At 47.1% G+C, this 67738-nt stretch overlaps 1 pseudogene; it reads right to left on the minus strand.

Moving 5' to 3' along the window:
* Positions 1 to 57378: 57378 nt before the first annotated feature.
* LOC124707403 lies at positions 57379 to 60379 on the minus strand (annotated as a pseudogene).
* Between the last annotated feature and the right edge of the window lie 7359 nt (positions 60380 to 67738).

Consider the following 67738-nt stretch of genomic DNA (forward strand, 5'->3'; position numbering starts at 1 on the left):
GGGTTAGGGCTAGGGTTTAGGGGGTAGGGCTAGGGTTTAGGTTCGAGGTAAGGATTTATGGTTAGGTATAGGTTTAGGGTTTAGGGTTAGGGTTAGGGTTTATGATGCATGGTTTTGCAGCTCCGGTGTCAGCACGTGTAGTTAATGGTTTAGGGTCTAGGGGTTTAGGGCTCGAAGCCTCCCTAGTTTAGGGTTTAGGGTTTAGGGGAGCTACTTTTGCACCATTACACCTTGCACCACACTTTCACACATATCATATATCCACATGCAAGATTTGGTGGGATTCCGGTGCTCCAGCGGTCGTTCTCCCCCTCCTCCCCCCCAAAAACAGCGGTATGTGTGCCCCGGCGGGTCTACCCCCCTAGATTTCTCTGCGCGAGGGTGCACCAATGTACTTTTTCATTCTTTTAGGTTTGGTTAGGACATATACACATGGAGAACCAAGATTGGGACCCTTTGGCACATATACCCCGCAGCTAGAGCCATTATCACACGATCGAGGGTCTCGCCTCGATCTACTCGGTTAGGGTTAGGTGTAGGGTTAGGGTTAGGGTTTAGGGGTAGGGCTAGGGTTTAGGTTCAAGGTAAGGATTTATGGTTAGGTATAGGTTTAGGGTTTAGGGTTAGGGTTAGGGTTTATGATGCATGGTTTTGCAGCTTCGGTGTCAGCACGTGTAGTTAATGGTTTAGGGTCTAGGGGTTTAGGGCTCGAAGCCTCCCCAGTTTAGGGTTTAGGGTTTAGGGGAGCTACTTTTGCACCATTACACCTTGCGCCACACTTTCACACATATCATATGTCCACATGCAAGATTTGGTGGGATTCCGATGCTCCAGCGGTCGTTCTCCCCCTCCTCCCCCCAAAAACAGCGGTATGTGTGCCCCGGCGGGTCTACCCCCCTAGATTTCTCCGCGCGAGGGTGCAACAATGTACTTTTTCATTCTTTTAGGTTTGGTTAGGACATATACACATGGAGAACCAAGATTGGGACCCTTTGGCACATATACCCCGCAGCTAGAGCCATTATCACACGATCGAGGGTGTGCCTGATCTACTGGTTAGGGTTAGGTGTAGGGTTAGGGCTAGGGTTTAGGGGGTAGGGCTAGGGTTTAGGTTCAAGGTAAGGATTTATGGTTAGGTATAGGTTTAGGGTTTAGGGTTAGGGTTAGGGTTTATGATGCATGGTTTTGCAACTCCGGTGTCAAGCACGTGTAGTTAATGGTTTAGGGTCTAGGGGTTTAGGGCTCGAAGCCTCCCAGTTTAGGGTTTAGGGTTTAGGGGAGCTACTTTTGCACCATTACACCTTGCACCACACTTTCACACATATCATATGTCCACATGCAAGATTTGGTGGGATTCCGGTGCTCCAGCGGTCGTTCTCCCCCTCCTTCCCCCAAAAACAGCGGTATGTGTGCCCCGGCGGGTCTACCCCCCTAGATTTCTCCGCACGAGGGTGCACCAATGTACTTTTTCATTCTTTTTGGTTTGGTTAGGACATATACACATGGAGAACCAAGATTGGGACCCTTTGGCACATATACCCCGCAGCTAGAGCCATTATCACACGATCGAGGGTGTGCCTGATCTACTGGTTAGGGTTAGGTGTAGGGTTAGGGCTAGGGTTTAGGGGGTAGGGCTAGGGTTTAGGTTCAAGGTAAGTATTTATGGTTAGGTATAGGTTTAGGGTTTAGGGTTAGGGTTAGGGTTTATGATGCATGGTTTTGCAGCTCCGGTGTCAGCACATGTAGTTAATGGTTTAGGGTCTAGGGGTTTAGGGCTCGAAGCCTCCCCGAGCTTAGGGTTTAGGGTTTAGGGGAGCTACTTTTGCACCATTACACCTTGCGCCACACTTTCACACATATCATATGTCCACATGCAAGATTTGGTGGGATTCCGGTGCTCCAGCAGGTCGTTCTCCCCCTCCTCCCCCAAAAACAATGCGGTATGTGTGCCCTGGCGGGTCTACCGCCCTAGATTTCTCCGCGCGAGGGTGCACCAATGTACTTTTTCATTCTTTTAGGTTTGGTTAGGACATATACACATGGTGAACCAAGATTGGGACCCTTTGGCACATATACCCCGCAGCTAGAGCCATTATCACACGATCGAGGGTGTGCCTGATCTACTGGTTAGGGTTAGGTGTAGGGTTAGGGCTAGGGTTTAGGGGGTAGGGCTAGGGTTTAGGTTCGAGGTAAGGATTTATGGTTAGGTATAGGTTTAGGGTTTAGGGTTAGGGTTAGGGTTTATGATGCATGGTTTTGCAGCTCCGGTGTCAGCACGTGTAGTTAATGGTTTAGGGTCTAGGGGTTTAGGGCTCGAAGCCTCCCCAGTTTAGGGTTTAGGGTTTAGGGGAGCTACTTTTGCACCATTACACCTTGCACCACACTTTCACACATATCATATGTCCACATGCAAGATTTGGTGGGATTCCGGTGCTCCAGCGGTCGTTCTCCCCCTCCTCCCCCCAAAACAATGCGGTATGTGTGCCCCGGCGGGTCTACCCCCTAGATTTCTCTCGCGCGAGGGTGCACCAATGTACTTTTTCATTCTTTTAGGTTTGGTTAGGACATATACACATGGAGAACCAAGATTGGGACCCTTTGGCACATATACCCCGCAGCTAGAGCCATTATCACACGATCGAGGGTCTGCCTGATCTACTGGTTAGGGTTAGGTGTAGGGTTAGGGCTAGGGTTTAGGGGGTAGGGCTAGGGTTTAGGTTCAAGGTAAGGATTTATGGTTAGGTATAGGTTTAGGGTTTAGGGTTAGGGTTAGGGTTTATGATGCATGGTTTTGCAGCTCCGGTGTCAGCACGTGTAGTTAATGGTTTAGGGTCTAGGGGTTTAGGGCTTGAAGCCTCCCCAGTTTAGGGTTTAGGGTTTAGGGGAGCTACTTTTGCACCATTACACCTTGCACCACACTTTCACACATATCATATGTCCACATGCAAGATTTGGTGGGGTTCCAGTGCTCCAGCGGTCGTTCTCCCCCTCCTCCCCACAAGAACAGCGGTATGTGTGCCCCGGCGGGTCTACCCCCCTAGATTTCTCCGCGTGAGGGTGCACCAATGTACTTTTTCATTCTTTTAGGTTTGGTTAGGACATATATACATGGAGAACCAAGATTGGGACCCTTTGGCACATATACCCCGCAGCTAGAGCCATTATCACACGATCGAGGGTGTGCCTGATCTATTGGTTAGGGTTAGGGCTAGGGTTAGGGCTATGGTTTAGGGGGTAGGGCTAGGGTTTAGGTTCAAGGTAAGGATTTATGGTTAGGTATAGGTTTAGGGTTTAGGGTTAGGGTTTATGATGCATGGTTTTGCAGCTCCGGTGTCCGCATGTGTAGTTAATCGTTTAGGGTCCAGGGGTTTAAGGGCTCGAAGCCTCCCCAGTTTAGGGTTTAGGGTTCCGGGGAGCTACTTTTGCACCATTACACCTTGCACCACACTTTCACACATATAATAGGTCCACATGCAAGATTTGGTGGGGTTCCGGTGCTCCAGCGGTCGTTCTCCCCCTCCTCCCCCCAAGAACAACGGTATGTGTGCCCCAGCGGGTCTACACCCCTAGATTTCTCCGCGCGAAGGTGCACCAATGTACTTTTTCATTCTTTTAGGTTTTGGTTAGGACATATACACATGGAGAACCAAGATTGGGACCCTTTGGCACATATACCCCGCAGCTGGAGCCATTATCACACGATCGAGGGTGTGCCTGATCTACTGGTTAGGGTTAGGTGTAGGGTTAGGGCTAGGGTTTAGGGGGTAGGGCTAGGGTTTAGGTTCAAGGTAAGGATTTATGGTTAGGTATAGGTTTAGGGTTAGGGTTAGGGTTTATGATGCATGGTTTTGCAGCTCCGGTGTCAGCACGTGTAGTTAATGGTTTAGGGTCCAGGGGTTTAAGGGCTCGAAGCCTCCCGCTTTAGGGTTTAGGGTTCCGGGGAGCTACTTTTGCACCATTACACCTTACACCACACTTTCACACATATCATAGGTCCACATGCAAGATTTGGTGGGGTTCCGGTGCTCCGGCGGTCGTTCTCCCCCTCCTCCCCCCAAGAACAGCGGTATGTGTGCCCCGGCGGGTCTACCCCCCTAGATTTCTCCGCGCGAGGGTGCACCAATGTACTTTTTAATTCTTTTAGGTTTGTTTAGGACATATACACATGGAGAACCAAGATTGGGACCCTTTGGCACATATACCCGCAGCTAGAGCCATTATCACACGATCGAGGGTGTGTCTGATCTACTGGTTAGGGTTAGGTGTAGGGTTAGGGCTAGGGTTTAGGGGGTAGGGCTAGGATTTAGGTTCAAGGTAAGGATTTATGGTTAGGTATAGGTTTAGGGTTTAGGGTTAGGGTTAGGGTTTATGATGCATGGTTTTGCAGCTCCGGTGTCAGCACGTGTAGTTAATGGTTTAGGGTCTAGGGGTTTAGGGCTCGAAGCCTCCCCAGTTTAGGGTTTAGGGTTTAGGGGAGCTACTTTTGCACCATTACACCTTCCACCACACTTTCAAACATATCATATGTCCACATGCAAGATTTGGTGGGATTCCGGTGCTCCGGCGGTCGTTCTCCCCCTCCCCCCCAAGAACAGCGGTATGTGTGCCCCAGCGGGTCTACCCCCCTAGATTTCTCCGCGCGAGGGTGCACCAATGTACTTTTTCATTCTTTTAGGTTTGTTTAGGACATAAACACATGGAGAACCAAGATTGGGACCCTTTGGCACATATACCCCGCAGCTGGAGCCATTATCACACGATCGAGGGTGTGCCTGATCTACTGGTTAGGGTTAGGGCTAGGGTTTAGGGGGTAGGGCTAGGGTTTAGGTTCAAGGTAAGGATTTATGGTTAGGTATAGGTTTAGGGTTTAGGGTTAGGGTTTATGATGCATGGTTTTGCAGCTCCGGTGTCAGCTCGTGTAGTTAATGGTTTAGGGTCCAGGGGTTTAAGGGCTCGAAGCCTCCCTACTTTTGCACCATTACACCTTGCACCACACTTTCACACATATCATAGGTCCACATGCAAGATTTGGTGGGGTTCCGGTGCTCCGGCGGTCGTTCTCCCCCTCCTCCCCCAAGAACAACGGTATGTGTGCCCCGGCGGGTCTACCCCCCTAGATTTCTCCGCGCGAGGTTCGACCAATGTAATTTTTCATTGTATAGCATGATACATACATTACTAAATAATACACATGTTGAAAAAATAGGTTTAATATAATTTTGAAATAACACTAAATGTTGTTCATAATAAAAATGGTAAAAAAAAGGTTTGCCGTGCATAAGCGCACGGCAAAGAAGCCTGCCGCACGGCAAAGGCACATTTGTGCACGGCAAAGGCTTGGCCGCATGGCAAAGTGCACTTTGCGCACGGCAAAGTACTTTCCGCACGGCAAAGCGACTTTGCCGCACGGCAAAGACCTCCACACGGCAAAGGGCCGGACATAACCCTAATACCGTCGATCCGACCAGGTGATTTTGGCCAGATCGAACACGCGCCCGCGCCACCCTCCTCCACCCACACGCGCCCAGCGCCGCCGCCCACCTCCTGCTCCTCTGCCCCTCCGGCCAGCCGCCGCCGCCAGCCCCCACCGCCCACGCAGCCGCCGCTGCTGGCCCCACACACGCCTCCGCTGCCCTGCCCACGCCTTCGCCCTCTCTTCCGGCCGGCCGCCCGCTGCATCCGGTCGCCCCCTCCTCCTGCGCGCCATGGCCGCCGCGGCCGAGCTCTGTAGCTAGGCCGTCGCCGCCCCTGGTCCGTCCCTCGTCGCCACCGCCGCCCCTGGTCCGTCCCTCATCGCCACCGCCGCCCCTAGTCCGTCCCTCGTCGCCACCGCCCCTGGCCCTCCCTCGTCGCCACCGCCCCTGCCCTGCCGCTGCCCTACCACCCTTGCCCCTGTCGAGCCGCCCTGCCCTGCCTCCGATTCCGCGTCGGTGCAGCTTGCCCTGCCTCCGATCCCTCCGATCCCGCGTCGCTGCTCAAGGTTAGTGGTAATGTTAGTGTAGTATATAGGATTTAGTTAATTTAATGTAGTATAAATTAGAAATAGGATTTTAGTTTAGTATAAATTAGAAATAGGATTTTAGTTTAGTATAAGATTTTAGTGTGTAGTATAAATTAGAAATAGGAATTTAGTTTTGAAAAAGGTGTTTATGATTCGGATATGTTAAAACTAGGCCCATATGGCAAAAATAAGATAATGTGCTGCAAGGAAATTCTTTATGATGAAGTAATATTGTTATACCACTATTGTAAAAAATTCTTGTTCACTTGCATGACTATTTTATTTTTTCGTTATGCAGGCGATGCTTCGAGGTGGACACGAGGGGCGGCGTCGCGGGGGTGTTTGACGGGGCGTCCCGGATCTTCTTCGGCGATTCTCTCAGAGGGTCGTTGGTCTTCTTCGCCGGCTGTCGATCACGCTTCGAGGGTGAGAATCCGTTCGCCTCTCTTGTACCTAGGTTTTTTTGTGGGTCTAGATCACCAAGTCTGTCGCGATACCTAGGCGTCTCTTCCCGACCGTAAGGGTTACGCGGATAAATATGCATTAGTGGTCTCGCATATTATGAACCGTAACTCTTACGGTATTTATCGGGACAGCCGACGGATGCGTAGTTGGGTACGTTCTCCCTGCTCTACCCCGATCCGAGAAAAGATTTCGGTAGCGCCTCCCCGTTGTTCTCCGGATGCACACCCCTCTCGGCTTTTTGCCGAGACGTGTATCGGGAGAGCAGCGGGGAGGTGCTGCCGAAATTCTGTCTCGGATCGGGGTAGAGCTGGGAGAACGTACACAATCTACGGATCCGGCGGCTGGGAGAACGTACTCAATCTACGGATCGGGGTAGAGCTGGGAGAACGTACTCAATCTACGGATCCGAACATATGATGCATCAAAGAAGGAGTACTTCGATATGTATGTCTGGTACCACACGTCCCTGCATGACCTGCCAGCACGTGCTTTGTTCTGCGGGTGGTGTACACATGGGAAGTGGCCTTGCCCACAGTGCAGGCAGGCCGTGACTTTCTTCTGGCTAAACAAGGGAGGCAAGTATTCATGCTTTGATGAAGCTCGACAGTTCCTTGAGCGGAGGCATGGATACAGGAGTGATGTAAAGAGTTTCAAGAAAGGCCGTGTTGTCCGTGGCCCGAAGCCAATTCCGAAGACCGGAACGGAAATCAAGGCCGAGTTAGATGCTCTTCAGCCTAGCCCTGATGGGAATGGTTTCTTGGGATATGGGGAGACACACCAATGGACTCACAAGCCGTGCTTATGGAAGCTCCCTTACTTTGAGTTTCTCGAGCTCCCGCATAACATTGATGTAATGCACACCGAGAAGAATATCAGTGAAGCCATTTGGAGCACGATTCTGGACACTGAGAAGACGAAGGATAACATAAAGGCTCGAATTGATCAAGAAAGGTGGTGCGATAGGCCGGAGTTGAACATGCAGCCACCTCATGGTGCCAAAAAAACATGGACTAAGCCACACGCTCCGTTCTGCCTCACAAAGGCCCACAAAAGGGAGGTCTTCCAATGGATGAAGGACTCCTTGTCTTGAACACCATGGTGGAAGTGAAGCCGTACATCAAGTAAGTGCGAACCATTTACTTATTCGCAAACATTCACGGCCTTGATCCACTCGTATGTTCGTGGCTAACTCTTCCTCTTTTCATCGGTATAGGCAATTCACGGCTATACATTGGAAGAATACCCACAGGGAGCCTACCCCGGTAGAATCCAAGCAAATTTTCGATAAGGGCGGCGGTTTCGGTTTCAGTAGCTGGTTCTGTGGTTTGGTACTATTCTATCCAAATTAGCTAGCACTTCCGACATTTATCGGTCATTTCTCGTTCTAAACTTCTCGTGCTAAACTTGTAGGCAAGAACTGACAAAGAGATGAAGTCGAGCTAAGAAAAATTGCTAGGGGCTTTGACCATTCCGTCGAAGCGTTCAACTCCTATGACGTGAACGGGTATCGCTTCCAGACCCATAAATACACAACAAGCCGGCCCAACGCGAAGACAATAAATAGCGTGGTGGTATGTCAAGGTGATGATGGGCTCCATTACTATGGAAGAGTCGAGGGTATATACGAGCTGAATTACGGGTTTCACAAAGGGCTAAATCCCGTCGTCTTCAAATGTCATTGGTTTGACCCACGTCGGGTGAGACGGGATCCTGAAATTGGGTTGGTCGAAGTTGAAAGGAACTCTGTTTATAAGGGAGAGGATGTGTACATCTTGGCTACCCAGGCCTTTCAAGTATTCTATCTCCCGTACGCGTGCAAAAACCCGACAAAACGTCTGCATTGATGGGATGTTGTGATGACGGTGCCTTCACACAATAGGCCGCCCCCGCCAAACAAGGACGATTACCGCCGCGTAGACCCCTCAGCAAAGAATGTCGAGTTTTATCAGGAAGAAGGGCTCCCCGGCCATTTCACAATCGGCTTGCCGGCTGTCGATGACATGGTCGTAGACGATGAACAAGAAGATGCGGGCATGGATGGAGACAATGCAGAAGATGAAGCTGAGGATGTTTGTGCCCCGGAAGACCTGAGTTTGCTCGAGGCGTTCAGAGCAGGGATTGACCTCGATGCTGATGGACCACCTCCAGGTTTCATTGATGATTATTGGTTCACCGAGCCTGATGACGATGACGAGACACGCGGTCCAATCACGGATGGCGACACAGGCTACTGATCTATGTAGTAGTAATTGTGAGGCTAGCATATTTGTAATAACTCTGTGTAATAGTGATTGTTCAGCTAGGTTATTTGTAAGAACTCCGTGCTATGTTTGAGAGAACTCTATGCTAGCTATTTGTTGTTTCCATTAATTAATGTTCATCTATTTGCATTATTGTTGCTTTCACTAATGTTCATCTACTTATATCTTTGTTGCTTTCACTAATATTCATCTCTTTACAATATTGTGTACTAATAAACCACTCTCTTCATTTGTGTTTGCAGGTGATTGAAACATGCCGCCAAAAAAAAGGGGTGGCGGTCTTAAAAAGAAGCTCAAGAACTTGGTAGGTGTGGGGACTTCGAGGCGGGGAGACCGAGCTGCTACCCCCCTCCTAGCCCCCCTTCTGTCGCTCCCCCTGTCACTCCCCCAGTGCGGCCGCGTAGGAAGAATGCGACGCGGGTACTCACTCCTAGTCCTAGCCCCCCTCCCGCAGCCAATGATGATGATGAGGTGGAGGATGGGAGTGAGGAGGACCAGGAGCAGCACGGGGGTGGGGAGGACCAGGAGCAGTACGGGGGTGGGGAGGACCAGGAGCAGTACGGGGGTGGGGAGGACGAGGAGGAGGGGGACGAGGAGGACCTCTCGGAGGATGAGGGGTTGGGGAACTTACCGTTCGAGCCTGATCCAAACCTAGTTTGGGAAGCGCCGGCGGAGCACCAGTACGTTGCAGCTGTGGAGAGGCTGAGGCCACGTGATAAGAGGCCATATCAGCGTGGGAAAACACAGCTCCCTTTGCTGAAGGAGTGGCGCTACAGCCATGTTGTTCTAGAGCCCGCTGGGAGGAGGTACATGTTAATTTTGGCATTTCGTTATCGCAATTTTGTCATTATCAAAATTATTATCACATACATATTGATGTTGTCGTTTCATGGTGCAGTTCGTTCAAGTTTGAAGACCCGTCGCAGAGGCCGCCACGCGGGTACGCGAACATCCTTGGGGGCCTACTTAGAAGGAATTTCCCTGGGCTAGTCGATCTCCCTACCGGTGGCCGCAACGTAGCTTGGAGGTGGGCGCACTACAGTCTCGCGCCAGATCCTCTTGGCCTCGGCAGCATGGCGGACATGGTTGTTGGCAAATTCTGGGTAAGTGACTTTTGACTTCTTACCATTCATACAGTCTCCTTGGTTGACAGTACGTGCACTAATGCCCCTTGTTTTACCTATGTGCATGGTTGCAGAGATACTTCCGGAAGGCCGAGGGTAAGGAAAATGCGTGCGATGATGTCCTACACCAGATGGCAAGGACGAGGGTGACTGGCATGCACTACGAGGCACGTGTTCAGTGCGTCCGCAACTGGCACGCCGACCGCTTCATCCATATGACTAAGGAGGACGCTCGCGACACGCTCATGCAGCCATGGCAGTACCTGCAGGTATTTGCATTTATGTGTTATTGATTTCTTTATCGCCATGTAGTTTATTTTACCATAATGGGTTTATCTTGTGTATGTAGAACCCTCCTCAGTACGTCGGCAACGGTCATGTGGTGGACATGCCCCCAGTACCTCCAGAAGCACGAGGAGGGCAAGAAGAAGCGGGCAGAGATGCGAGGTGGATCGCATATCCAAGGCAGCATCTCCATCTCTCTTCACCTGCAGAACGAGGTGAGCAAATTAATGGTTCCTTCATTCTTTGAATTCACGTTATATATTGTTAACTCCGCAAGGGTGTGCCACTTCACTTAATTACATGTTCTCTTTTGCAGGAAGTCAGGACAGGAGTGAAGCCTAACGTCTTTGCCGTGCTAAAGAAGATGAAGCAAAGGAAGACGCCGGATCCTGAGACGGGGTCCGTGTGGGTTAACCCGCAATCCGAGACCCAGTGTACGTCGTATGTCTCCAAGTTCAAGCAGAAGTACGGCGAGGACGCCAACCCAGAGGCCGAGGACTTTGACCCTGAGGTTGCGGTGCTTGCGGGAGAAGGCTTGAAGCATGGCCGCCTATGGCTTGGTGACGGGTGCGTCGACCCAGCGAAGGTTTGAAAGGACACGGATGTCGCCTAGAGGGGGGGGGGTGAATAGGCGATTTAAAACTTTTACGAGATGGGCTTAACAAATGCGGAATAAAACTAGCGTTTACTTTGTCAAGCCCAAAGCCTATATATTATGGTTCACCTATGTGCACCAACAACTTATGCTAAGAAATACAAGCAACTATGTGATAGCAAGATATATAACTTCAAGCACGATGGCTATCACAGAGTAAAGTGCATAAGTAAAGAGCTCGGGTATAGAGATAACCGAGGCACGCGGGAGACGATGATTTAACCCGAAGTTCACACTCTTGCGAGTGCTAATCTCCGTTGGAGAGGTGCGGTGGCTTAGTGCTCCCGAACGCCACAAGAGGCTCACCTTGAGGTGTGGTTGCTCGATGCACACCAACGCCACAAAGGCCTCACCCCAAGATGCGGTACTCACACCACACACCGAACGCCACGAAGGCGCCTCACCTTATTCTCCGGTGACCCTCGCCACAAAGGCCTAGGTCACGGTTCCACTAATGGATTTCCTTCGAGGCGGAAACCGGGCCTTACACAAAGCTTGGGGCACGCATCCACAACTTAATTGGAGGCTCCCAAGAAATCGCCACAAAGGCCTAGAATCCGTCTAGGGTTCCAAGAACCCAAGAGTAACAACCTTCTTGCTTTCACTTCCACGAATCACCGTGGAGAACTCAAACCGATGCACCAAATGCAATGGCAAGAACACCACAAAGATGCTCAAGTCCTTCTCTCTCAAATTCCAACAAAGCTACAAAAGCTATTGGGGGAATAAGAGAGGAAGAACAAAGAGGAGAACACAAAATTCTCCGAGATCTAGATCCCAAAGATTCACTCACAAAGAGATGATATGGTTTGGTCAAAGTGTGGATCTAGATCTCCTCTCTTTTCCCTCAAAAGGGGGCAAGAATCATGGAGGGATAGAGAGAAAGGGCAAGCTTCTCAAGAACAACAATGGAGGAGAGAGAGAGTGAGAGAGCTGCAGCCCAAGGAGGAAGAAGGGGGTATTTATACCCCCGAAAAATCGAGCCGTTGCAGCAAATTGGGGGCGGATAATCCGGCCTAAGTAGGGGCCGGATAATCCGCCCCCCGGAAAATCCGGCCTTTGGGAAATTCCGGGCAAATGTCCGGCCCTGTTCCGGACTTGCTTTTCGAAAAGTCCTTAGCCAAATTTCAGGGGCCGGATATTTTGCAAATATCCGGCCCGGAAAATCCGGCCAGGTGAAACTTGTAAAATCAATATCTAAAGATTGGTAGCTCCGAATTGAGTGAAACCAATTTTGTTGGAAAGAGGACGACAAGAGCTACCCAACAAAAATTGGAAATATGGAAACCAGTGGGGGGTGATTTTCTATTATTTTTAGAGGTGCAACACCTCAACATGAGAAACCGAGAAAATCACCAAACTCGAAAACGCAACAAGTGATCTATGCAAAATCCGTTTTCGATGAACTAGAGCTTGTCATGAGAATAAGCACAAGCTCTAAAACATCACATGGATAAGATCCAAATAACAACCAAGAAAGATGATGCAACGATGCAAAGGTTTGAGCTCTCTCCGAACGATACGATCGAGTTACTCACTCGAGAGCCCTCTTGAGAGTACGGCAACTAAACTATAAACCGGTCTCCAACTACACTATGAGACCGGTGAGAAAGAAACCCTATCAAGAGCAAACCTTAACCTTGCGCGTTCCACTTGAGCTCGATGATGACGATCTTGACCGCAACAAGATGGAACGCCTTTCTTGATTGTGCTTGCTTGACGAAGTCATGCGAATTGCTCCCCCATACTCCACTATGGGAGAGCTTCTTCTTTGGCGCATCTTCACATATCCATGAACATCATATGGATGGGAGAGCTTCTTGCTTGACGAAGTCTTGTGGGTTGCTCCCCCATAATCCATCATGGGAGAGCTTCTTCTTCGTCACATCTTCACATATCCATGATCACCATATGGATGGCAAGAGTCAAGCAAAGGATCTCTTCGAGATGGCTCATCTTGAACTTGCACTTCATTTCTTCATGGCAAGCTTCAATCATATGATCTCTTCGAGTTGGCTCATCTTGAACTTGCACTTCATTTCTTCATGGCAAGCTTCAAGCATATGATCTCTTCGAGTTGGCTCATCTTGAACTTGCACTTCATTCCGTTGATGTCTTGAAGTTAACTTTGAGAGCTCACTTCATCTTTATCTTCAAGACATACTTGACACTTGATCTTCTTCATTTGCTTCTTATTGCAATCTTGAAGCCAACATATGGTTCAAGCATTGCCTATGGACAACTCCTACAAATATAACTCAATGCAAACATTAGTCCATAGGGATTGTCATTAATTACCAAAACCACACATGGGGGTTCCATGTACTTTCAATCTCCCCCATTTTGGTAATTGATGACAATCTCTTTGAGAGGGTTTATATAAGGAATTTAAGTAACAAACAAGTTGAATACATAGAGCAAACTCCCCCATACTATATGCAAGAGCATACATTGACATTCAAAGCCTAGTGGAGTTTTCTCTAAATATTCAACTATGCAAAGCAACAAGATGCAATGCAATAAAGGCACATGCTTAAGCACAAAGCAAAGACATTACCAAATTCCCTTAAACCCTCCAAACTTCTCCCCCATTGGCACCAATTGCCGAAATGGGTGAAAAATTTAGAAGGCCAACATAGTGAGAGTTCTACATAGCGTGTGCATTTCTCATAATTTGAGCGGAATCAAATGCACATATCCAATGACGAATATTCGGAAGGAATCACACTATAGAGAGGATCAAAAGATTGCAAGAGGATAACAAAGTCAAGAAGCTTCAACAAATGAAGCAAGCAACCAAATGAACCACAAAGAAGATACCAAAAGAAGGATTGATATTATGATAAGATCAAGAAGATTGCTCTAAATAATATGAGGAAGCTCTCCAAGGTTTGTGCACAAAACTAGATAATTTGCATTGAAGTATAAAGTGCACAAACATGGAATCATCACTCCCATAATATCATTCAAAACAAAAGATACCAAGTGAATTAAACTCTAATGATCACCACAAAATTGTGCTTTAAATAAAATGAGGAAGCTCCCCAAGGTACATGCATAAATTAAAATGTTGCATTTGAATACAATATGCATAACATGGAATCCTCACTCCCTCATTACCAATTCAAAGCACGAACATTTGTAATGAATCATAGATAGAAAATTAAGCTTAACACTTGCAACAAACAAATGGTTGAGCAAGAAGTAAGAGGCACCATAATAAAAGGCTCAACCAATGATATGTGAAAGGCATGATAAAGCATATTATAAGACTATTACAAGGATGAGCAAAAAAGCATCATCATAGTCTTCAATGAATTATATTGCTTAGCATGACCAATCAACACGGAACAAATAAATAAGATATCAAATGGAGATGTATCATCTCTTATGTGTATAAGTTTCTCTAAGTGGGCAATATCACAAAGATATTTCTCCACAAAGAAACATGCACACCCAAAATAGATACACAAGAAATATAGCATGATATCCAAGACGAAGTCATGCAATATGCCAATAAGAATTTTTGCTTAATAGCATGGCCAAAGGCTCAATTTTATCTTATTGTACATTCATGAACTTCAACCACAAACATCTAAAATACATCACAAATATCAACAAGGGATAGAAGATAGTTGGGATGCATTGAGAAAGGCAACAAGTATCACAAACAAGGATACCAAAAGAAATAACTAAATTTGCACTTTCATCTATATTGCACACGTGAGAGCCTTGAGGAATTGATATGCAATAAAATTGCTAGATAGGCATAGTTGGGATGGATGAATCATGAGCATGATTTTATATACTTCCCAACATATGTGCTCATCTCAATTTACTCATATTTGCAATAAAGAGGTTTCATTAAAATCTTTGCAAGAAGCATGCTATTTGCAAATCAAGAGATTCATGCCAAGATGCAACCACATGGTTGGATGCTAGAAAAATATGCATGAGAAGATACTTGTTACCGAGATAACATTGGTGTGGAGGTAGTAGATAGGAGTTCGTTGATCATCCTAGCTTGCCTCAAATTACCATTGAGTCACCACTTCTTCCTAAGTGTGAGACAAGCATCCAATGTATCTCCTTGTACCTAAAACAAAATTAAATACAAAATGGTTCCCAAACTAATTGAGTCCAAAGTAGTTAGATACACTACAACATATAGGACAAACTCCGCAAAACTATGTGCATATAGATAAGAAATTGAATTTCATGCACATCTTAGCCAAAATAGGATTTGATGGAGTTTATCCTATATATTGGATCAAAGAAAGTAACACATGCCATAAGATATACATATATTAAATATGCATGCACAGTACTTTCAAGAACCAAAGGAAGATACAATTTGGACAAACACCAAATAAATTAAGAAACAATGGTTGTCCAAATTATATCAAAGAACCAAATCAACACAAGATTGACTCCAAAAACTTATCTCATTATAAGAAGCTAATTAAACCCAAAAACAAAGGAATGAGATAACCAACTCCCAAGAGAGCAAGGTTCCAACAAATGAACCAAACCCTCAACACTTTTTATGATGGCACAAAGTACCAATAAGAAAAGGTTTGTCTCCCAAGACCAACTTATTGAAAATGATCAAGAGATGTTAAGCATTCTAACAAATATAGGAGAGCTCCCCTAAGATTAGTGCATTATCTAGGATTTTGCATATGAATACAAAATGCACAAAACTAGGATCATCACGCTACCTATATCTACTAAAAATGCTAAGGAAGTTTAAAAAGACAAATTAGATCCATAAGATGCAAGGAAGACACATGGGAGTCAAAGCACAACAAGTTCATGGCAATAGATAAGGCATTTAAACACAAGCGCCAATGTAAATATGATCAATAAATATCTACCTCATAATTGATTGCCACTTGTCCTAGGACAAGAGGTATTAGGAAATATTTCCCGGTGGTAGTTTGTAAGTATAAATAAGATCATATTTACAACAAATAAAGCATATGGTAAAAGATAAGATTTAACCATCATGCAAAGAGAGTTTCTTGATAGCTTCAATTAGTCATACCAACATGCAAAGCAATTAATAGTATTCATACCAACATGCAAAGCAATTAATAGTATTCATACCAACATGCAAAGCAATTAATAGTATGACATGTTGGGAAAAACCATGCCAAGAAAAACTTTCACAAATAAGATCCACAAATATATTAGCAATGAAGCCATTTAAACAAATTGGAACTTGTTTGAGCAAACATGCCACATAGGAGAGAGATAATTTATAATATCAATTCTATGTGACACAACCTCAAATGTTCACATTTTCTAGGCTTGTAATATGCACAAAACTTATTACTCCCCCAAAATGTGATAAGGAAATTATTTTCACAAGAGGCAAATAAGATCCAACTAGAGATATTAATGGACATTAGAATTTGAGTTTCTCATGAAGATGACATACCACATAGAGACTAGATAATCTTGCAATATCAATTCTAAGTGATATTCCTCATGTACACACATTGTTAGGATTGTGAAATTCCCAAAGGAATACCACTCCCCCAAAATGGGATAGTCCATTAATCGCTCATAAGAGCCATATAAGATACAATAAGATGCAAAGAGGCTCCAACACAAACACAAATACATGGTGTGCAACCCAACATACATAGACTTGATTTCTCAAGATAAACAAGTAGGAAGCACAACATATACAAACACATGCTAGGAACAAAACTAACACATGCAAAGGGGCGAGTAACTTTCAATATAAATGAGTTGAGCACATGTTACCGCAAGGAGGAACATTGGATATATGATAGAAGCAAGATAATCAAAAGACTTGGCTTGATATAATATAAATGATGAAGATCCCTTAATTCCTCATGATGTAGCCAAGTCTCCAATGCCCTCCAACAAGTACCTATTGATCAAGTTTTGGATTGTTGGTCCCCAACTAAGTTGGGTCCTAAGAGGTTAGTCACAATAGGCTTGGCAACCCAAATGGTTCTTTTCTTGACACCACTTTGAGCACCAACATATTTGGCAACCACATTGCCACCCTCATCCTTACGAAGAGAATAAACATCATCAATGGTGATAGAGTTGGATGAGGTACCAATAGTGCAAAAGGAGGAGATGTGGCCCTTCTCACGGCATATGTAGCAAGTTCTTTTCTTCTCCTTCTTCTCACTAGATTTCTCCACAATGGGAGCATTGGCTTGAGACTTCTTGGGAAGTGGCATTTCTTCAACTTGAGGTTGAATATGAGTTTGAGCTTGAGGCCGCTTCCCTTTTTGCTTCTTCTTCTTCAAAGGGCAAGATCTAACATGATGCCCTTCAATTTTGCACTTGAAGCAAACAATCTTGGCCGGGTCTTTGACTTGTACTTGGCCCTTTTTCTTCTTGTTGTTCTTGGACTTTTTCTTGTTGTTGGATTTGAATCCAAGTCCACTCTTGTCATTGGGGGATTGTTGCACACTCAACATCGTGTCAAGTTTGCATTTCCCTTCATGACTCTTTTCCAAGTCATTCTTCAAAGAAGTGACTTGGGCCTTGAGCTCTTTGATTTCCTCTACATGGTTAGTAACAACACAAGTACTAGAGGAAGTAGAGCCTTCATTGTTAGAGCAACAAGGCAAGGAAGATAATTCATCACAAGATTTAGCAATACTATGAGTGGATGAATTACTAGGACTAGCACATGGCAATATAACATTTTGAGTAGTAGTGCTAGTATCCACATGAGGCTCACAAGGTGTTGCCTTTGATATGATAGCCTTATGAGCTAACTTTAGCCTATCATGAGAGGCTAGAAGATCCTCATGGGAGCTAGAAAGCTTTCCATGATTTTCTTCCAATTTCCCATAATTGCTAGTTAGCAATTCAAGTTGAGCCCTTAGCTCAACATTCTCCTTCAAGATAGATGCTTCACAAGAAGTAGAGTTAGTAGCACAAGCATCACCACAAGACATATCAAGAAGAGAGGGTAACATAGCATGCTCTTTTAAATATGAAGCTTGTAGTTGCTCATGTGACTTGGTGAGGATAGAGTGTTCGCTCTCCAAGGCCTTGTGGGCCTTGTGTAGATCATCTAGATCCTTAACAAGTTTATCATGACCAACACCAACTTTGGACTTTTCATTTTTAAGCATTTTTAATTTAGCTTTAGCATGGTCTCTTTCCTTAGTGAGTTTAGAAAATATTTCATTTTGAGACACCTCAAGGGTTTCAAGTTGATCCTCAAGAGAGGCTACGGTATCTTGTTCTTCTTCAAGATCATTTTTTAGGGATGCTACATCATTGGCATACTCTCGTTCAAGAGCACCCATTTTATCAATGGTGTTCTCATGCATCCAAATAAGTTTTTGGCTCTCAATAGCGGTAGTCAATATTTCAAAGAAGTGAGAGCTAGCAATTTTATCTTTGCAAAGAACCTTGAATACACTATTACCCTTACCGCGTAGAGAGACAACCCAATCCTCTTCTTCATACTCATCCTCATCCTTGTCACCACGAGAAATATTAGATTCCATGGTAGGAGATGCCGTGGAACCCTTGGCCATAAGGCATATATGAGAACCGTGAGATAAAGATGAGGAGTTTCTTGAGGCTCCATTCAAGATCTTGTCTTGACCAATACAATCTTTGGTTTCCTCTACATTGTTAGTCACACAACAACTAGAGGAAATAGAAGCATTTTTATGATGGCCACAAGACAAAGCAAGCATATCATCATTAGATTTATTCAAGCAACTTACACATGATATGCAAGGACTATCAACACAAGCATGTAAATCATTTATAGTGCTATATGTGTTCATGTCCATAGATGAAGCATTGCAATGAGATAGAGATGAAGAATCATCAATAGTAAGCTCAATATCAACATTGCAATTTTCATCACCACTCACCATATCATTACCTTGTGTCTTGCCACACATTGGTGAAGTGGGTGAAGATGAGAACTCATCACGGCCGGAAGTGGAAGCAATACAATCATCCTCAATAATATTGGACACATCATATTTATCTTGAAGCTTTGTCCATAATTCATGAGCGCTCCCAAAAGGCATGATTGATGTAGTAACTACATTGCTCACAATAATGGAAAACACATGAGAAGCAAGAGCATCGAGACAAGAGTTTTTCTTCTCCTCATAAGATAAATTTTGGGGATCCTTAGGAGAAGAAAAACCCATGTCAAGAATTCGCTCCATGTCCGGGGAAATACCCCGCAAAATATTAAGCACATAAATTTTCCATAGATCAAAATTTGTGCCATCAAATATAAACAAGTTATTGTGCACTAATCCCCTAACCGACATCTTTACTCTCAAGGCGGTGAAGCCTAAGAATGAGAGACCTTGCTCTGATACCAATTGAAAGGACACGGATGTCGCCTAGAGGGGGGGGTGAATAGGCGATTTAAAACTTTTACGAGATGGGCTTAACAAATGCGGAATAAAACTAGCGTTTACTTTGTCAAGCCCAAAGCCTATATATTATGGTTCACCTATGTGCACCAACAACTTATGCTAAGAAATACAAGCAACTATGTGATAGCAAGATATATAACTTCAAGCACGATGGCTATCACAGAGTAAAGTGCATAAGTAAAGAGCTCGGGTATAGAGATAACCGAGGCACGCGGGAGACGATGATTTAACCCGAAGTTCACACTCTTGCGAGTGCTAATCTCCGTTGGAGAGGTGCGGTGGCTTAGTGCTCCCGAACGCCACAAGAGGCTCACCTTGAGGTGTGGTTGCTCGATGCACACCAATGCCACAAAGGCCTCACCCCAAGATGCGGTACTCACACCACACACCGAATGCCACGAAGGCGCCTCACCTTATTCTCCGGTGACCCTCGCCACAAAGGCCTAGGTCACGGTTCCACTAAGGGATTTCCTTCGAGGCGGAAACCGGGCCTTACACAAAGCTTGGGGCACGCATCCACAACTTAATTGGAGGCTCCCAAGAAATCTCCACAAAGGCCTAGAATCCGTCTAGGGTTCCAAGAACCCAAGAGTAACAACCTTCTTGCTTTCACTTCCACGAATCACCGTGGAGAACTCAAACCGATGCACCAAATGCAATGGCAAGAACACCACAAAGATGCTCAAGTCCTTCTCTCTCAAATTCCAACAAAGCTACAAAAGCTATTGGGGGAATAAGAGAGGAAGAACAAAGAGGAGAACACAAAATTCTCCGAGATCTAGATCCCATAGATTCACTCACAAAGAGATGATATGGTTTGGTCAAAGTGTGGATCTAGATCTCCTCTCTCTTTTCCCTCAAAAGGGGGCAAGAATCATGGAGGGATAGAGAGAAAGGGCAAGCTTCTCAAGAACAACAATGGAGGAGAGAGAGAGTGAGAGAGCTGCAGCCCAAGGAGGAAGAAGGGGGGTATTTATACCCCCCCGAAAAATCGAGCCGTTGCAGCAAATTGGGGGCGGATAATCCGGCCTAAGTAGGGGCCGGATAATCCGGCCCCCCCCCCGGAAAATCCGGCCTTTGGGAAATTCCGGGCAAATGTCCGGCCCTGTTCCAGACTTGCTTTTCGAAAAGTCCTTAGCCAAATTTCAGGGGCCGGATATTTTGCAAATATCCGGCCCGGAAAATCCGGCCAGGTGAAACTTGTAAAATCAATATCTAAAGATTGGTAGCTCCGAATTGAGTGAAACCAATTTTGTTGGAAAGAGGACGACAAGAGGTACCCAACAAAAAGTGGAAATATGGAAACCAGTGGGGGTGATTTTATATTATTTTTAGAGGTGCAACACCTCAACATGAGAAACCGAGAAAATCACCAAACTCGAAAACGCAACAAGTGATCTATGCAAAATCCGTTTTCGATGAACTAGAGCTTGTCATGAGAATAAGCACAAGCTCTAAAACATCACATGGATAAGATCCAAATAACAACCAAGAAAGATGATGCAACGATGCAAAGGTTTGAGCTCTCTCCGAACGATACGATCGAGTTACTCACTCGAGAGCCCTCTTGAGAGTACGGCAACTAAACTATAAACCGGTCTCCAACTACACTATGAGACCGGTGAGAAAGAAACCCTATCAAGAGCAAACCTTAACCTTGCGCGTTCCACTTGAGCTCGATGATGACGATCTTGACCGCAACAAGATGGAACGCCTTTCTTGATTGTGCTTGCTTGACGAAGTCATGCGAATTGCTCCCCCATACTCCACTATGGGAGAGCTTCTTCTTTGGCGCATCTTCACATATCCATGAACATCATATGGATGGGAGAGCTTCTTGCTTGACGAAGTCTTGTGGGTTGCTCCCCCATAATCCATCATGGGAGAGCTTCTTCTTCGTCGCATCTTCACATATCCATGATCACCATATGGATGGCAAGAGTCAAGCAAAGGATCTCTTCGAGATGGCTCATCTTGAACTTGCACTTCATTTCTTCATGGCAAGCTTCAATCATATGATCTCTTCGAGTTGGCTCATCTTGAACTTGCACTTCATTTCTTCATGGCAAGCTTCAAGCATATGATCTCTTCGAGTTGGCTCATCTTGAACTTGCACTTCATTTCGTTGATGTCTTGAAGTTAACTTTGAGAGCTCACTTCATATTTATCTTTAAGACATACTTGACACTTGATCTTCTTCATTTGCTTCTTATTGCAATCTTGAAGCCAACATATGGTTCAAGCATTGCCTATGGACAACTCCTACAAATATAACTCAATGCAAACATTAGTCCATAGGGATTGTCATTAATTACCAAAACCACACATGGGGGTTCCATGTACTTTCAAGGTTCCCTCTCTCCGCCAGATCCGTCGTGGTCGTAAGAGCGGCCAGCCTCAGGTAGAGACCCGGCCACGGGCTTCGGATCTAGCTGTCGAGCGGTTACGGGTATGTTCTTCCTCGGGCCTCTACCTTTCCTTTACATGCTTTCCATTGAAATGTTAATGACATCGCGGCAACACATCGTAGGCGGAGATGGCAGCAAAGGAGCAGGCGGCCCAGGAGCAAAGGGCGCAGATGGAGCAGCAGATTCTGCAGTACCAGCAGCACCAGACACAGATGATGCAGCAGATGCAACAGCAGCAGCCGATGATGCAGCAGCACCAGGCACAGATGAACTGGCTGTTGAGCCAGACCAGTCTGTCTTCTCCACCGGGGAGTCTTCCTGTTCCTCCTTTCTCCATGCCGTGGATGCCGCCACCGTCCACTCAGAGCCCGGTGACACCTCTCACCGTGAACAACACGAACATCATCCGGAGCATGAACCACGGTGAGTCCTCCTACACTTGTGCCCAACCCGCTACTTGTACTTGTTCAATTGTTCAATATGCAAATGCAAATGCTAATTCCATCAACCTTGTAGATTATCTGTCACAAGGCAATGACGATGAGGCCGGCGCAAGCAATGGAGGAGGACAAGGTTGATGGCATGGTCATCGTGCACTTGTCGTTGTTGTAATGGATTGTTCGCACTTGTAATGGATTGTAATAATGGACATTGCTATATGGATGGACTCTATGTAATGGATTGTATGCATGAACTATGTGTGCTCGATGTATTTGTGGTGTTGTTGATGTGTTTGGTGATCATATGTTGAATATATATGTTATATATGCTATATTTGTGAAATGCAATATTTGAAATGCAGGGATAAATGAAAAACAGCAAAAAAATGAAAAAATCAGCACGGCAAAGGACTTTTGGTCTCTTTGCCGTGTGCACACGCACGGCAAAGGCGCCACGTGGCGCTCACCTGTGCTCCTGAGAGCTCCTGTGGGTGTGCTGGAACTGTCTTCGCCGTGCGGGCTGGCGTGCTGGCGCACGGCAAAGCCAGCGGCACGGCACAGAGCTGCCGCACGGCAACGTTTGCGCGCACGGCAAAGGGAAGGCCGCATGGCAATGTCACCGCGCACGGCAAAGGGAAGAACGCACGGCAACGCCCTACCGCACGGCAAAGAGATGCACGCACGGCAAAGACAATGTCGCACGGCAAAGGCCTTTGCCGTGCATAACGGCCATGCGCACGGCAACGTTGGCTTTGCCGGCGGTCTATTTGCCGGGCAGACTTTGCCGTGCGTGCACGCACGGCAAAGCCTTTGCCGTGCATATAGGGACCTTTGCCGTGCAAAGTGCCGCACGGCAACGCCCTGTTTTCCCGTAGTGTGTGTTTGGTTCAGCTGTGGATTCTGAAAAATCTGCTGTCAACTGTGGACCGTGGAAAAGCTACCGTGAGTTAGAAACTGTGAAAAAACCGAAAGTTGTGGCTGGACCAACTGTAATACTATGGATTTCGCATAAATTAAACAAAGGAACCAGTTTTATTCATTTAATTAATCGCATAGTCTTACTTGATATAATAAGCGCATAACGATTATTACAATAGACAAACACTTGAAGAGACATTGAAATTTGTACGGGCAATCCAAGTTCATACAAATTCTTTTACATGGCTCGGTTCACTGAACCCTCCTTACAAATCAAAGAATCATCACATGTGGCTGAATCTATATTCTAGAATTCTCTTTAGAATTTATAATGCGTCTGATGCAAAAAAGGTTGAGATTAAATTTGATTTGACAATTATCACGACAGCTAAAATTGATCACACACTACCTCACACAAACTGAAACCTCGGTTGCTGAACTACAGACGACCAAGCGAAAAGAAGAAGGGCATCAAATCAATGACGAGGACAACCTTGCTGGGTGCCACAGGGCCGGAGCTGGGCGACGGAAGCATGCATGGGTCGGTGCGTGGCCTGAAGGGGTTGCCATGGAGAGGACCGGCATGTTCCATGCCGGAGGAGGTCGGAGGTCGGAGGGAGTGGCCCACGGCGGAGAAAGCTGGAACAGATGCAGAGTGGGGCTGCAATTCCTGGGGCGGCGGTTTAATTCCGGCCAGATGCGGGGCGGGACGGCGCTGCACAACTACGTAACCACCGGCGGCGCGATGCGTGTGTGGGAGAGAGCCTCTTGCAGCAGGGAATGCACAAAGAATGGAGTGGGGCATCCAGAGAAAAGGTGGAGGACAGATGGACGGGAGCCTTGTCGCTGTTGGTGTTGGCCGGATGGATGAGTACTGGCCGGAGGGGCTGCGACCTAACCCGTGACCTCTCTGCGATACGCGAGGTTAGAGTTTTTCCGTGGTAGCTCCAGCTGCGGAAGAATTGTTAGTGGGCATGGCGGGTAATTTCAACGCAAATTTCAATCTCACCGCAACGGAAGCAGGTTGTCTGGAGGTGCTGCGAGAAATACACAGTGAGAAGCTGGCTGCATGCGCGCGTTCGCGGAATCTGCTGTGAGAAATATGTCTTTGGTTCACGTTTTGCTTTTCACCGCAAAAGCAGGTTTGATAAGCGCAACCAAACGGACCATAAGGGCCTTGGATGTCTAGGCGTTGAAATCGTTTTGTACTGGATGGATTTGGATGCATGGTGGGTCAACTAAATGTGGACTAGACATAGAGGAGACCGCATTTAGGTGGATAATTATTAGACTCCTGTGTATTGGAACACTGATCCAGTTCTAGATTTAACTGAAATTGTTCCACCGTGGAGGTCGTAGGATTTTTTGTTTGTTTTTGTTTCAGTAAGCGAAACTAAGCTTTTCTTAACTATAAGTTACTGCTAGAAAACATGTCTTTTATTCGGAGCTGCATGAAGTATTAGTCCCGCCTAAGTTTGAACCGGTAGAACGCCGAAAAGTTTTAGTCCCGGTTCGTAACGGTGCGAAAATCTTTAGTCTCGGTTGGTGTCCCCAACCGGGACTAAAGGTTCACCCCTTTAGTCCCGGTTGGAGACACCAACCCGGAATAAATGTTTTCTAGGTTAATTTTTTGCTCTCAACGCACCCCCCCTGGATCGCCTTTTTTAACTTTGTAAAATACAAAAGAAAATGATAGAAAATTTTAAAAATAAAATATTTCGAGATTCATGTATGTTCTACCGGTACGGCGCGCTCAGAGCCGGCCTGCCCCTGGCCGTCGAGGTGCTCCTCGACTACGTTCGCAACCCTGCCTTCCTCCGGAACCAAGTTCGGTGTAAGGTGACCAATATCTGCACATTAAGATCAAGTAGCAGATGATGATCTGCAGATTAAGATTAAGGTGATTCTTTGCCCATTGAGTTGGATGATTTGCTGTTCTTTTAGGTGGCTGAAGCTCGGGAGGAGTTGTCGTTTCTGGAGAGTAATCCTCAACTGTTTCTTCGGGAATCGCTGCACCGTGTTGGTTATTCCGGCGCTCTTGGAAACCCGCTGTTCCCTACCAAGGAAGCTCTTGGGAGGATCAACCGTGGTGCCATTTGCAATTTCTACTTTGTAAGTTTCAGTTTTTCTATTTTTTTTATCTTGATTCAGTATGAAAGGTGTGTTTTCACATCGGTCATATAGTGTTTGTTATTCTGTATAAGTGCTCTGTGCAAATATGAAATATCAGCAATCATTCTATTGTTATGAGTTGCTTTGTGGAGTATCTGAAACTGGCAGATTATGACTCGGTACAATAGTATGTTTCTACAACATTATTCGTATGGTACAAGTTCGATCTTTACAACAACAATGGCAACATTCTAATAGTATCTAGACCTGCAAAAATGGTTTCGTATGTGCATTTCAGTTAAAGACCTGAAAAAGGGTTTCGTATGTGCATTTCTGTTATGGTATAAGTTCTGCGGGATCTTCCATTCTAGATGTTTACGACAACAATAGAAAAAAATTCTGTTCTAATAGTAGGAAGAACTGCAAAATGGTTTCGTGTGTGCATTTCAATGATTAATATGTTGATTCCCTATAGGAAGAAGATTGTTGTGTTTTCTTCTACATCCTAACAGTTAAAGCCAATTGCTAGTAAAATGTAGAAGATCAATAATTATTACTGTAAGAGGAAAACTATACTGCTGACCGCTTGGTTTTAGCTGCATCAGGCGTGAACCACCAGCATTTGGTAGACATTGCAGCACCCTTGTTGTCTGATCTGCCCAAGGGGTCTCCTATGCACAAACCAAAGTCGGCGTATACTGGTGGAGATTTCAGGCACAAAACTGACTCTGAGGTGATTGATAGGCTCTTCTCTCTATAGCTTCTTCCGCTCTTTCCCGTTCTAGTCTTTAGCTTGTTTCCATTCTCTCCTCTTTTGGGTTAGTATCATGCCCCCCTGTGCAGGTCACACACGTGGCGATGGCTTTTGAAGTTCCAGGAGGCTGGCATCAGGCAAAATCAGCTGTAATCATGAAAATCATGCAGGTGTAATGATGTCTTAGAATGAATTATTGTTGATTAACTCATTAGCTACTGTACTGTGATTGTAAATGGGAAACTTATGAGCTTATTTGTAAAACTATTTACAGGCATTGATGGGTGGCGGAGCTTCATACTCCAGTGGTGGTCCAGGGAAAGGAATGCAGTCCCGGCTTTGTAAGTTGTGAATCCACTATAACTATCAATTATGATACTGATTTCATAACAGTGCAATTAGATGCCTGGTGATTCATGTATTTTGCTTGTATTTTACAACTCAAAGCTGCATTTCTTGTTACATTACACCTTTTATAGAAAAATGGATAGCTTCTGCACAGAGGTTAAGGAAATCATTGTTTATTTTCAGATCTCCTGGTTATGATGGAGTATGATTGGATGCAAGCAATTTCAGCATTTAGTACTGTGTATGATGACACTTGTCTATTTGGTATTCATTTGGCTGCGGTGAGATAAATATTATTCTTCATCTTTTGAGCTAATAATATTATGTTCACTTGAAATTGGTGTTCTTTTTGTTTCAATCATTTCACTAAAGATGCTACCAGAATGAGCCTTGTAGTTAAAGTGACTTAAATTGTAATGCTATATAAAGGTGTGCATACAGCAACATAGTTTTATCTGTCAGGTCATTTGAACAGCTTTCTTATTCTGAACTGATATAGCCATCCGATCTTGTCACTGAGGCTGTTGATATTGCTATAAAAGAATTGACAGCAATTGCAAGACCTGGCGAAGGTACAAGCTGGCCATGCCTTGCTTACATATTTACCCAGTCTGAAATCTGTCAAACTGTCTCTGTTATACAGTTACTGAAGCTGAGCTCAATCGAGCGAAAAAATCGACGGTTTCATCTGTTCTACAGAACCTCGAATCCAGGGTAAAGCAGAGAGCACCTCAACCATTCTTTATCTGTTTTCTTTTCAAGCAATCTTGCTCCCCTTTTCTCGCTTTACTTTATTCGGTATATTCAGCGTGATTTCTTAATTTCACAGAAAAGTCATACAGAAGACATCGGGAGGCAAATCCTGATCGATAGTTCAGGGTAAAACTACCGTGACCTTATTTTCTAACGAAACCTGCTTCTCTTATGGAGAACTAATGAAAACCTTTTATGCTTGTTTTTCTGTCCATGTTATAACAGGAAGGCGAGCCAGCACTTCCTAGAGTGCATCGATAAAGTGACTCTCGATGATATTACGTTGGTTGCGCAGAAGATGCTGTCCTCATGCCCTACCATGGCGAGCTGGGGAGATGGTTTGCACTTAATTTGCTTTGTTGAAACAAAATCTGGTTGTTCAGTGGGACTATCTTAATTTTCTGCTACCACCTTTTCCATGCAGTCGACAAGGTGCCTACTCATGAATACGTCCGCAAGCGGATCGAGTTGCCCATGAGTGATCTCATGTGGGCGCTAAAAAGCTTATTTTCTTGATGCCTCACAGACTCTGCCGTCAGCAAGTCCGATGCTATGTCTCCGGCGGCGGGATCTCGTTTCTTCTGCCTGCAGGAGGAAGACGATGACCCCGTTGAGGACGCTCGGGCGACGGCGGAGGAGGCGGCTTGGTCTGCCCTAGGTTTTGAGCCTGAGGTTCGGCAGATCGGGCGGTCGCCGGCGTTGACCAAGGAGGAGGTGGAGGCGGATTTTTGGTCTAAGATTGGCTACCCGACCAGAGAGTCCAGGGCTTGGTCGCGTGCGACGGCGTCGGAGGTATGTTCTTCGTTTTGCAGGTCGACGGAACGGGCTAGGTCCTCGTCGCCATCAACACGGATAAAGACCAAAGGGACGACGACAAGGGCTGCGTCTTCTTCGCCTGTGGGTTTGAGGATCGCTCGCATGCCGCGGATCAAACCTTGGCGAGGACCGCTACCTCGCCGTCGTGTGACGCCGGCGCCCGTGTTCGGGGATTTCCTCTCGGCGGCCTCGCCGCAGCGGCCGGCGGGGAAGGAGCTGCTGGTTCCTTCGATCGGGAGAGCACTTCCGCTCTGCCGTGTGATGCCATCGCGGCGAGGTGGGGTGGCAGTGTCGGGCTCGGAGACGGCTGCGCGATCGCCGGAGGACGAGGCGTCGATCAAGCCGCGATTCACGTCGCGTTTCGAATCGTCCTCGATGGCGCCCGCAGTTTTCCTTGCTGGGCCGCGTGCTGAGTGGGCTGGGCTCCGGTGGGCTGTCAGAGAGGCACAGCGTAGAGGATACGAGGGGCACATGCAATCACGTACCGTGATCGATGCCCCTTGTCCCTCACATCGCGCCGCCGCCAGACTTTCCCAGTCGCACGCCGCAGCTGCCCCTTCGTCATCGTCGCCTTCGCTCGCTACGCCGCCGTCGTCTTCCGCTGCTTTCACTTCTTCATCGTCATCGTCGCTCCGCTGTTCTTCGCGCCCCGCAGCCGCCGCCTCGTCGTCGCCGACATCGTGCTCTTCATCGTCGTGCTCCGTCTGGACGTCGCCGCCCGCGTGCTCTGGGCAGCGGCGATCGTTCGCCGAGGTAGTCGCCGGTTCCCCCTCGGCTGTGGTGATGGCCGGGGCTGCGAGGCCTCCGGCGCCTCCCGGGGCGACGGCGGCAATGGCTGCGCCCGCGTCTACACCCGCGTCCTCGGCAGTTGGGGCGGTTCCCTCTGGGGCAGCGTCGGCCGCCGCTCCGAGTCCCTACATGGGACCTCCTGGCTTCCAGGGGTGGCCGGCGGGTGTACCCATGCCGCAACCCGCCCCTGCGCCGAGACAGCCTGCCCCGTACGTGGGTCCTTCTGCGGGATATCGTCCGCCTTTTCGTCCGCCGGTGCCTCAGCCGCCAGTGCACTTCACGCCGCCTCAGCAGTACCAGCAATTTCAAGGTCCGTATCAGTATTCTGTCCCTAACCAGCAGAGTATGCTTCAGCCTCCCATGCAGCAGCCAGTACTCCAGCAGCCACTGCCGCAGCCTGGTCAGGTGAAGAAGAGGCGGAAGAAGAAGCCTGCTGTGGCTCAGGGGCAGCCGGCGCCTCCGGCAGGACAGCAGCCGCTACCCTTGGTGCAGGCGGTACCACCCCTTGGACAGTTGGTGTCAGCTCCGATGGTGATTTCTGATACTCCTCAGGTCCCTGTGCAGCCTATGGTTCCTGCTCCTGAGGTCGTTGCACCAGTGGCGAAGCAGAAGAAGGCCGGAAAATGTTGGAAATGTGCTGTTAATACTCATGCTACTAAAGATTGCAAGGCTATTCATTATTGTCTGATTTGTGATTCAGGGGCACATCCCACTATTAGGTGTCCGGTTCTGAAATTGCCTAGACCCACGAGCTTCTTTGTTGGTTGCGGTAATGATGCCACACTTGATCTTCGGTTTCCAGACTCAGTGTATAAGCCACAGTCGATCTCTTCTGGAGCGCCCACAGCTTTAGTACAGGTGTCAGGGGAAGGGGTTGTATCTGCAGCTGATGTTCAGAGTCTGTTGGCCCGCATGTGTCCAGGGAACCCAGCGTGGAGATGGGAGGCGGTGCCCCATGGGGCTAATGCTTTTCTTATTGGTATTCCTACAGCTGATGACTTGTCCCGGATTGATGGTATGCAGATGAGTGTACCCAAGGTTAATGCTCAGGCTCTAGTTTCTTCTTGGGTGCATCAGGATGTTCAGCCTCTTTTCGTTATGCAGCCGGTTTGGGTGCACGTCAGTGGAGTACCGGATTCTGTTCGACATTTCTTAGGTATCTGGGCAGTGGGTTCTCTTATTGGCACCACTCTTGATGTTGATTTGTTCTCTCTTCGGAGTCAGGGGATTATTCGTGTTCTTGTGGCTATGCGTGACCCTTCGGTTCTGGAGAAGAATAATGGTTACCTGGAGGTGGTTGCACTTTTACAGCTTAGTGGTTATCGTTTCCGGTTCGCTCGTGAGGCGGGGGGGTTCCAGCCAGACCCTCGGTTTCGACCTTTTTTCTGGAAGGAGGGAGGGGATGATGATGGTTCACATGGTTCAGAGGAGGACAGGCCTGATGAGGCACCTGCCGAGGCGGCACCTGAGGCTGCTCGTATGGATGTTGATGGACATCCCCCGACGCAGTCTGGCACGTCGGTGGTGCAGTCTACGCAGGTGGCCTTGACTCCTTTCAACCACTCGCCGATGACGGATAGAGGGCGGCAGATTGTGGCGCGTGCTAGAGTCGAGGCGCCACACTTGGTCGCCTCACCCCCTGTAGCTCCACGGGAGCCCTCACCCTCCAGAGTTCGGATTTTTTTGCAGGGTCGTACTCGTCCGGTCTCCGTTCCACCGCAGGGGCAACAGTCACTGGCTCCGTCTCCTTCTTCGACTCAGACGAGTTCAGTGGTGTCGCCGACTTCGATGGTGCAGCGGGCCGCTGCGTCCTCGCTGCATGCGCAGCCGACTCCGCTCACCCACCTGGCTGTGCCGCAGCCAGCCACGGCGCCGCTGCTGCAGCCAGTTGGTGATTCTACGCTGCGCGCGCCAGGGGCGGCCATGGAGTGGCCGGCCTCGTTGCCCCACCAGGCGGTGTCGCAGCCGGCCACGGCGTCGCCATTACCACCTGCTGGGGACCCCGCGCCACCGGTGCAGCAGGCCACCACGACGTCGTCTACGCCGGGGCAGGCGGTCTCTAAGGGCGCCACGCAGGGGGACCGGCTGGAGGTGTTGCCCGAGCCTGCTTCGCCTTTGCCACGTCCGAGTGACGCAGTGGTGGAGGAGATGCGGGTTTGCGAGCACCGGACTCCGAGGACTCCGCTCCCTATGACGGGCATGTCTTCCGAGCTTGCGGCTCCACCAGCTTCTTCGTCGCCGCCGTCTGCGTCGCCATCTACCGCCACACCGCCGGCCAAGGCGGGAGAGGTACAGGGGGCTTCTTCACCCGCTTCCCCTGTATCGGCTCCTGCTTCACCAGTTGGTTCTCCGCCGCGCTCGCCCACTCCGTCGCCAGCCTCCTTGCAGCTACCTTCACTCACGGTCCCTCCTCCAGTCGTTCAGCCGACGGTGAGGAGAAGTGGGAGGTTTGCTCTATCGGAGGATGGGGCGGGGGCGACGGATGAGGGCGTCATGCAGAGAGCCATGCGACGCAAGGCGGAGATGAACCTTGACACGGCAGGTATTAAACAACCGCCCAAGTCTTTTGTTTCTTTTTCAGATACTCGTATTTCTTCTAATTTGAGTAGCCTAGGGGTTTCTTTGGGTACTCGGCCTGATGAGATTTCTGTTTCGGCTAATGTGTTGAGACAAACGGAGCTTGGCCGTCTAACGGTTGCTCAGAATGTCTCCACTGGGCCTGAAACGACAGTTATAGACGATGATGATGATGACGACATCCTAGATGGTCAAATTCTCTCGGCTATAATTGGCAACATTTCAGAAGTTGATTTAGAACACGCGGAGCTTAGTTCTGATTTACAAGCGTCCGAACGTGGTTCTCGATCATCGGCTGGAAAGAAATCTCGCAGGTATGGTAAGAATTCTAAATCTAAAATAGTTTCTCGATGAATGGCATGTTCCGGAATAGCAGAGGTCTTCGGGACTTGGCTAAGCATTCCCACATTGCTGATGGTTGTAGAGATTATGATTTAGATTTTCTTGCTATTTCGGAGACGGGTAGGCGGAATTTCTCTCAAAGTTTTCTCGACCGTTTGTCGGGCGGGATTAACTTTCGTTGGTTTTCTCGCCCGCCCCGTGGTAGGTCTGGGGGTATTTTACTCGGCGTCCGTATAGACACCATGACCGTTTTGGCGAGTTCTGATGGAGAGTATCACATTAAACTCGACATTCAGAATAAAGCAGACGGTTTCATATGGAGTCTGGTCGCTGTGTATGGTGCCGCCCAGGAAGTGTTTAAGGCTGACTTTTTACGTGAGTTGGTAAACCTTACAAAGGATAATCCTCATCCGATTTTAATCGGAGGTGATTTTAATTTGTTGAGGTTCCCCCATGAGAAAAGTAAAGGCCGCTTTGATGGTCATTGGCCTTTCTTGTTCAACGCTGTCATCGATAGCCTGGATTTAAGAGAGGTGTTTATGACTGGTCGGCAGTTTACTTGGGCAAACAGCTTGCCGGAGCCCACATACGAGAAACTAGATCGCGTGTTGATGGATACCGAATGGGAAAGTAAATACCCTATGGTGTCAGTCCGTGCACTAGAACGTATTGAAAAACCGTTCGACCACGCTCCCATCCTTCTAACCACTCGGAAATCCTGCACCCGTTTGTAAACGGCCGTTCAAATTTGAACTTGGCTGGATATATCGAGAGGGATTTCATGATATGGTTAAAAGGGTTTGGGAAAGACCGGTCGGGGGAAGTACACCTATCTTGAGATGGAATAATAAAATGCGGTCTATGCGCAAACATCTCTCTGGTTGGGCTGCCCATACGGCTGGTATTCTTAAAAAAGAAAAGACTCGCTTATCAAATGTGATTGATGAGCTTGAGGCTGTTGCGGAGTTTAGACCACTATCTACACATGAGATTGAACTTAAAAATCAATCCAATGAACAGATGGCCGGTCTTCTCCGCGAAGAGGAACTCAAATGGTATCAACGATCCAAGGCTCAATTCATCTTGGAAGGAGACTCAAATACGAGGTATTTCCATGGCTTAGCCAATGGGAGACACCGGAAAAAACGTATTCACTCTCTTATTCAAGATGAAGGGGTGTTTGAAGGCCATGAGCAACTCAAGTCTTACATTACTAACTATTATAAGGGTCTGTTTGGTCCTCCGGAGGAAAGTAATTTTACTCTTAACGAGGACTTAACGGATGATATACCCCAAGTTTCTTTGGAAGAAAATGGCTTGCTAACCGCACCTTATACTGAGGAAGAGGTTAAGAAGGCAGTTTTCCAAATGGAATGCAACAAAGCACCGGATCCAGATGGTTTTCCAGCAGAGTTTTATCAAACCTTCTGGGATACTATTAAATCGGACCTTCTAGATTTGTTCAGTGATTTACACATTGGACAACTAGAATTATTTCGTCTAAATTTTGGTGAAGTTATCTTGTTACCGAAAATTAATGAGGCAGAAAGGATCCAACAATATAGACCCATTTGCCTATTAAATGTAAGTTTCAAGATTTTCACTAAAGTGGCCACCATTAGACTTAATACGGTTGCGGATCATGTGGTTTTACCATCGCAAACAGCCTTTATGCAAGGACGGAATATCCTTGATGGAGTGGCGGTTTTGCATGAGACGGTACATGAGATGCATTCTAAGAAATTAAATGGGGTTATTTTAAAGCTTGATTTTGAGAAGGCGTATGATAAAGTTAAATGGTCTTTCCTTCAACAGACACTCAGGATGAAAGGCTTTTCGCCTGAGTGGCGAGCTCTAATTAATGGTTTTGTGTATGGTGGTAGTGTGGCTATACGGGTCAATGATGACACCGGACACTACTTCCAAACGCGAAAAGGGTTACGCCAAGGGGATCCGTTATCTCCGATGTTGTTTAACATCGTAGCGGATATGTTGGCAATACTCATAGAGCGGGCCAAGTCTGATGGTCAAATTGAAGGGGTGATTCCACATCTAGTTGATGGTGGCTTATCTATCCTTCAATACGCCGATGACACAATTCTTTTTATGGATCATGATCTTGAAAAAGCTCGAAATCTGAAATTAATTTTAGCAGCTTTTGAGCAATTATCGGGATTGAAAATTAACTTCCATAAAAGTGAATTGTTCTGCTTCGGTGATGCCCAAGACGATGTAGCTCTGTACACAGAGTTATTTGGTTGTGGGCAAGGCCAATTTCCGATTCGCTATTTGGGTATTCCGATTCACTATCGGAGACTTACAATTGCGGAATGGAAATTAGTGGAAGAAAGATTACAAAAACGCCTCAGTAGTTGGAAAGGTAAACTGTTGTCCCTGGGTGGTAGATTGGTACTCATTAATTCAGTACTAACTAATATGGTACTATATATGTTATCATTCTTCATCTTACCCAAAGGAATTCTGCACAAACTCGATTATTATCGATCCAGATTCTTTTGGCAAGGGGACAACGAGAAAAGAAATATCGATCGGTTAAATGGAGTATAGTTTGTAGTCCCAAAGATCAAGGAGGGCTTGGAGTTCATGACCTGGAGGTCAAGAACTCAGCGCTACTGGGTAAATGGCTTTTTAAGCTACTTACTGAGGATGGGATTTGGCAAACTATACTTCGGAGAAAGTACATCGGCTCGAAGACATTATCTCAAGTGGTTTGGAAACCTGGGGATTCACACTTCTGGGCTGGTCTTATGGCGACAAAAAATGTCTTTTTTCGACATGGGACTTTCTCCATTAAGAATGGTGCACAGATACGGTTCTGGGAAGATGCTTGGCTCGACAATGCACCCCTATGTGAACAGTATCCCGCTTTGTATAGAATTGCGCGTCGCCAAGGTGATACAATTGCAACTGTAATGGCTACCTCACCCCCGAATGTGACGTTCAGACGGGTTTTACTAGGACAAAGGCTCGTGGCATGGAACAACCTAATTCTGCGGCTTGGAGATATTCAATTATCGCCAGAGCCAGATGAATTTCGATGGAACCTCCACGTAGATGGTTCCTTTTCTGTGAAATCTTTATACAATGCGATGTTGATTTCTGATTTACCAGTTGATAATAATAAGAAAATTTGGAAGATGAAGATACCATTAAAAATTAAGATTTTTGGATGGTATCTTCGTCGAGGGGTTATTCTCACCAAAGACAATCTTGTTAAGCGGAATTGGCACGGAAGTACACGATGTGTCTTTTGTCATCATGACGAAACCATCAATCATTTATTCTTCCAATGCCAGTTTGCGAGATCTATATGGTCAGTCATCCAAGTAGCGTCTACCTTGTATCCCCCGACTAGTGTCGCTAATGTCTTTGGCAATTGGCTTCATGGTATCAACTCAAGGTTTAAAATGCTTCTTAGGATGGGGGCGCTAGCAGTTATCTGGGCGCTCTGGCTATGTAGAAATGACAAGATCTTTAATGACAAAAATTGCTCTTTGTTGCAGGTTATCTACAGATGCACAGGTATTCTCCGTTCGTGGTTACCTCTTCAGCGGGAGGAGAACCGAGACCTGTTTACGGAGGTCTGTACACGGTTGGAGGATACGGCGAGGGATACTTTTTCCCTACATGGGTGGCAGCATAGTCTACGGATAGAAGCTCCACCTAGCTCTTAGGCGTTATATGATTCATCGTTCCGATATGTATTTCGCCTTTTTTGTTTTATGTAACTTTGGTCACTTGAGACAACAAACGGCTGTGTGCATCCTGGTTATGCAGAGGCTGGATGTAATTGCTTCTTGAAGTAATAAAGCATCCTTTATCGAAAAAAGAAGTTCCGTGGCTGGAGCTACTGTGCTGACCGGGGACTCGCCTGTTTTGGTCGGTATTTTCCCCTAAAACAGTAGTATTTAAGCGGAAATGGTCGATAATCTTAGACTGCTGACCTTAGCCCCAGCTTTGTTGTTACTGAACTTCCTGTAGGCTCAAGAATTCTTACCGTGTTACACAGGCGCATGTGTAAAAGAGGCATCTATAGTTTAAAACTCCTTCTGCTGAGCCAATGGCCGCAATCAACATCACCAAAGTGACAAGTGATGTTCACTTAAACTAGGCTGTCTTCACATTTATATTTAACTATGCTGTCTTCACATTTCATGTTTGTCCTCTCATCTCACAGATGTCACGTACACCATGTGGAAAGTTGTCGAGGGAACCGTACGTGGAGCTGGTACGGGTTGCATGTTATATAGTGGGACAAGAGTACATTGTATATGTATCCAATACACAATACGTATGGTATACGGAAAGAGAGAGAGAGACCTATTACATTGTCTAACACCCTCCCTTAATCTCAACCTACTGACAGGTTGAGATTACGCTTGAATTCAACAATCTTTTTAACTGGAAGTGGCTTAGTAAATCCATCTGCAACTTGATCATTGCTTGAAACAAAGCGAATAGCTAACTGATTGTTTGCAACCCTTTCTCTGACAAAGTGAAAATCGATTTCAATGTGCTTGGTACGAGCATGGAACACAGGATTAACTGAGAGATAAGTGGCACCCAGATTATCACACCAAATAGTTGGCTTTTGTCTCAATCTTACTCCAAGTTCAGTGAGAAGAGCCTCAACCCAAATCAATTCAGCAGTTGCATTTGCTAATGCTTTATACTCAGCCTCTGTGCTAGATCTAGACACTGTTGCTTGTTTCCTTGCACTCCATGAGATCAGATTTGGTCCAACAAAGATAGCAAAACCACCTGTAGAGCGTCGATCATCAATGTCTCCTGCCCAATCTGCATCAGAAAATGCACTCAAAAAGGTGGATGATGATGGTGCAAAGGTAGTTCCAAGTTTTATTGTATCCTTGACATATCGGAGAATACGTTTTGCAGCTGTCCAATGTTCTGTGGTTGGAGCATGAAGATACTGACAAACTTTGTTCACTGAGAAGGCCAGATCAGGTCGAGTCAATGTCAGATACTGTAGCGCACCAACTATGCTTCTAAACTGAGTACAGTCATCAGAGCCAAGAGGTGTACCACTTGTAAGAGACAGCTGTTCAGAGGTGGATAAGGGTGTTGGAGCTGACTTACAGTGTTGCATGCCAACCTTCTTGAGTAAATCTGTAGCATATTTTTCTTGTGTCAAGAGCAAACCATTGTTCACCTTTTTAACCTCAATACCAAGAAAGAAGTGTAGATCACCAAGATCCTTGATAGAGAAATTCTCATTTAGATCTCGAAGAAGAGCTGTGATAGCATAACTGGAAGAACTTGTTACTATGATATCATCAACATATACAAGAACAAATATAGTGATGCCTGACTTGTTAAAGAGAAATAGGGATGTATCGGCCTTGGAAGGTATAAAACCAAGCGCAGACAATTTTGAGCTCAATCTGGAATACCATGCCCTTGGTGCTTGTTTCAGACCATACAATGCTTTATCAAGTCTGCAAACATGATGTGGTGCATGCGGATCTTCAAACCCAGGAGGTTGTCTCATATAGACTTCCTCTTCCAGAACACCATGAAGAAACGCGTTCTTGACATCTAGCTGCCTTAAACTCCATCCACGAGAAACAGCAACAGATAAAACAGTTCTGATAGTAGCAATTTTAACTACAGGACTAAAAGTGTCCTCATAATCAATGCCATACCTTTGTTTGAATCCTTTTGCAACTAGTCTCGCTTTATATCTCTCAATAGACCCATCCGCCCTTCTCTTAATTCTGTATACCCACTTGCAATCTATCAAGTTCTTGGTTTTGCTTGGGGGAACAAGACGCCATGTTTTATTTTCCATCAACGCATTATATTCCTCATCCATTGCCTGACGCCAGTGTGAGTCATCAAGAGCCTCAGAAAGAGTAGATGGTTCTCCTGTAGAAGAAAACAAACCATATCGCACTGTGCCGTCAGTATATTTTTTTGGCTGTCTTATACCTTGCTGCAACCGAGTACGAATACGCGGAGGTGAAACAGCAGAAGAAGCATGCGGTATAGGCTGATCTTGCTCTTGTGTATGTTCAGAGGACGCAACAGAATCAGCTGCACTAGTGCCTGCCGCAGACGATCCAGAAGAGACAGGATCAGCAGGCGTTGCAGTCGAGGCAGGCGTCGCAGGCGAGGCGCCAGGTGGCGCACCGGGGCTGGGCGAGGGCGCGTGGTCGCCACGCGCAGCCGACAGCGCCGGGGAGCGCGCGCCAGGTGAAGCGCCAGGACGGGCAGATGGCGTGTGGCCGGCAGACGCTGCCGGAGCATCTCCGCGCGACCCGAGGGCGGGAGAATCAGCCTCGGGCTGTGTTTCCTCGGGATCGGATAAGTCAGCAGCAGAATCCGCATGGGTTTCAGCGCTGATTTCGTCTTCTTCTGCAGTATTTTGAACGTCATTTTCTGCAGGAATTTCAACTCTGTTTTGTCGGAAATTTTCATCAGTAGTTTCTGCAGCTGGCAACACATTAGTAATAGGCACAATAGGCATATGATCATCAACATTATTTGCACCCTCAGAAGACTCGGATGGGAATGATGGAAGAAGGAGAATTTCTTTTCTAAGAAGGGGGCCAGCATTAGGACGCAATGAGGCAAAAGGGAAAACATTTTCATCAAACACAACATCACGAGAGATATACACTCGTCCAGTATTTATGTCTAGACACTTGACACCCTTATGAAGAGGACTATAACCAAGAAACACACAGCGAGTGGAACGGAAAGCAAGTTTGCGAGTATTGTAAGGGCGAAGGTTGGGCCAACAAGCACAACCAAAAACTCGAAGAGCATCATAGTTTGGTGTCATATGAAGAAGACGTTCAGCTGGGGTTTCAAAGTTAATGACTTTACTGGGAAGTAAATTTATAAGAAATGTGGCAGTAAGGAAGGCTTCATCCCAGTATTTGAGAGACATGGATGCATTCGCAAGCAAGGCTAGGCCAACTTCAACTATATGACGATGTTTCCTTTCAGCAGAGCCATTTTGTTGATGAGCATGAGGGCATGAAACATGGTGAGTGATACCAACTGTTTGGAAAAAGGAATTGAGCTTTTCATATTCACCACCCCAATCAGTTTGCATTGTTATAATTTTCCTATCAAACTTGCGCTCAACATATTTCTGAAAATTGAGGAAGACTTGATAAACATCAGCACGACTTTTGAGCAAATAAATCCAAGTAAACTTGCTAAAATCATCAATGAAGCTTACATAGTATGAATGTTTCCCAGCAGAGAGAGGTGCAGGACCCCATACATCAGAAAAAACTTGCTCCAGAGGAACAGTAGATCTACTACTAGAGATAGGATATGGCAATTGATGACTCTTTGCCAATTGACATGAATCACACACATATGGGGTACTCTCTGGGGTATAAGCTATCTTATTTTTCCTAAGTACTTGTTGAACCACAAACGAAGAGGGATGTCCTAAACGGCGGTGCCATGTAGAGGATGATGGCTTTATTGTGATGTATGCATGCTTGGAGGACGCAGTGGAGATGGGCATCAATGGATATAGGCCTCCATAGCAAGGGCCTCTAAAGAGGACGCGTCGAGTTGCTTGGTCCTTGATGACAAAAAAGAAAGGATGAAACTCAATGAACACGTGATTATCAAGAGTGAACTTATGAACAGATAAAAGATTTTTAGAGGCGCTAGGAACATGTAGTATAGCATTGAGATCAAAAGAAGCATGAGGTGTGCGCAAAGTTGAATGACCAATATGACTTATGTGCATACCTGTGCCTTCAGCAGTGCGGACCTGATCGCGACCATGGTAGTCATCATGAGTGGAGAGCTTATTCAGTTCACCGCTTATGTGATCGTAGCGCCTGTATCATAGTACCAGTTTGTGTCAACCCCATGAGAAGCAAAGTTTGCATCCTTGCGGCCACGATCTCCATTGTCACGACGCTCACGATCCTCCTCATAGCGCCACCAACAGTCTTTTGCAGGGTGGCCATAGATTGTGCAGATTTGGCAAGTAGTATCAACAAAGCGGGTGGGTTGGCGATCACGACGACGCCCACCATCATCACGCCGATCTGCGTCATCACGGCGACGGGGACGATCATCATCACGACGGCGGTCTTGATAACCACCATTGTCACGGCCTTGGTAGCCACCACGGTGACCACCACCACCACGGCCACGCCCATCATCACGGCGCGGACGGTCATCACGCCACCTATCCTGGCCACCACGATCATCACGCCAATTACCCTGGCCACCACGGTCATCCTGGCCCCGTGATGGAGCACCACCACCACGACGAGCAAGGTGGGCAGAGGAGGTGAAGCTTGTATCTTCTGTCTTATGCAATCTATCAAATGACTGAACTTGACCAAACAAATCAGATAGGGTAGTGTTTGGATTGGCCCGGACAGCGGTGATCAAATTGTTGTATTCTCCACCAAGATTTTTCAGCACATACCACACCAGTTCATCATCATCTATGGGCTTCCCAGCAGCAGCAAGCTCCTGAGCGATGGTCTTCATCTTGGAGAAATATTTTTCAGCAGACATGGTGTTCTTCTTTGTCTCAACAAGTGCTGTCCTTAGATGTTGCACCCGAGATTTTGACGAGGCAGAGACATGAGAGTTGAGAGCCTCCCACACTTCAGCAGACGTCTCAAGACCAATGACATGGGCTAGGACATCCGGAGACAAGGCATTCAACAACCAGCGAAGAACTTGTTGATCACGAGCAATCCAGGATGCATAGTTGGGGTTTTGAATAGTCACCTTCTTGCCATTGGAATCTTCTGTTTCAAGAACTTTGTCAGGGGCCTGGTCGTCACCTTTAACCAGATCAAGAACACAGGCACCTCGGAGGGCAGGGACAACCAGTGCCTTCCAGATGAGCGCATTGTCCCGCGTGAGGAGCTGGGTCGGAGGAGCACCCAGGGCAGCAGCGAGAGCGGTCGCGGAGGAGGACGAGGCCATCGAAGATTGGTATTGGCTGCGGCGAGAGGAGCAGCAGCGGTGAGTTTTGGAGATGGGTTTTGGTTACTGGATGTTGTGGTTTTGGGCAGCGGCGGCTTGACGAGCAGCGGCGGCAGATTTGTTGTCTGGGAGATTTAGGGTTTTGGGCGGCGGCGGCTAAGAAGAAGCAGCGGCAAGTTTGATTTTGGGGCTTGGATGTGTATGTGTGTGTGCGGCGGCGGCAGCAGATGGCTGGCGGCGGCGGCAGAGATCTTTTGATGACAGCGGCGGCGGCTGAACCAGCGGCGGCGGCGATTTGTTTTGGCAGCTAGGTCAGGGAAGAGGTCGCTCTGATACCATGTGAAAAGTTTTCACGGGAACCGTACGTGGAGCTGGTACGGGTTGCATGTTATATAGTGGGACAAGAGTACATTGTATATGTATCCAATACACAATACGTATGGTATACGGAAAGAGAGAGAGACCTATTACATTGTCTAACACACCAAAACAATCTGAAATTAGAAAAATCAAACAGTTTTCTCGTTTGATAAATATACATATATATATATATATATATATATATATATATATATATATGCAAATAAAAATAAAAATCAAGTTATTATTTAAAACCATTCCCAGTAAATATAATCTTAACATGTTTTGTTTGTTCTCTTTGCCATCATATAGTAAAATGGAATTGTAACACGCCGTCTAAACCAAATGCTCAGACCACTTAACGTTACAAACCACACTTGATGATTAAAAGAACGGATTTGTGCAAAAAGAAGCAGACACTAGTGGATTTGCGCCTCCTGAGCGTAGATTTTTTTCTCTAGTTCCGTTTGGTGAGCCACTGGCTGCAATTCGGTGGTTCTCATACCGTCTCACCCTTCTCTTCTGTGTAGGCTGCCTTCACACATTTCGGATATTTGCTCATGTGCCGAAATAGTTTGAAAAAATATGTTGCTGTGGCAGAGACTTTAGGCAGCGTGAGTCCCCCGCGTCCCTCTCTGAGGTGACACGGGAGAAACCCTAGCTCGCCGCCGCTGGCACCCCTCCTCCCCTCCCTCCTTCGATTCCCCGTCTCCGTTGGAGGACACAGCCAGCAAAGCCCGTGCTACCGACGACAGATGCGGGGCCTCTTGCGGTGCGCAGGCCCTTGTCGTGGGAGCCATCAGCTGGGGCAGCGGTGGTGGATCTTAGCGGCGCGGTCAACTTGTGTCAGCGGCATGGTGGGTATGTCGTGGTGGTGCTGCAGCGCATGGTGGTCGCCTTTGGTGGATGTGGTCACGTCCGCCGTTCGGGCCCAGTTTGCAAGCAGCTTCGGAAAGAAAACATTGCCTCATTCACAGCTTGTCTCTCTTCATCTTACAAATTACACACATGACCTAGTCAATTGGTTCTATACAAGGAGGGCACAAAGGAAGAGTAAAATTACCTGATTACTTCCATCACATGGTATAAGGGATTTTGACAAATAAATGTTGGTACAACACTACAAGTCAAACAAATAGTCTGAATCAAGTACTCAGGTCACTTAGCGTTTCAAACCACAATTGATAGTTAAACATATCTCACACCAACATCAACACTGTGTAGCTTATTACAACTCAAGTGACACACCGACACACATACATCAGCAAGCAGAATAACGCACACTTCATTAAGATGTATGTTTGGGAACAAGGAAAAATAAACCCGATTTCACAGGAAACAAAGTTGTCAGTTGGTCGACAGAAACCAGAGGTACTAGCCCTTTTATTTGGGAACTGTACATGCGAAAAAATGAGTGGCTCCTGCGCGTCGCTCCCGCGGGCGACGCCAGGGGCGAAAACCCTAACCTCGCGCCTCCACCCTTCCTCCTCCCCTCCTCCCCCCCCCCCGCTGCCGGCGAGGGCCGCCGGGCAAAGCCCGCGTGGCGCCGGCGGCGGCGGGATCTCCATTACCCGCTCGCGCGTGGTCCTGTGCGGGGCAGGCGCGGTCGGCGGCGGTGCGACTCGGGCGCCTCGTGCTTGGTCCGACGGCGATGGCGGGGCATGGCGGCGACGGTTCCGGCGGAGGGGTGGGTTGGTGCGGCTCGTGGCCTTGGGCAGCGGCGGAGGGCGGTGGCGGGGCGGCTGCCGGCGGTGCGGCCCAGTTTGGGGCCAGGCGGGCCCCGATCTAGGCCAGGGGGCCTCGTCTTGGGACAGGTGGTCCTCGGGCGGGGCCAGCACCGGCGGAGCTCCTCCCTGCTTTCTCCACTGTTGGTGCCAGGGATGGGCCAGGTGGGCCCAGGTCCGGTGGTCCTCGGCGGCACGGTCCGAGCCGTTCCTCCTCCGTTTGGGGGGTCAAAGTGATGTTCTTGCTGGAGTGCGGTGGCGAGCGCGAGGTTGCCGATAAAGTGTCGGGCTTGACCGGCGACATGGCGGCGTCGGTAACGGTGTGGTTTTGTCCCCGGGCGTCGCGGTGGGGGTGCTTCTTTGCGGCGGGGTGCGGTTTTGGCCGAGGCCGTCTTGCGGGGAGTGAGGTTGCGGCGACGCCGCCCATGGTCTCTGGCTAGCGCATGGCGATTCGGTGGTGGCACGGTTAGGATTGGCACGGTGTTGCAGGCGGATGGCGACGGCGGCCTGGGCGCAGCTGCACAGTGGCACGGCTAAGAAGGCTTGATCGAGGCCTGGCAGGCGACCGGGCCTGATCTTGACCGAATCGGCCATGGTACTGTGTCCGGTCGGCGGGCACCTCCTGGTGGCGAAGGGCGGATCCCCTCCCCTAGGTTGTCGTGTGCTCTGATGGCTGCTGGCAATGGTGCCTCCTACCTTGTCCAATTCGTGTTGCGATGTGATGGCCGAGTCACGGGATCGAGTTCGGGGGGATGCCGGGGCGGCGGCCTTGGAAGGCGGACTGCGCGGATGGCTCTACGGCGGGCAACGTGGCGGCGGTGGTGGTCTCACTCTTCGGTCATGAGGATGGCGTGGAGAGGACGGTGGGAGATCCTGGAGTTGGCGGCTTCGGCTTTGGCAACCCCCAGATCGTGTTTGGAGAGCCCATCTTGGAGACAACGGGCGACTAAGTTCTTGGGCGTGGTGTGCGGATGCTTTCGAGCGAAAGTTCAGCCCCTCGACGCCAACGGCGGCGATGCCTGCGGGTGTCATAACCCTCTTGGGGGCGTCGTTGTGGGTATCCGTCCCGCGCTATGGCTCCGGGTGAAAACCCTAGACCTCACGGTCTCGACGGCGGCGGCGCAGTGCGTCGTTACCCTCTTGGGGGCGTCGTTGTGGAGCCTCGAGTCGACTTGGTCTCGCCTCAATGTTTTCGGTGGCAAGTGTGGGTTTTTCTATGTTTTTTCTTGTTTTTCTTTGATCTGCTTTGTAAGAGGTTCTCCTCTCCACCTTATATCGGTTCGGCCATTGGGGCTACTCATGAATACGTCCGCAAGCGGATCGAGTTGCCCATGAGTGATCTCATGTGGGCGCTAAAAAGCTTATTTTCTTGATGCCGGTTTTAGATCACGTACAGAAGTTCCGTGGCTGGAGCTACTGTGCTGACCGGGGACTCGCCTGTTTTGGTCGGTATTTTCCCCTAAAACAGTAGTATTTAAGCTGAAATGGTCGATAATCTTAGACTGCTGACCTTAGCCCCAGCTTTGCTGTTACTGAACTTCCTGTAGGCTCAAGAATTCTTGCCGTGTTACACAGGCGCATGTGTAAAAGAGGCATCTATAGTTTAAAACTCCTTCTGCTGAGCCAATGGCCGCAATCAACATCACCAAAGTGACAAGTGATGTTCACTTAAACTAGGCTGTCTTCACATTTATATTTAACTATGCTGTCTTCACATTTCATGTTTGTCCTCTCATCTCGCAGATGTCACGTACACCAAAACAATCTGAAATTAGAAAAATCAAACAGTTTTCTCGTTTGATAAATATACATATATATATATATATATATATATGGAAATAAAAATAAAAATCAAGTTATTATTTAAAACCATTCCCAGTAAATATAATCTTAACATGTTTTGTTTGTTCTCTTTGCCATCATATAGTAAAATGGAATTGTAACACGCCGTCTGAACCAAATGCTCAGACCACTTAACGTTACAAACCACACTTGATGATTAAAAGAACGGATTTGTGCAAAAAGAAGCAGACACTAGTGGATTTGTGCCTCCTGAGCGTAGATTTTTTTCTCTAGTTCCGTTTGGTGAGCACTGGCTGCAATTAGGTGGTTCTCATACTGTCTCACCCTTCTCTTCGTGTAGGCTGCCTTCACACATTTCAGATATTTGCTCATTCCTTGATAACACATGTGCCGAAATAGTTTGAAAAAAATCTGTTGCTGTGGCAGAGACTTTAGGCATCGCGAGTCCCCCGCGTCCCTCTCTGAGGCGACACGGGAGAAACCCTAGCTCGCCGACGCTGGCACCCCTTCGCCCCTCCCTCCTTCGATTCTCCGTCTCCGTCGGAGGACGCAGCCAGCAAAGCCTGTGCTACCCTCGCGGTGCCTCTCGCGGTGCGCATGCCCTCGTCATGGGAGCCATCGGCCGGGGCAGCAGTGGTGGATCTCAGCGGGACGGTCAACTTGCGTAAGCGGCATGGTTGGCATGTCGTGGCGGTGCTGCAGCGCATGCTGGTCGCCTTTGGTGGATGTGGTCACATCCGCCGTTCGTGCCCAGTTTGCAAGCAGCTTCGGAAAGAAAATATTGCCTCATTCACAGCTTGTCTTTCTTCATCCCACAAATTACACAGAGGACCTAGTCCCTTGTTCTATCACTAGTAAACTGGGCTTTTGTCCAGGCCTTTTGTCCTGGCCCAGTCTGGAGCCGGGACAAATGGCCTGGCCACGTTGCCCCGAAACCAGCTGGAGGGCACGGGGCCTTTTGTCCCGGTTCGTTAGGAACCTTTTGTCGCGGGTGGTGGATCGGGCCGGGACAAAAGGGTTTGAGGCCTTCTGCGGCCTGCAGGCACCCCTTTTGTCCCGGTTTGAGCCACAAACCGGGACAAAAGGTCCAGGCCTATACATACACGGCCAGCTCCCCAACCTCCCTACATTTTTTTCCTTGGCGGTGGAAGGTGGAGGTTTATGCTAGCTTTTTTTTTCTTCATGTGCACAAGAGGTGTTTGATGAAATGTTTGTGAGGATGCCACTTGATTTTATTTAATAAGATTTCTCCTCTTTTTGGTCCTAAAAGGTTAGCAACTATTTTCTCGTATATATAGACCGCGCAATACTAATTTTAGCATGGTGATTGCATTTGATACATAATTGTACTTATGGTGCAGATGAGTCATCCATGGATGTACGGTAACCGATGCGATCCCGCTTTCAGAGAGGGCGTGAAATCTTTCCTGCTTGTGGCCGAGGCCAACAAGTTGATGCAAGGTTTTATTTGTTGTCCATGTTTGAAATGTCGGAATGAGAAGGATTACTCTTGCTCAAGAGACATTCAGAGCCACCTGCTTCGGCACGGATTCATGTCCGGCTATAATGTTTGGACCAAGCACGAAGAAGAAGGGGTTATGATGGAAGACGGCGATGAAGAAGATAACGATGACAACTACCGATCTATGTTCCCTGAATACGATGATACCGCAATGGAAGACAATGAAGAAGAAGGAGGTGAAGAACGGGCACCAGATAGCCTGGTGATGATGATCTTCGTCGGGCCATTTCTGATGCAAGGAGAGACTGTGGCACAGATAAGGAGAGGTTGCAGTTCGACAAGATGTTAGAGGACCACCAAAAATTGTTGTACCCAGGTTGTGAAGATGGGCAGAAAAAGCTGGGTAGCATATTGGAATTGCTGAAATGGAAGGCAGAGGCCGGTGTGACTGACTCGGGATTTGAAAAATTGCTGATAATATTAAAGAAGCTGCTTCCAAGAAAGAACGAATTGCCCGCCAGTACATATGAAGCAAAGAAGCTTGTCTGCCCTCTAGGATTAGATGTGCAGAAGATATATGCATGCCCTAATGACTGTATCCTCTACCGCGGTGAGAAGTACGAGAATGTGAATAAATGCCCGATATGCGGTGCATTGCGGTATAAGATCAGAAAAGATGACCCTGGTGATGTTGAGGGCGAGCCACACAGGAAGAGGGTTCCTGCGAAGGTGATGTGGTATGCTCCCATAATACCACGGTTGAAACGTTTGTTCAGAAACAAAGAGCATGCCAAGTTGTTGCGATGGCACATGGAAGAACGTAAGAAAGACGCGATGTTGAGGCATCCCGCTGATGGTCGGCAGTGGAGAAACATCGAGAGAGAGTTCCCGAATTTTGCAGGTGAGGCAAGGAACTTATGGTTTGGTCTAAGTACAGATGGCATGAATCCTTTTGGGGAGCAGAGCTGCAGTCACAGCACCTGGCCCGTGACTCTATGTATCTACAACCTTCCTCCTTGGTTGTGCATGAAGCGGAAGTTCATTATGATACCAGTGCTTATCCAAGGCCCAAAGCAACCCGGCAACGATATTGATGTGTACCTAAGGCCATTAGTTGATGAACTTTTAGAGTTGTGGGCCGAACCAGGTGTACGTGTGTGGGATGAGCACACCGAACAAGAATTTGACCTACGAGCGTTGCTATTCGTAACCATCAATGATTGGCCTGCTCTTAGTAACATTTCAGGACAGACGAACAAGGGATACAATGCATGCACACACTGTTTAGATGAGACTGAAAGTAAATATTTGGAAAAAATAGGAAAAATGTGTACCCGTACAATCGCCGTTTTCTTCCTCGCAGGCATGCCTTAAGGAAAAAAGGCAAGCATTTCAATGGCGAGGCAGAACCCCGTCCGAAGCCTGTCCCCCGTAGTGGTGCTGATGTATTTGACAAGGTCAAGAATTTAAATGTTATCTTTGGAAAGGGTCTAGGCAGTCGACCTGTTCTGAAAGACGCTGACGGACACGCACCCATGTGGAAGAAGAAATCTATATTTTGGAAGCTAGAATATTGGAAAGTCCTGGAAGTCCGCTCTGCAATCGACGTGATGCACCTGACAAAAAATCTTTGTGTGAATATTCTAGGTTTCCTGGGCGTGTATGGGAAGACAAAAGATACAACAGAAGCACGAGAGGACCAGCAACGTCATAAAGGACGAGACGGCAATCATCCAGGGCAGTTTCAAGGGCCTGCCAGCTACGCTCTTACCAAAGAAGAGAAGGAAATCTTTTTTGAAGCCCTATTCAGTATCAAGGTTCCGTCTGGTTTCTCGTCGAATATAAAGGGAATAGTAAATATGAAGGAGAAAAAATTCCAGAACCTAAAGTCTCATGACTGCCACGTGCTTATGACACAATTGCTTCCGGTTGCATTGAGGGGACTTCTACCAGAAAATGTTCGACTAGCCATTGTGAAGATATGTGCATTCCTCAATGCAATTTCTCAGAAGGTAATAGATCCAGAATGTTTGTCGGGGTTACAGGTTGATGTGGTCGAATGTCTTGTCAGCTTCGAGTTGTTGTTCCCACCATCCTTCTTCAATATTATGATGCACCTCCTCGTTCACCTAGTTGATGAGATTAGAATTCTCGGTCCTGTATTTCTACACAATATGTTCCCCTTCGAGAGGTTCATGGGAGTCTTAAAGAAATATGTTCATAACCGCGCTAGGCCAGAAGGAAGTATCTCAAAGGGCTACGGAACAGAGGAGGTCATTGAGTTTTATGTTGACTTTCTTCCTGACCTTAAGCCGATTGGTGTTCCTGAATCTCGGTATGAGGGGAGGCTGACTGGAAAAGGCACGCTAGGAAGGAAAGCAACGGTGTGCAGGGACAAGCTTTCTTTCAATCAAGCACAGTACACAGTTCTATACAATTCCAGCTTGGTGGCTCCGTACATCGAGATACACAAGAATGTTGTACGAGAAGTAAACCCGGACCAGCCTGAGTCCTTGATTACACATCAACACATGAAGACCTTCGGCAGTTGGTTGCAAACACATCTCATGAGTAACACCACTGTTGGAGAGCAGCTGTACTTGTTGGCTAGGTTACCATCTTCAAACATATGTACATTCCAAGGGCACGAGATAAATGGGAATACATTTTACACGATCGCCCAAGATAAAAAGAGCACCAACAAAAACAGTGGTGTCCGCTTCGATGCAAAAGACGAGAATGGGCAGACCACCACATATTATGGGTACATAGAGGAGATATGAGAACTTGACTATGGACCTACTTTTAAGATCCCTTTGTTTCGGTGCAAATGGGTGAAGCTCAGCGGGGTACAGGTAGACGATAAGTACGGTATGACAACAGTGGATCTCAACAATCTTGCGTACATGGACGAGCCATTCGTCCTAGCCAACGAGGTGGCTCAAGTTTTCTACGTGAAGAACATGTCTAGCAAACCGAGAAAAAGAAATCAACAAAAGAATACATTAACCGAGGAGCCAAAGCGCCACATAGTTCTTTCGGGGAAAAAAACATCGTGGGAGTGGATGACAAGATAGACATGTCACAGAAGATTATAATAAGTTTAAAGAAATTCCGCCCTTCACGGTGAAAATTGACCCAGGCATCTTGCTAAATGATGAAGATTCTCCATGGCTACGGCGCAGAAGAAAACCACATCACTAGATGGCGATGTTGGCGATATTTAAACCTGTAATGTAATAATGTATTCTTAATAGTTCCCAAGACAATCTCTACATTTATGTAATAATGAGAACCCTCGTCTTGTACCCTGAGCTACTGGTTGTTGGGTGTATATATACTAGCAGCTTCCGGGCGGGAGTCCTGCTTGCGGGAAGAGTTCCCTCGGGGGGAGCTTCCGAAGATGTCTAAGACGGCTGGCCATCTAAGACATCTTCGAGAAGCTCCGCCGGAGAGGCTCTTTCCTTCCAGGTCGCCGTCGCCGGGTGTATACCAGCTCCCGGGAAGCTCTCTCTGCTCTCCCCTCCTTTTGTACCCTGAGCTACTGGTTGTTGGGTGTATATATACTAGCAGCTTCCGGGCGGGAGTCCTGCTTGCGGGAAGAGTTCCCTCGGGCGGAGCTTCCGAATATGTCTAAGACGGCCGGCCATCTAAGACATATTCGAGAAGCTCCGCCGGAGAGGCTCTTTCCTTCCTGGCTGCTCTCTCTGCTCCCTGGCTGCTCTCTCTACTCTCCCCGGAGGGGCTATATATAGCGGCGTGCCTCCAGCTAATCCCCTCCCTCCCAGATAAGGCCCCCCCAGATAAGGCAAACACCAGATAAGCCTCCCCCAGATTAAGCCCCCATATTTTGTCCCGGTTTGAGCACCCACCCGGGATAAAAGAGGTATATAAACTAACCCACCATCTCGGTCGAAAGCCACCACCCCAGATTAAGCCCCCCATATTTTGTCCCGGTTTGAGCACCCACCCGGGATAAAAGAGGTATATAAACTAACCCACCATCTCGGTCGAAAGCCACAACCCCAGATTAAGCCCCCCATCTTTTGTCCCGATTTAAGCACCCAACCAGGATAAAAGAGGTATATAAACTAACCCACCATCTCGGTCGAAAGCCACCACCCTAGATAAGGCTCGTTCATATTACTTTAACTAAATTTAAACTAAAACAACGACAACGACTTTATTGAAATTTAACTAGATACGTTAACTAAATTTAAACTTAAATAACGACTTCGACTAGTTCTTCTGCGCATCCGCTGCTGCCGTCCTGGCTGCCGCCTCCTGCCGCGGCTCTTCCTCATGACGACGCTTATGCATCTCCTCACTATCTAGCTCCGCCACACGCCGCCGCTTATGCAGCTCCTGGAGACTCTGCCTCTCAAATGCTTCTATGGTAGCCGCTAGCGCCGCCTCCTCCCACTCCTCTATCTCCGCGAGCTGCGGGTCCACCTCATCCGCTGCTGCCCTCCTGGCTGCCGCCTCCTGCCGCAGGTGCTGCTGAAGCTCCTCCCACTCCTCTATCTCCGCGAGCTGCGGGTCCACCTCCACCGGCGGCGGGTGCGGCTTTGGGGGCATTGTGAAATGGGCTAGGGTTCGGTGAGTGAAGTGGGAGACGGGGACGTAGGAGCTATTTATAGAGGCCTGTAGGCGGGAAACTTTCCCGCGCGGCGTCTTGGCGGGAAACATGCGTCCTTATCCCGGTTGCACCCACCAGCCAGGACTAAAGGACACATGCATCCTTATCCCACCGACAACTTTAATTAGTTCCGGTTACACATGCGTCCTTATCCCACCGACAGAAAATGAAAATGGCAAATTTGTTAATTGAAAATTGGCGCCTGTCGGACCTGCGCTGTGCCCTGAGGTCAGCGAAAAACGCGTCGGTGTTGTCAACGTCGATGGGGAATTGCGCCCACCACTAGCGCATCAACTCCTCGTCGTGCTCGGCGATGGCGATCCGGCGCTGCACATGGCTGTGGCGGTGACGGTCCTCGTCGTCGACGAGGCACGGCGCTGGCGCGAGGAACTCCGCCTCCTCAAGTGATTCGACGTCCGGGAAGTTCATGTCGCGCCGTGGCCACCGAAATCGCCACGCGGCCGCGTCGTAAGCGCGCGCCGCCAGCTCCGGCGTGTTGTACGTGCCGAGGGTGAGGCGGAAGCCGCCGGCGCACATCTCGGCGTAGAACCTACCGTTCGGACGCGCTCGGACGCCGCGGAAACCGGACGACCCCGGCGGCGCGGCGGCATCCCGGAGGCGAATGAGCGGAGGCGGCGACGACGCGTGGCGCGGGGAAGTGGCAAGGCGTGGCGAGGCGAAGCGGCAGGTGAAGTTTCCGTGGCGGTTGGTTGCACGCGCACGCGGCGCTTTATATCGCGCGCGCGAAGCGACACGCGTGGCGCAGGGAAGCGGCGGGGCGTGGCACGTGGAAGCGGCGGCGACGCGTGGCGCGGGGAAGCGGCGGGGCGTGGCACGGGGAAGCGGCGGCGACATGTGGCACGGATTGAGCTCCGGGCCGTTGGATTAAAACAGCCGGAGCCGTTGGATGGAAAGGGCCACGGATCAGCCCCTTTTGTCGCGGGTGGAAAAGGCTACCTTTTGTCCCGGCCCGTGCCACCACCCGCGACAAAAGGGGTGGGGGTATTTATAGCGCTGCATCGCGGGGCGAGCCACCACCCGCGACACAGGAGGCCCCAAAATCGATCTGAGACGCCGCCAGGCTGCCGGAATCGAGCCGCCGCCGCCGCCCTCGCGCCACCGCCGGCCGCCTGCAGCGCGCACTCGCCGCCGCCCTCGTGCCACCGCCAGTCGCCACCCCCGCAGGCCACCTTTGTAGCGCGCACCCGCGCCTCGGGCCGCCGCCCCGCCGCCCGCACGCCGGCCTCCGCCGCCGCAGAACGCCACCGTGCCGGCCTCCGTCGACGCCGGCCGGCTTCCTCCGCGCGCCGCCCCACGCCACCGCCGGCCGCCGCCCCCACGCCACCGCAGCAGGTAGCCCACCCCGGCCGGCCACTCTCCCTAATTTATTTAGTTTATTTAGTTATTTAGTTTATTTAGTTATTTAGTTATTTAGTTTATTTAGTTAGTTTATTAGGTTATTAGTTTATTTAGTTTATTAGTTTAATTAGTTTATTAGGGTTAGTTTATTTAGTTAATTAGGGTTAGGGTTATGTTATTTAGTTTATTAGTTTAATTAGTTTATTAGGGTTAGTTTATTTAGTTAATTAGGGTTAGGGTTAGGGGTTTGTTAATTAAGTTTAGGGTTAGTTTATATTTTTAGTTTATTAGGGTTAGTTTATAATTTTGATCATTGTTGTATTGTTAATATTGTTGTATTAAGATTGTTGATATTGTTGTTAATATTGTTAATATTGTAGTTAATATTGTTGTATAAGATTCGAATGTTACCCGATCCGCGACATCGCGACATCGCCCCTACCGTTATCGCCCATTAAGATTCGAATGTTATCCGATTCGAATGTTACCCGATCCGCGACATCGCCCCTACCGTTATCCCCTCTCCCCGTGTGTTACGAATGTAGTCACCAGCATCCCCCCTCTCCCCGTGTGTTACGACAACCCCTACGTTATGTAGTCACCGGCATCCCCCTCTACCAGTGTGTTACAACGACCCCCTACATTATGTGGTCACTGGCATTCCCCCTCCCCCTTTACGTTACGATGACCCCCAACGTTACGTCATCACCGGCATCCCTCTCTCCCTCTACGTTATGCCGACATTATTATTATTATGAACCCCTACTCAAAATTAATCATGTACTTATCGATTTAATATTTTGCAGAAACAATGGATCCATTCCATAGAGACTTCGAACAGGAAGACATCGTCGAGGACATAATCTGCGCAGCCGACCTAGAAGACGACCCAGAAGCCAACGGATCCGTTGATGGAGAAGTCGACGGCTCTGCTGATGGAGAAGCCGAGGTCTCCGGTGATGGAGAAGCCGAGGGCTCCGGTGATGGCGAGGTATATATACATGTATATGATCACTAGAGCCATTAATGGAATTCTATATGTACCTGTATATAAATTAATTAATTTTTATTCTCTTAGGCCTCCCAAGATAAGTTGGACAAACGAGGCCTGGCAAAGAAGTTGGGCAAAAATGATCACTACACAATTACACGTATATCACCTAAAGGCGAACCGGTGGAACCCGCAAAGGCCGCAATGACATTTAAAAATTAGTGCGGAGTTATGGTTAGGGATCGCATCCCAATCACTGTTAGAGAATGGAACAAGAGCAAAAAGGTGCCCGAAAGTGAGTTTATTGTCGATAGGTTCAAAGGCAAGCTTTTTGACGACCTCATGGCACATTTCACCTTGCCAGAATTGGAATCGGAAATTGAGATGGACAAGCAGAAGGAGCTAGTGAAGAAGTGGGCTCTTCAGAAGATGGGGAAACTATTCCGGCAGTGGAAGAAGCGATTATGGGCAACTTATAAGGAGGAGAAGAAGCCTCCAAAATTCGAAGACTATCTAGCGAAGCAGGAGCATAACTGGGATGCATTTGTGAAGTACAAGACCTCAGAGGATGCTGTGAAATTGTCAAAGAAAAACAAGAAGAATGCAATTGAAAAGGAATATCACCATCATACGGGGCGAGGGGGCTACAAAAAAGCCATGCCTAAGTGGGCTGAACAAGAGGCTGAGATGCAGCGGAATGGGGTCACTCCAGAACCCATCCGAGAAAACTGGGACTTGAGGGCTCGAAATTGGTTCCTTGCGCATGGCTGTGAGTATGACATGCGGACAGGGAACCTTGTTCAAAGTGACAGCAAGGTTAAGGTACCCAGGGAAAAATGGCTTGAAGTGACGGCAGATATTAAATCGGGAAAATTGAAGTTTGTTCCCGATAGAGAGAATGACGTGCTGACGTTTGTCCTCGGGAATCCTGAAAAGGGAGGACGAACAAGAGGCCTCGGCCCTAGTTGTCCGTGGTCGATTGGGTTTCCGAGCGACATGGAGACTTATAGAAGCCGAGCGAGAGCAAAACAACGCCAGCAGGAGGTGCAGAATGACCGGTTAACCGAGTTCCAACGCCGACTTGAGCAGCAGCAGCGGGAGATTGAGCAGCAACAGCGGGAGATTAACGAACTTAAAGGACGGCGTGAGCCCGATAATACCGCCAAAATATCTCAGCGGCGAAGCAGCGTGGCTGACTCGGAGGCCCCGCCTGAATGTACACGGATGATAGATGGCGGTCCTGGCTACCCCGTGGATGGAATCAAGGAGCAGACACCTTGTGATCTCCATGAGGTGTTCAGGAACCTATCTCTTAAGGTGGCGGTCGGCTTTGTTTTACCTACATTAGGACCTGAAGGTGAGCCGGCACTATGGCATGGCAATGAGATTCCAGCTGGCTATGCTCGTGTCGAGGTGGATTCAATTGTACCGTCGTTTGAGTCATTGCAGCTTGAAATCCCTGGAGGTGAAGGTCAGCTTACACTCGGAGACGTACTGGGTGACATCATTCTTTGGGACAAGAAAAACATCAGGCTTCCAGGCTGGGTACCCCCTACTAGTCATCGCAGGTCACCATCACCTTCTCCAAGTGGTCGCAGGTCACCATCACCTCCTCCGAGTGGTCACATGTTGCCATCACCTCATGAGTACGACCACCACATCCCTAGTCCATCTCCATCTCCTGCGCCGCCGCCTGCACCCACTAAGACTCAGCAGGCACCCAAGTGGAAGCGTGTCAAGAGTCCTATCCGCCGACTGTCGCCCCTCCCAAGAGTACCAAAGGTTCCTCCCTCCGTCCTTACGATCTTACTATCGAGGAAAATGAGGCCTTTGTAAAGAAACAACTGCATGAACATTTTCATAAGGAAAAACCCAAGCCCCCATCACCATACACCGAGAAGCAAAAAGCATATGCTCTAGATTTTCTGAACACACCATCGCAATATGATTTACACGAGAAGAAGGATGACTATACACGCACACTTGCGAAGGTAATTGAGCAGAGCAAAGAGAAGAATAGTGCTAGCACGAGCAAATCATCAACTAAAAGTGTAGCCGGGAAGAAACCAAGTACAAAAAGTGCACCCCTCAAGGCCAAGCAAGCGACAGCAAGCAGAAAAAGTAAGGACGTTCCCTAGCTCGGAGAACAGGCCCAATCGATCCCACCCCTAAAAGTGTTAGATGTTCCCTCGGTGTACCAGGAACATGGTGGTTTCAATATGGAAGCAGCTGCGGCGCTAGCGGGTCAAATGAATTGTACTTTGGAGGAATTGCTGAGTTCCCAAGATGCTGCACTACCTTTTGCTGATATAGCCCCTAAATTTATCTATGGGGCCGACTTGGTCAGCAAAAAGAGGCTGCAAGAACTGCCAACGCATATGCGGAATTTGCATCAGTGGTACCTTGATGCGTGCAAGGAGAACAAAAGATACATCGTGGCGAATATCCCATTCAAATATTACTTCCGAAGGGAGGATCTCCATATTGAGATTTCCGAACTCTGGCAGTTATTCAATTTAGACGCCCTCGACAAATCTCTCATGAGTTGCTATTGCTTGTCAGTTTCTTGACTACATAGAAGTTCATGTTCATTCAGTTGTTCCTGTTCATTGCATATACTCATTATATTCTTCGGTACTCTCTTATGCAGACTAAAGATCGATGAATGCAGAAGAAAGAAGATAACCAATATTGGATTTGTTGACCCAGATAAAGTACACCATGACACGGTAAGGGATAAAGCCGAAGAAACGGGGGGAAACCTGCTAAGGTTTTTAACGGAGCAACATTTCTGTGATTCAATACTGTTTCCTTACAACTACAGGTGAGAGTCTTACTCTGTTGTACACATTCAATTTTTCTTACTCGATGTTAAGTGTAATTCATGACATATATATAAACATGTGCAGTTTTCACTGGATTCTGCTAGACATTCAAGTTGATAATGGAATAGTTGAAGTAAGGGACCCATTGAATAGAGGCCTGGAAGGGTTCCGCAACTTGCAGGACTTGCTCCAGAGGTAATTGCAATCATTGCCGCGCTATATCGATATCTTTCGTGAGATATCATTTAATTATCCACTCATTCAATCATTCTTTTGCCTGACAGGGTTTGGAGATGCTTCAAGAAGGTGGTTAAGGGTAGTAACTTCGCAGAGAAACTAACATTTACTCCTGTACCGTGCGCTCAGCAGCCACAGGGGACGAATCTATGTGGATACTACGTTTGCGAGTCCATTTGCATGTTAACCACTGAGAAGGACGATAATAGATTTAACGTAAGCAATAACATTCACAACTTCAATTTATTATCGTCAATATTTCGTTATCAAGATTGATATAGTCATATTCATCTCATTTTCCTATATAGGTCGAGTTCATGCGGGAGAAGCTCTAACCACACCAACACCTACTAGGAATTGCGGAGGAAGTGGCGGGACTTCTGATGAGAGAAATAATAGACGACAACGGCTTGTTTAGTTTAAATAGGACCTGGTCATGATCCCCGTGTAATAGTTCAAATAGACGACGGGATCTAGTCCCGGTAGTCGTGAGCTCCATGTATATGTAAGGGGAATCTACGAATAGACTTTTGCTTCGAATATTTGTTTGCTCGATCTATATATCATGCATGAACGTGTACAGCTTGTAGTAGCGTACAAATATATGAAAATTTTATTTTGAAATGAAAAAATGAACCCTAAAGGAGCAGCGTCCTGTGCGCGCCACGTAGAGGGCCTTTTGTCCCGGGCTGTGTTACAACCCGCGACAAAAGGAGGTGTCCCCTGCGCGCCCCGCGGCTGCCACGTGGTGGACCTTATGTCCCGGCTGGGAATCGGGCCGGGATAAAAGGTTGGGCCTTTTGTCGCGCCCCCGTTGTCCCGGCTGGCCGGCCGGGACAAAAGGCTCTTACGGCCCGCGACATTAGGCCTGTTTTCTACTAGTGTATATAAAGAGGGCGCAAAGTCAGAGTAAAATTCCCTGACGACTTCCATCACATGGTATAAGGGATATTGACAAATATATAAATGCTGGTACAACATTACAAGTCAAACAAATAGTCTGAATCAAATACTCAGGTCACTTAGCGTTTCAAACCACAATTGATAATTAAACATATCTCACGTCGACATCAACAATGTGTAGCTTATTACAACTCAAGTGACACACTGACACACATACATCAGCAAGCAGAATAACGCACACTTCATTAAGATGTATGTTTGGGAACAAGAAAAAATAAACCTGATTTCACAGGAAACAAAGTGGTCGGTCAGTCGCTCGACAGAAACCAGGGATACTAAGCCCTTTTATTTGGGAACTCTACATGCGGAAAGCCAGAAACACATATCACGTTGTCGAGAAGGGGGGTGGACACTCTGGATGGACACAAGGGGTACGTAAGTAGGTGACATGTACTTTGTGGATGTATACCACAAGGATGGAGGCAATGGATGTATATTTTTGTAACTGAATATGGGTATCTGTATGGTGAACACTGTTAACAAGGCAGGTGTTTAGGAACTCGTGCTGAACGGTATAAACCGAGTAGAATCAACATACCAATTGATGGATGAATATATGTCTGGATGAGTCTGGGTTGATTCATCTGAGGTAGCTGGTCACCCCTGCGCGCTCGTCGAAGGAGGCGAACTTCGGGGGAAGCTTGGGATCGTAGCTGTCGCGGTGCGAGAGCGAGCCCCACCGGAGCTTGCTCCACCAGCTCCTCTCCCCATTCACCTTCACCGTCTTCAGCTGATCGTGTAGGTGCGGGAGGCATCGGAGGCTCCAGCACCCTCGGACGTGGAGCTCCTTCCACATGGGTGCTGTTATGGTGGTGTACTTGTCATTGAATTGCTGGAGCAGTGGAAGCTCCTGGAGACGTACCCTTTGAAGGTTTGGGAGGAGCTGGTATTCGACTATATAAGTATCCCGATAGAAAATTTCCTTGAGGTTGTAGCAGAACAGAATGTCAAGTGTCTTGAGACTTGGTAGTGCTACTCTTTCTGGCATCATAGCCTCCAATCTTGGGCAGTACTCCAAGTGCAGGTGCTCTAGCGAACTGAAGGAGAACCTACTGTATTGTATACAGAACCAAAGTAGACTTCTGAGATTACAAACATGCACATTTCGTAGATTTTCCATGTCTGAATCGCGATCGAAAACTCTCAACATTTTATGGCACCAGCGTAGCTCACATTCTTCCAGATCATTGAAATTGCTGCAGATAGAAAAATTATCAATAGAAGTATCAAATGTCACTGATATTGATTTGGTGACATTTAGAAGACCCCATAAACCACCAGCTGGCTGTTGCATCCCTGTGATCTCTACATGGCGCTCAGTTTGGCGAAGGGGAACTGTAATCACCGATGGCACCGCAATTTCCTCTGCATAGCAACTGTTATGTACATCCACGTATGTTGACTGATTCTGCACCAACTCCCGCAACTTGTCATCAACCATGCCTTCATCATGCTGCAGTCGCCTGTTATTTGCACTACATGGTGCAACTCGGACATAGAAAGATTGGAAACATCGCCCATCCCTTACTAAATCAACACAAGATTCTCCGAAACTATAGAAGAACCTGGGGTCACTAACACACAACTGTAAAACTTGATCAAAGTGATTACCGTTTCCTTCTGTGCACTGATCCAAGTAAAACACCTCTGGAAGTCGCTCTAGCATATGCCAGGGAAATCGCAACAGAGAAGGAACCCCTAGTAGTAGCAATTTCCTAAGCTGGGTACCATTAGGGATATCTGCAGGGATCTCATCGATAGATGTACCAGACAAATCAAGCTCCTCCAAAGCACCAAGATTCTTGAACTCGACAGACTTGAGTTTTCTGCATCCGTGCAAAGACAGGAGCTGAATGTGAGGTGAGCCAATCAGTGAGAAGGATTTAAGGTTAGGATGCCCTTCCAATTTGAATTCATGGACCCTGGAGATTTGCCTTGTGAGTGAAATCAAGTTATTGTTGTCAGTGAGCCTAAGCAACTGAAGCTTCTGCATTTCTTCAAATATCTTCCGTGGGAAGTATTTTATTCGAGTGCCTGTGATCTCAAGGGTCGTTAGGCTGAATAGCGTTGACATGGAAGTAGGTAGCTCCACAAGGTTGGAGCAGTTGGCAAGGATAAGCTCTTCGAGATTTGACATGTCCTTGAAAAAATTGGGAGGAAAAGTAGTTATTTCTGAGTAGGACATGTCGAGGTATATCAAATTGGTCTTTTGTTTGGCGACGTCTTGCGTCAGAAGAGAAAATGGAACTCCATTCATATCAAGGATTTCAAGCTGGTATAGAGTGGACAATGGTGAAATAGTATTTTCGGTTGAGCTTGTGGAGCTAGTTGTGGACGAATTGAAGAGAGTTTTGAGATCATGGCAGCCTCTTAGTGAGAGCAACCGAAGGTTCCGGAGACAGCGGATTGAACAAGGGAGAAATTTTAGTGGAGTGTAAGAGAGATCAAGAACACGAAGAAAGAGGAGTTCGGGCAATAAATGGTTTAGTTTGTAAAATATGGGAGATTGTTGCGGGCAGCCTCTTAGAATAAGTGCAGTGGTTCCAATATTTTATTCCTCCTTGCTCAACAACCATTCTCTGCTTACATGACATCCATCATCACCAGTAAAAGGAGATCCATTTCTTCTTGCTATCAGCTTACTTCATCTATTGTGATGCCTTCGCAATGAGGCCACGGTATTCAAAGAATTGGGCACCGGTATTGGTGGCTTCACGAGCTTCGTAAGCAGGAGAAAAAGGCAGCTGCAACAAAGAGTATTTCTGAAACGCTTCAAGGATGACCCTTCCAACTTGATGCATATAGGAACACTTGCTGCTGCTGATGCTGTTGCCGTGGGTCATACGTGGCAGGAGGGTGCCCCACTGGTGGATGAGCTCGTCTGAAGTAACAAGCACACCCTGCGAAACTTTGGTAAAGATCGCCATGGCATAGTGGAAGCAATCAATAGCTAGGACATGCCAGTATTCTATGCTTTCTTGATGGATCATGTTGAGTCGTATGTGCTCGGCGGACTGATGTAGTGCAAAGATGGTGAATATCAAAATATGTTCATCTCTGTTGATGCTTATGAGTTCATCGTCTTCCGACTTGCTCGCATTGTAGGCATCCTGGGAAGTGGGCAAGATGAGCCATGAAGAATATGTCCACCTGGGCGGAAGAAGCCCGCAATCCCGTGTTAAACTCCCAGGCTCAATAGGCCACTGGAGGTTATCAACTACTAACAGGTACCTCTTGTTTGACAACTTCCTGCCCACCAGAGGAGTTATAGCGTACCACATGTAATTCTCGAGTTCATTCTCGAGGGATTCCACATCCTCCGCACGCTTGTAGGTGTAGTATTGTAGCTGGTCATGCTTTTCCTTGAGCTTGTTGTATTCTTGGTTGAGCAGACCGAGCTCCTTTGCCGCAGCAAGGGTCACCTGGTACTTGATGCTCCTGATGCCTCTTCCTTGGGCTTCCTTTGCCGTTGGGGTAGGCTTCAGATCCACTTTTATCACGTGTTCAAAAGGCCGACCCATGCTACTCATACTGTTTTTATGCACAAAGATGCTTGAGCTGGATCGTCTGAATGAAGCCATGGGCCCCGCCCCAACAATCCAAGTCACACAAGAATCCGCTATCTCATAGTCATGATAAGAACCAATATAATCTACCATTGGGTGGTATCCATTTAACCTGCAAATGAACTAGTATTTTTAGCACTTATATGTAACCGAAATGATCAACAGACGGCTAGCAGGCCCATACGTTTGTCAACCCCGATCATGCAAACAAAAAAATAATAATGATATGGGCAACAGATCCATACGTTAATCCGTTGTGTTCTAGGAGTATTTAATACGTCAACCAAAAAAAAACTATGGAAAGCACACAACGCGCACGCACCGCCGAATTACTTCCTTGCCATATGCAGAGTTTTTTCATCTGCGATTTAATTTTGCAACAAGCATGAGTGCACGAGATATTATTATATTCTATATTATTGTTGGATATATGCCCTACAAGCAAATAAATAAAGATAATTTTATTTTCATATCTATAATTGTTCATAATAAGTTTTATGACATGCTATAACTGTATTAAGCGAAAACATTAATGCACGTGTGGTATTGAACAAAACCTTATCCCTAGTAAAATAGTACATTGATTAATAAGATGATCAAGGTTTCGTGATCATGGACACCAACGTCATTGATAATGGAGGCATGTTGTTGGATGAATGACATGGCAGACTCACAACCATATAAGGTATTGCAATGTGATCATGTCACAAAGTTGCGCATTGCAATACTAAGATGAAATATTGTAACCTAATCCTTAGACCATGAGACCATATTATAGTCACTATCACCAGCGGCTGCCCTAGGTGGCCCCACCTCCTCTCCCCATCCCTTTATATAAAGAGCCCCCTTGGGGATCTCCTCATTCATCTCATTGACTTCTGTCTTCGTCTCCCTCTCCCTCATGTGTGTTCCCGAAGTTTGGAACATGCATAGGGGTCGTGTATTCTCCACCATAAGCACGTCGTCGTGCTGCTGAAACACCGGTCTGAATCTTCTACTTCCGCTGCTTTGCTGGACCGGAGCACGGGAGACGTCTATACACCGAACGTGCGTAGAACTCGCGGAGGCGCAACACTTGGGGCGCTTCAACGCTTGGACTTCTTCACGACCTTGAGGTCAGCGTCGAAGAACATCGTGAAACGTAACGCTTTTGGTCTTCAAAGGTATGAACACTGAATCCCTTCGTTACTTTACATCTCCATAGAATAGATCTTGGCTATGTATATTCGTCATAGGAATTTTTCTGTTTTCTCGCAACGGAACCCTACAAGGTGGTATCAGAGCGATCTATGGGTAGATGTATTTGTACGGTTAGAGCACATAGCAATATGTGGGCATTGATTCTCTAATTGTTACCCTCTCACGTGTACTTGCTCATTACTGCGGCATTATTTGATGAAGCGACCCCGACCGACCTCACGCGTACACCACCGCGAAACTGGTTCCACACTTGACATATGGCTTGTACCATATAAACGGCTAGGGGTGACTGTCTCTCTTACTTTAGCGGTGTGGAATTCACATATGGAGGGCCCTCAACAAGGGATTAAGAGCGAAAATTAGTTAATCAATGTTGTGGTTCTGAAGTTCGTAGGTAATGAACGGTTCTTCCGTGACAGCCCTAACAGCCAAGTAAAACATGCAAAAGGTAAATGTAGAGGCGTCTAACTTTGTTTTGCAGAGGGCACATGATATGATATGGTCGAGGTAAGTTTATGAATTATTCGAAGGCTAGCGACAAGGAGGCGCCGTGGACCTTGGCACCGTACCGGAGCGTACGATGGAGATCAAGGCGAGATGAGGCCCATATGATGTCACCATTTAATTTCATTTGATGTTATTATTTTATCTTATGATTTCTTATATTAGATATACGACGGTAGCATTATAAGATGATCCCTCGATAAAATACCAACATTCGTGTTCTTCCTTAGTGTGCACCACCAAGAAAGTTCAACGGTATGAAGCAGACCGTGACGATCGGGTGCTAGACATACTTGCGTTCGCATACAGTGGGTGTAAACCATGTTGCACAACACTAAGGTTACTTTGGCGAGCCTAGCATGTGTAGACATAGCCTCGGAACACAAGTGACCGAAAGGTTAAGCACGAATCATATAGTTGATATGATTGAAATATTGATGTCTACCTCTGAAGCTATGCCATCGTCCGTGATTATCGAGGGTGGTGCAGTAAATTAGGATCGTGTAATCACTAAACAACTATGAGAGATGTCAGTTTCAGTGGGAGTTCTTTTAGCTTTAATTTGAATTAAAACATGAACTCAATATTATGAACATAGTCTTGATGTATTTTGCAATACCATTGTAAATGTCTCGCTGCACCTTCAACCTAGGCTAATTCCTTGGGAAAGAGAAACTGAAAAATGATGGGTCAAACTTCACGTCCTAGTACCGCACACTGAGGATTTACCTCGCTCCCCACAAGATGAACTATGTACTAGAGGCTGCGCTAGGTGACAAACCCGCCAATGATGCCTCTCAGGATGACAAGAACGTCTACCAAACTAAGGCGGACAATGCTTCGTTCATCCAGAGTGGCATGATCTATGCCATGGAAGCTGAGCTGTAAAAGCACTATGAGAACATGGGTGCATTCGAGATGATCACTGATCTCAAGGTTGTCTTTGCACCGCAAAATAGGGCTGAGAGGTATGAAGCTTCCGAGCTATTCTTCTCAGCAAAGATGGAAGAGCACAGCTGTGTGAGCGAGCACGTGATCAAGATGTCTGGCTACGTTCAGTGCCTGAACGCTTTAGAATGCCCGATTATGAATGAACTGGTGGCTGATAGGGTGCTACAATCGTTTCCCCTAGCTTTAAAGGATCCGTGCTTAACTACAACATGCAAGGGATGACTAAGTCCCTCTCTAAGTTGTTCGCCATGCTCCAAATTGCTGAAAAGGAAATCAAGAAGGAGCACAATGTGTTGATTGTCAACAAGACCGTTAGCCACAAGAAGTTTGGCAAGAAGCGGAAGGGTAAAGACGGGAAGCCTAAGAGTAATGGCAAGACTGTTGTCACCACTCCTAAGGCTCCCAAGCCTGGAACTAAGCCGGGCGTCGATTGTTTCTACCGCAAGGGGGATGGTCACTGGAAGTGCAACTGCCCCAAGTACCTGGAAGATAAGAAGGCCGACAAAATTGCTGGAAATGACAAAGATATATCCAATATACATTTTATTGATGTTTACATCACACGTGCCAGGAGTAAAACATGGGTGTTTGATACCGGATATATTGGTCACATTTGTTTCTCTCAGCAGGAGTTGCAGAATAAGTGGCGCTTGGCAAAGAACGAGGTGACGATGCATGTTGGAAATGGCTGCAAGGTGGATGTGGCGGCTATTGGCACTCTTCGATTGAGTCTACCGTCGCGATTAATATTAGTTTTGAATAAATGCTATTATGTACCCTCGTTGAGTATGAACATTGTTAGTTGATCTTGCTTGATGCAAGATGGATATTTATTCAAGTCTGAGACAATTCGTTGTTCTATCTATATGAATGAGATGTTTTATGTTCATGCACATGAGCGCAATGGTTTATTCATTTTGAATCTCGATTGTAATAATTCGCATATTCATAGCATAAATGTCAATAAATGTAAAGTTAGTGATAATAATTCCATGTACATGTGGCATTGCCGTCTTGGTCATATTGGTGTAAAACGCATGAAGAAACTCCATTCTGATGGAATTTTGGGATAATTAGATTTTGAATCTCTTAAAAGATGCGAACCATGCCTCATGGGCAAAATGACTAGGAAACCATTCAATGGTATAGTGGAACGGGCGACTGACTTGTTGGGAATCATACATACCGATATGTGTGGACCAATGAGCATGTCGACACGAAATATCTATTGTTACTTTGTCACTTTATCGATGATTTGACTAGATATGGGTATATCTTTTTAATGAAGCACAAGTCTGAAACCTTTGAGAAGTTCAAGGAATTTCAGAGTGAAGTCGAGAATCAACTCAACAAGAAAATCAAGCACCTTCGATCTGCTCGAGGAGGCGGGCTTTTGAGTTATGAGTTTAACATGCATCTCAAGACTTGTGGCATTGTGCCAAAACTTACGCCCGCTGGAACGCCTACAGAAGAATGGCATGTCCAAATGACGTAAACGTACCCTATTGGATAGCGTGCGACCTATGATGTCCCTTACCAACTTACCTTTATCATTTTGGGGTCATGCATTAGAAACTTCCACATTCATTTTAAATAGGGCCGTCGTTGCCTATTCGACGGTACCTCGGAGGAGGGATCCTCACGAGGGGGAGAAGAAGTAGGGGCCATTGGGCGGAGAGTCTTCTGGACGGTAGTACGCGATTTACCCAGCTTCGGAACACCTGCTTGAGGACAGGGCCTACTGCTTCTTGTCTGGAATTATCTGGGCGCTTTCGCGTTGTTACAATGAGTTGTGGTTATCTCGTTGCTAGCTCGAGATCTTGCCCTAAGGGCTCCCAGGATCCGGCTATATAGGCGCCCGGATCCAGGGTTCTATGGAGAGTCGTACCCGGAATACAAGTTGCCTAACTACGGAATATTACATTGCCGTGTACGTCAAGGATCCACCTATGCCTAACTTGTCGTTATGGATCCGGCTTCCTTCATGGGCCTTCACATATCTGACTCCTGGCATAGACCTCCAAGGATTCGGCTACCTCCATGGGCCTCCAAGGATCCGGCTACCTCGGTAGGGTCGGTTCGGATCCGTCTACCTCGTAGGCCGGTTCGGATCCGGCTCCTTGTTCCTGGGCTGGACATCTTCCATCTTGATCAATAGCAACTCGGGCCGCCCGGTGGGCCATATGCCATCACCACCATCTGCTGGGCCACCCGGGCTTGCCGGAATCGAACCATGTCGATGGTATACCTATGAAGTATATCCACAACAAGGGCGTCATCCAAATTCATAGAAACAACACCATATGAGTTATGGCATGGCGTGGAGCCAAAGTTGTCGTTCTTGAAAGTTTGGGGTTGTGCAGCTTACGTCAAGAAGCTACAGCCCGACAAACTTGAACCAAAAGCGAAAAAATGCATCTTTGTAGGATATCCAAGGGAAACCGTTGGGTACACCTTCTACAACAAAACCGAGGGCAAACTCGTTTGTCACGAAAACCGGTACCTTTCTCTGGAAGGAGTTTCTTGCAAAAGGTGTTAGTGGGAGGAAAATAGAGCTTGATGAAATCATTGAACCTACTCTCCAAACATCGAGTGACACAACGGAACATGTTCCGGAACCGTCCTCTTCAGTGGGAGCGGAACAAGATGATACTAATCATAATGATAATGATCAAGATGATGAAGATCATGACTTTCATCATAAAGAACCTACTCGACCTTATAGGTCTACGAGAACACGTACTTCCCCTCAATGGTATGATTATGTCGTTAAGACTGTCATGTTAATTGAACAAGACGAACATGCAAACTACAAGGAAGCAATGGAGGGCCCCGAGTCCGAGAAATGGCTTGAATCCATGAAATCCGAGATAGGATCCATGCACAATAACAAAGTATGGACTTTGGTGGATATTATCGCAAGCCGCAAGGCTATGGAGAATAAATGGATCTTTAAGAAAAAGACTCGATGGTGACCGAAACGTTATCGTTTACAAAGCTCGACTTGTCGCAAAGTGGGGTTGACAGATTCAAGGAATTTACTACGATGAGACTTTTTCTCCCGTAGGGATGATTAAGTCTATACGGATTTTGCTAGCAATTGCTGCATATTTCAATTATGAGATATGGCAGATGGATGTTAAAACAGGCTTCCTTAATGGCAACATTGAGGAAGAGTTGTACATGATAAAACCCGAAGGTTTTGTCGATCCTGAGGATGCTGGAAAAGTATGCAAGCTTCAGTGCTCAATCTATGGACTGAAGAAAGCATCTCGGAGCTGGAATCTTTGTTTTGATGAAGTGATCAAAGAGTTTGGATTTGTCCAAAGTTCGAAGAATTCTACATTTATAAGAAAGTGAGTGGGAGCTCGGTAGCATTCCTAGTACTATATGTGGATGACATATTGTTGATTGGGAATGATGTAAATCTTCTGAAAAGTGTGAAGGATTATTTGAACAACAAATTTTCCATGAAGGATATGGGTGAAGCTACGTATATATTAGGTATTAAAATCTATAGAGATAGATCGAGGCGCCTATTAGCGTTAAGTCAAAGCACGTACCTAGAGAAAATTTTGAAGAGGTTCAAAATGGATTAAGCCAAGAAGTGGTTCTTGCATGTGATAAAAGGTACGAAACTGAGTTTGACTCACGATCCAGCAATGGAACAAGATAGAGAGAGAATGTCTTCCATTCCCTATGCTCGAGCCATATGTTTTATCATGTATGCTATGCTGTGTACTTGCCCTGACGTGGCCCTAGCGGTTAGTATGACTAATCGTTTCCAGAGTAATCCTAGAATGGAACACTAGACAGCTGGTGAAGAACATCGTGAAGTACTTGAAAAGAACTAGGGAAATGTCTGAGGTGTAGATAAGCTCGATGTAAATGGTTACACGGATGCAAGCTTTGACACCGATCCAGATGACTCAAAGTCTCAATCAGGATACGTGTTTATGGTGAATGGATGAGCGGTGAGCTGGAGAAGCAAGAAACAAGTTACAACTGCTCAATCTACGATGGAGTCGGAGTACATAGCTGCTTCGGATGCGGGAAATGAAGTTTTTTGGCTGAGGAATTCATCATTGAACTTGGTGTGTTCCCGAGTATGCATGACCCTGTGATAATACAAGTGCCATTGCTAATACAAAGTACCCAAGGTCTCACTCAGTGGCCAAACACATTCCCAGAGATATCACGTCATAAGGGATTATGGCCGTGACAATGAAGTTAAAGTTTGCAAAATACATACGGATCTAAATGTCGCGGATCCATTGACAAAGCCTCTGTCACAAGCGAAGCATGATGAGCACGAAATGTCTATGGGCATTAGAGCGTTGCCAAATGTAAACAAGTTTATTTGTAATTTAGTGCAAGTGGGAGATTATTGGATATGTGCCCTAGAGGCAAATAAATAATGATAGTTTTATTGTCATATCCGTAATTGTTCATAATAAGTTTTATGCTATGCTATAACTGTATTGAGCGGAACCATTAATGTATGTGTGGTATTGAACAAAACCTTGTCCCTAGTAAATAGTCTATTGATTAATAAGATAATCAAGGTTTCCTGATCATTGACACCAACGTCATTAATAATAGAGTCATGGTTTCAAATCAATGACATGGTGGACTCACACCCATATATGGTATTGCAATGTGAGCGTGTCACAAAGTTCAGCATTGCAATACTAAGATGAAATGTTGTAACCTAATCCT

Source organism: Lolium rigidum, chromosome 4, assembly GCF_022539505.1.
Source record: "Lolium rigidum isolate FL_2022 chromosome 4, APGP_CSIRO_Lrig_0.1, whole genome shotgun sequence".
Classification (NCBI taxonomy): Eukaryota; Viridiplantae; Streptophyta; class Magnoliopsida; order Poales; family Poaceae; genus Lolium; species Lolium rigidum.